The following is a 72,089-nucleotide window of genomic DNA, read 5'->3' as shown; positions in this document are numbered from 1 at the left end:
AAAGAAAATGGAAACAAAGTCCATACAATAAAAAATTAAGACCCACTCTTCAAAATAGTAGCTACCCAAAGACATAACTAAAATAACTGCATATATCAAATAAGAATACTTGATATCAAAATATCTGGACATAATTAAACTATATGCAGTAGGAAATAGTTTAAATACTCCTATTACTTTAAAAAAAAGACTGACAGTAAACTAAGTATACAACTAAAAATCATTTTTAAAAATTACAATAAATCAGAAGAAAGCCACAGAGAATTAAGAATCAAGTTGATGACTCAGTAGCACCCCCTCTCCTTGATACTTCTGTGTAACAAAACCTGCACACAGTTGTTCATAGCAACTTTATTTACAATAGACCCAAACTGGAAACAATTAAAATTCCCTACAAAAGGTGAATGAGTAATCAAAATATGTACATCTATATCATTACTACTCAGCAAAAAACAAAAAAAGAAAGAACAATAAATACAACAATTCAGATGCATCTGAAGGGCATTGTGCTGCAAAAAAGAACAAAAAACAGCTAAGTTAATCTTAAAAAATCACATACTGTACTATTACATTTATATAACACTCTTGAAATAACAAAATTATATAGGTAGAGAACAAATTGGTGCTGAAAGTGCGGAAATAGGAAGACGTGATTATAAAGGGATAGAAAAAGAGAAATATTTGTGGCGATGGAAGTGTTCTGTATCTTTAATATGGTGGAGGTCACACTAATCTACATGTGATAAAATAGCATAGAAATATTCACATACATTGGACCAATGTTAATCTCCTGGCTGTAGTTTGTAGTATAGTTATATAGGATGTAACCAGTGGGTGAAAGGGACACAGGACCTCTCTGTATTATCTTTGGAATTTCTTGCAAATCTATAATTATTCCAAAATAAAAAGGTTTTTAAAAAGAACAAAGGATAAAATTTTTAAATGGAAGGAAAAATAAGATAAAATCTTGTTTTTAAAAATACAAATAAAACAGATTAAATCCCCAATGAGTCTAAGGGGAATAAAAGAGAGAAAATGAAAGAACATAGGTAATAAGGAATAAGGTATTAACCCAACTACAGAAGAAATTAAAAGACATGATACATTCAATAGCAATAACTTTGAAATATTTAATGTAAACTGTGCTAGTATGGGCTACTTTTCAAGGCAGGACTTCCTTTGATGGCCACAGTTTGTGCTCACTGAATCCATTCCCATAAAATGCAACAGGACCCCTGTAGGTCTTTAGGGGAGCACAATTGTATACATGAATGTGACTTCATGTGGCTTATATATGCAGAAGTTGTAAACATATAAGTTGAATCAAATAGCATATTTTTTTAAAATACAGCTTAGGAGATTCAAGATGGTGTCAGAGTAGGTGAATGTTACACTCACCTCCTCCAGGACCAAAATAGATTTACAGCTAAATATAGAACAATCAACCTGAATAGCCATCGGAAGACTAGCTGAACAGGACTTACACAAAGATTTACAGAAAAGTCAAACTGAGACTTGTAGAAGGGCAGAGACATGAAAAGGGCTGGCTTTATACCCATGGGAGGTGGATGAGAAGTATAGAAATATCTCAGCTGTAAAGGTTCCCCATGAGGAGTAGGGGGTCTCAATCCACCTGGGCTCCCCAGCCCAGAGCACCAGAGATGGGAAGAGCTGTGAAAATCAGCAGAGTTCCTGTCTATCAGGGAGAGATAAGAGTCAGCTAAAAATCCAGGCTTTCTCTTAAAGGACCAGGCCTCAAAATCTCATTTGCAGCCACTCACCCTGGGCTCCTGTGAGAATAGATTCTGTAGCTCTGGGAGAGAGCTGAAAGGACAGCCACCAGGGTCCCTGTGCTGAGTTACATTCCCATATCACCCACAAGTGCCACGTTTCTTGGATGGAGCACTCCCTTCCATACATCATCATCCGGAGAGAATGCAACGGTCCCACTTTCCTGGCTGTCACCCCACCCTATGGAGCTCGCACTCTGCAGAGTAATCAGCTACCTGTACTTCCGGTATAAAGATCCAGGTAGACTCAGGGGGTGTCAGAGACTGAGTTGTGTGACTCTAGGCCATCCCCTACTTCCTCTCAAGCCTGACCTGAGCCACCCTCTCATGGGAGATCCATTAACTCTATCTTCCTGGCTCCCAGTAGTCCCACCCTGCCCAGCTCATGCTTTCCATGAGGTCCAGGAAGAATCCAGAAGAGACTCAGTTGTGTGGCTCTAGGACAGGGGCCATTTTTCCCTCACAGTCCAGACTGGTGCAGACCCCTCCCTTCACATAGCCAAATCCCGGTCTGCTTGAGAGGCCAACTCCACTGGCCTCCTTTTGACAACACCCTTTGGCCCCATCCCACCACAAATGTCTGTGGGCATCTGACAAGTGGCAACTGGCTGTTGTGTATCTTGGGACTTTTGCTGAGTGTCCTCATCCAACACTGGCACCGAGTTTAAATCTCTATCAATTTGGTGAACACTAATGCTCCTACCTGGTGACTGAGAATCTAGCTCATGCAACTCAAGTACTTCCAGTAACTCTTTCAGTGAAAGGCAGACAGAGGCTGACCTCTGGGTGCCTCAGGATTTTGCCAACCTGCCTCCAGGCTTGAGGCTGGTGGGAGCCAGCCTTGGTGCACAGCATGCACCTTCCCATGAACACCCAGCCCCAGGAGAGGCAGCCACAAGCTGTAGATAGCTTTGTAGCTCAAACAGGATGTCAGAGTCATTCACAGGCAGCATCTGATATTGACCTGCATCAGAGTCCCTCCCAAGAGGCTCCAGAAACAACACACCCAGCAGAAAGCTTCAAATATCATCAGAGCATGATCCAGTTGTCTCCACAAGTGCCATATTAAAGAGAGATCTATGCAAGCATGAGACTCTGTTGATGCAAATTCTGCTTCGTATGGTCAGGACTCACACAGCAGCTTGTACACTGTGGACAGGGTCAGTCCTCATACTCAGCCATCCTGAGGGTCAAATGCATGCACAGATGGGACAACAATATAAAGATTCAGCTAAAACAGGAAGGCTAAGATAACCAACACAAGGGATACTCTTGGAGCACCCATCTCAGGTGATCAGGAAGGCTGTGCCACTAAGTCCCAAAGAGCACCTACCACATAAGGGCACCCTACCAAGACTGGGATAAATAGGAGATCTAGCTAATACAAAGAAACAGACAGAGAGGAAGCCAATGTGAGGAAACAAAGAACATGCCCCAAATGAAAAAAACAAAAAAAAATCCCCAGAAAAATAACTAATGAAATGGAGGCAAACAATCTACCAGTTATAGGATTCAAAACAGTGCTTATAAGGATGTTCAAGGGACATAGAGAACATCAACTGCATGAAAAAAAAAAAAACAAACAGAAACCATAGAAAAGAACCAGTCAAAAATGAAGAACACAGTCTCTGAAATAAAAACTACACCAGAAGGAATGAACAGTAGGTTAGATGAAATAAATGATCAAATCAGTGATTTGGAAGACAAGGTAGCAGTAACACACAATCAGAGTAACAGCAGGAAAAAAGAATTAAAAAAGTAAATATAGTTTAAGGAGCATTTGGGACAACAAGAAGTATAACAACATCTGCATCATAGAGGTACCAGAATAAGAAGAGACAGAACAAGGGAATGAGAACCTATTTGAAAAAATAATTACTAGAATCTACCCTGGTGAAAGAAAATGACACACAAGTCCAAGAAGCATAGAGTCCCAAACAAGAAGAACTGAAAGAGGTCCACACTAAGACTCAATATAATTAAAATGTCAAAGGTTAAAAACAAAGAGAGAATCTTAAAAGTAAGACAAGAAAGAAAATTGCTCACCTACAAGGTAGCTCCCATAAGACTGTCAGTTGATTTCTCAACAGAAACATTTCAGGCCAAAAAGGATTGGCACAAAGTGATGAAAAACAAGGACCTAGAACCAAGACTGCTGCACCCAGGAAGGCTATCATTTAAAATTGAAAGAGAAATAAAAAGCTTCCCAGTCAAGAAAAAGCAAAAGTTTACAAACCAACAGTACAAGAAATGTTAGAGGGTCTTCTTCAAAAAGAAAAAGGGAAAAAAATAAAGAGGAGGTACATAGTTACACAGAAAAAAAATGACAATAAATATGTATCTGTCAATAATCATTTTAAATGTAAATGGCTTAAAAGCTTCAATCAAAGGTATAAGGTAGCTGAATGGATTAAAAAAACTACATATATATGTTGTCTACAAGAGAACTACCTTAGAGCGAAAGGCCCATAAAGACTAAAGTAAAGGGATGGGAAAAAATATTTCATGCAAATCAAAATAAAAAAATTATGAGACTAGCAACACTTATATCAAACAAAACAGACTTAACAAAGCCTATAATAAGAGACAATGAAGGACTCTATATAGTGATAAAGGGAATGAATCAAACAAAAGGATATAACCCTTTTAACATTGTGCACCTACCACTGGAGCACCTAAATATATAAGGCAAATTTTAATGGACATAAAGGGAGAGATAAACAGTAGTACAGTCATAGTAGGGGATTTTAACAGACCACGACATCAATGGATAGATCTTCCAGACAGAAAATCAACAGGAAAACAGAGGCCTTAAATGGCACACTTTATCAGAGGGATTTTAATATATCTTAAGAGCATCTTACCCCAAACAACAGAATATACATTCTTTTCTGGTGCATGTGGAAAATTTTCTAGGATATACCACATGTTGGGACACAAAAAAGTCTCAATAAATTTAAGATTTAAATTATATCAAGCATCTTCTCTGACCATAATGGTATGAAACTAGAAACCAATTACAAGACAGAAAAAATGAAAAACACACAAAGACCTGAATGATAAATAACATGTTACTAAACAATGAATGGGTTAAAAATGAGATCATAAAAGAAATTGAAAGATGCCGTGTAACGAGTGAAAATGAGAATACAACAACCCAAAATCTGTGAGGCACAGGGAAATCAGTCTGAAGAGTGAAATTCATACCATCACAGCCCTATCTGAGGAAACAATAAAAAATATCAAATAAAAAATCTAACTTTACACTTAAAGTAACTTGAAAAAGAACAACAAGGCTTAAAGTGAATAAAAGGAAGGACATAATAAAGATCATAGCAAAAATAAACAAAATAGAGTCTAAAAAAGCAATACAGAAGATCAATGAATCCAAGAGCTGGTTCTTTGAAAAGATAAACAAGATTGACAAACCTTTAACCAGACTCATCAAGAAAAAAAGAGAGAGAAAACCCAAATAAAATTGGAAATGGAAGAGAAGTAACAACTGATGCCAAAATAATACAAAAGATTATTTCAAAAAATATAGACAACTATATACCAACAAATTGGACAATCTGGAAGAAATGGATAAATTCCTAGAAACATACAATCTTCCAAAACTGAATCATGAAAAAACAGAAAATCTGAACATATCAATTTCAACGAATAAAATTGAAGCATCAATTAAAAAAACTAACAACAAAGAGAACTGGATTGGACAGCTTCACAGGTGAATTTTACAAAGCATTCAGAGAAGAATTAACATGCCTACTTCTCAAACTATTCCAAAAATATTCAAGAGGAGGGAAGATGCCCAAGCTCATTTTAAGAGGACAGCACTATGCTGATTTCAAAACCAGATAAAGACATCACAAAAAAAAATGTTATAGGCCAATATCCCTGATGAACATAAATGCTAAAATCCTCAACAAAATATTAGGAATCAAATCCAGAAATTCATTAAAAAAATCCAGCATGATCAAGATGGATTTTTTTCTGGGGATGCAAGAAATATCTGCAAATCAATAAATGTAATATACCACATAAACAAAATAAAAAATAAAAATCACATGATCACATCAATAGATACAAAAAAAGCATTTGATAAAATCCAGCACCCTTATATATGATAAAAACTCTCAGCAAAATAGGAATAGAGGGAACATACCTCAATGTAATAAAGGCCATATGTGACAAATGCACAGCCAACATCATAATCAGTGGGCAAAATCTAAAAACAATTTCACTTTAGATTGGTAACAAGACTGGGATGCCCACTTTCACCAGTGCTATTCAACATAGCACTGGAAGCCTTTGCTAGAGCAGTCACACAAGAAAAAAAGACATCCAAACTGGAAAGGAAGAAGTAAAACTATCATTATTTACAGATGACTTTATACTGTGTATAGAAAATGCTTATTATTCTACCAAAACCTACTACAACTTTAAATAAATTCAATAAAGTATCAGGATAAAGAAAATATCTAGAAATAAGTTGCATTTTTTAAACCAATACCGAATGATCATAAAGGGAAACTAAGAAAACAATCCCATTTACCATTGCATCAAAAATAAAATACCTGGGAATAAATTTCACCAAGGAGGTAAAATACTAGAAAAAGTATAAGACATTGAAAAAAGAACTGAAGAAGATACAAATAAATGGAAGAATATACTATGCTCATGGATAGTAAGAATTAACATCTTTAAAATGACTGTGTCACCCAAAGCAATCTATAAGTTCAATGCAATTACTATCAAAATACCAATGGCATATTTTACAGAAGTAAGATAAATAAACCAAAAATTATATGGAGCCAAAAAAGACCCCAAATAACAACAGCGATCTTGAGAAAGAAGAACAAAGTTGGAGGTATTATGCTACCTCATATCAAACTCTACTACAAGACCATAGTAATCAAAACAACGTGGTATTGACATAAAAACAGATGTATAGATCAGTGGAACAGAATGGAGAGCCCAGAAACCCATACCCATATGTCAATTGATATTAGACAAAGGAGGTAACAAAATACAACGGGATAAAGAGAGTCTATTCAATAAGTGGTGTTGGAAAATTGGACAGGTACATGCAAAAAGAAAATGAAACTAGACCATCTTTTTACACCATACACAAGAATAAACTCAAAATAGATAAAGACTTAAATGTCAGACTCAAAACCATAAAACTCCTAGAAGAAAACACAGGCAGTACAGTCTCAAACACTTAGTAATATACAGGGTCCATCATAAATAATGTCCCTTTTTTATTATAAAATCTTTTATTACAAAATCATAAGCATATAATTCTGTAGCATAACAATATCACATTCAAGCACACCACATGACATTTTAGGTGAAATGTTCAAATTAAAACTATGAATTATTACACCCATATTATTACCCTACCAACCACCCTCAAGCAGGTGTTATTCTGCTGGACCCTATATTTTCTGATGTAGCTCCTTGAGCAAGAAAAACAAAAGAGAAAGAAATAAACAAATGGGACTACATCCAACTAAAAAGTTTTTGCACAGCAAGAGAAACCATCAACAAAATGAAAATACAACCCACTGAATGGAAGAATATATTCACTAATGATACATCTGATAAGGGGTTAATATACAGAATTTATGAAGAACTTACACAACTCAACACCAGAAAAAAAATCCAATTTAAAAATGAGCAAAGGATCTGAATAGGCACTTCTCCAAAGAGGACATACGGCTAGATGGCTGGTAGACAGGAAAAGAAGTTCAACATCACTAATCATCAGAGAAATGTAAATTAAAACCACAATGAGATAACGCCTCACACCTGTCAGAATGGCTACCATCAATAAACAAACAAGTGCTAGAGAGGATGTGGAGAAAAGGCAGTATTTATGCACTGTTGGTTCAGATTGGTACAGCTACTAGAGAAAACATTATGGTGGTTCCTCAAAAAAATTAAAAATGGAACTGCCTTTAGACCCAGTGATTCTACATCTGGATTTATAGTCAAAGAAACCCAGAACTCTAATTGGAAAAAAAAATATGCACCCCAATGTCCATTGCAGTATTGTTTATAATAACCAAACTATGGAAGCAACCCAAGTGCCCATCAATAGATGAGTGGATAAAAATGCTGTGGTACATTTACACAATGGGATAGTATTCTGTCAGAACAAAGAATGAAATCTTATCCTTTATGACAACATGGATGAACTTAAAAGGGTATTATGGTTAAGTGAAGTAAGTCAGAGAAAGAGAAATACCATATGAGTTCACTTATATGTGGAAACTAAAAACAATATAAACGAAGAAACAAAACAGAAAACTGACTCTTAGATATAGTGAACAGACCGATCATTGCCATAGGGGCAAGGGGTAGGGTTGGATGACTGGGTAAAAAAGGCAGGATTGAGAAGTACAGATAGGTATTTACAAAACAGCCATGTGGATGTAAAGTACAGCTTAGGAAACACAGTCAAACCTCAGTTCTCAAACAGCTCCCATCTCAGAACAATTCAGTTCTTGACCAACTTATTCATGGAAAAAAAATGTCTCGGTGGATGAACCAAACTTTGGTTCTTGACCCAACAACCCTTTCATGTATCAGTCACATGTCTCTCATGTGACAAAGGAGAGAATGTGCGAGTATGAGTCAATCTACTGCTAAACCTAGTGTTGTTAACATCTCAGGAAATTGTGCTAATACTTTTTGTTTTTGCTTTTGTTGCTGCTTCTGATTATTAAATATGTACAGAAAGTCACCATGGTCCTAAAAAGGTTAGGGACAGCAGCAAAGTGAAAAGAAAAGTTGTGAGAATAACAATAGAGCTTAAATACTTGCAAAGTATGATAGAGGTGTTCATGTGTCTGATCTGACTACTGAATATGGCATGGGGAAATTGACTATGGGCACAATTTTACAACATAAACTGGCCATAAGTTGTGCTGATGTTGCTAAGAGTGTGAAAGTGCTCCCAAAACAATGATCACAGGCAATTGAAGAGGCAGAAAAATTGTTGTTCATTTGAATAAACCAAAAGCAGATAGCTGGTGGTAACATTTCAGAGGCAATGATGTGTGAAGAAGTGAAGATGCTACGCACTGACCTCCTGAAGAGCACCCCGTGAACAAGTGCTAAAAGTGATTGTTCTTAAGCGCACTTAAGGCTAGTAGGTGCTGGTTCGATAAACTTAAGAAGTGGCATTCCTAGAGTAGTGATGCGCGGAGAGGCTGCGAGTTCAAACAAAGTCGCTGCTGATAGTTTCATGACAGAATTTCAAGAATATGTAGAAGCCAAGGGATTTGTTCCCCAAACAAGTGTTCAATTGTGATGAGACAGGCATCTCTTAGAAGAAAATGCCAAAGGGAACCTACATCACACAGGAAGAGAAGTCATTGCTGGGACACAAGCCAATGAAGGACAGGCTGACATTACTGCACTGCGGGAATGCGCGTGGGGACTTTATAGTGAAGCCTCTACTCGTCTACCATTCTGAAAACCTGAGAGTTTTCAGGAAAAATAATGCCATGAAAAACAAGCTGAAGGTGATGTGGAGGGCTAATAGCAAAGCTTGGGTAACCTGGCAATTTTTTATTGAGTGGATCCATGAAGTGTTTGCCCCAAACGTGAAGAAATACTTCTGGGAAAAACCATCACCACTCAGGGCACTTCCTGTGATGGACGATGCTCCCTCCTGCCTCTGGGCCCGGAGGCCGAGTTGGTGGAGGAGCACAGCTTCTTCACTGTTCGGTTCTCGCCCCTTAACACCACTGCTCTCAGGCAGCCCTTGGACCAGCAGGTCATTTCTAATTTAAAAAACTCTATACAAAAGGCACTCTGTTTGAGAGGTGTTCTAAGGTGGCCTCCGAAAGTAATTTAACCCTCAGGGAGTCCTGGAAGGAATGTTTTACTATCCTCACTTGCTTGAGGCTCACAGACAAAGGATGTGGGGGAAGTGTCTTCCAGGACCATGCAATCAGCCTGGAAGAAATTGGGGCCTGAGTCTGTTGCTGAAAGAGACTTTGAGGGCTTTGAGGATGAGCCTGTCTGTTGCGGAGGACACTGTGTCTCTGGGCAAGTCCATGGGCCTGGAGGTGGACGGGGATGACGTGGAGGAGCCGGTGGAGGCCCACACCACTGAGCTGACCGCGGAGGGGCTCCCAGACCTTCAGAGGGAGCAGTGACAGACAGCAGCTGAGGAGTTCACGAGTTCTGGAAAGCTGACTCTGGGCAAGACTCGTGGTGCAGGAAGGTTGAGGTTAGGGAGGGCGGGCAGGTTAGGTAGTCGTGCTGGTAAAGGAATCAGACCTGTTAATATAGTCACTGGATTCACTGATGACACAGAAATGAGGGACTGGTTTACTTGTCTTGGCAATAATGGTACTGTTAGTACACCTGTACTGAGAACATTACTGACAGCTGGCGGAGTTGAGCTACTACAGAGTCCAGACAGGCTCTGTTCAATCTCTGTAGGTCCTGGTGGTGACAAAGACAGGGGATTAACTGAGGACAGCTGGACCTCTGTAAACCTGTCATTAAGAGGAGCAATAAATGTACCAGTAACAGGTGTATCTTAAGAGGAGGAGGAAAGGGAGGATATTCCTACTTTCCTATCAAGGAAATGCTTGGGAAATGGGGAGAAATACAAAGTTTTACTTTTAAGAAATATCACCCTGACAAAGTAGTAGCAAACTGTGCGATAAACTTGTTTGACAACACAGTTTAATACTTCAGGCAAGTGTTAAAACTCAGGCAAAAATAAACATTATTTTAGTGATAGGTTTTTAGAGAGACAGAGGCCGAGTGAGGCTGAAGCAAGTTCTAGTGGAGCAAAAAGACAAAAGAGAAAAAGGACCCCAGAAGAACGGCGACCTGATGATTTTATGAAAGGGGACTCCCCTTCCAGACAGGGACATCCCTCTGTCACTCCGCTCCACATTCAGTCATCCGTAGCTCTCAGCACTAGAGGGAAGTTCACGTGTGTATCTAAATTTTCATTTTCTACTCTATGTCATTTCCTTCCTGTTAAATTTTCATTCACATTTCATGTACTGTTTGTTTTTAAAGCATTTATAGATTAAACAGTACATTAGACATGTGTCGTGTATAAGAAAGGTTAAAACAGGGAATCGCTTGGGAGCTGGAAGATTAATTCAATTTACATCATTTCTTTTTTATTTTAAAGAATTTTTTTTAAAGGTCTTATTTATTTTTAGAGAGATGAGGGAGAGGGAGAGAGAAAGAGAGGAAGAGAAACATCAATGTGTGATACATTAACAAGTTGACTCTCACACACCAACCAGGAACCTGGTCGGCAACCCAGGCATGTGCCCCGACAGGGAATCTAACTGTTGACCCTTCGGTTCGCAAGCCAGCACTCAATCCACTGGGCCACACCAGCCAGGGCTAATTTACATTATTTCTAATAGGAAAAAAGGATTCAGTTTTGGAACAAACTGCTTCTCCAGCAGCCTTCCAGAATGAATGAAGTTTGAGAACCGAGGTTCCACTGTATACTCAATAATATTGTAATAACTATATATGGTGCCAAGTTGTGTACAGGAAATATCAGGCAAAATACTTTGTAAAGTATGTGATTGCCTAACTACTATGCGGTGCACCTGAAACAAATACAAAATAATGCTGAATATAAACTGTAACTGGGAAAAAAAGAAAAAATATATATACTTTAGACAAGTAAGATACCTTCCAAGAATGTAAGGATGGTTTTGCAATGAGAAATCTTCAGTATAATTCATTATGTTAAACCAAGCAACAAAACCATTTGCTTATATCAATATGAGGCAAAAAAAATTTTTTTTAATTCAGCTGACATTTCAACTATTGAAAGAATGAAGCCAAACCAATTTCCTAAAATATTAAGGACCATTTCTTAAAATTAAAAGTAAATAGCACATTCAAAAGAAAAATACTAAAACTATTGTTATAAACTCAGATCAGACAAAATTACCTTTATTCAGAGATATTATTTTGTACCTAGAAAACAAAAACCAGATTAGCATAAATAATAAATTTGGTAAGATGCTGTTTATAAAAAATGAGTAACTAATTTTTCTCTGTGATAGAGAAAAATAAATAGAAAAAAATGTAAAACCTTGATACATCATAGTAATAAAAATTATTAAAATGCCCAGGAATACATTAACAATTATAGCTAGAGGGTATATTATGAAGAGAGTCTAAAATTGCATTGAAGTACATAAAACAAGAACTTAAAAAATGGAAAAGTAAGCCATGTTTTTCTGAATGGGAAGACTTTTAAAAATGTCAGTTTATAATCTAATACTATATAAATTTAATACAGCTCCTGCCACAATTCCAAGAATCTTTATTTTGTAACTGGATAAAATCATTGCCAAAATAAGTTGTTAAAAAATTAGTACAAGAAAGAACTCGATTTACAAATACACTATGAAACCAAAATGTTATGATTTTGGCAGACTACATTGGTAGAACAGGATAGAATCTAGAAATAATTCAACTGTATTACCTATTGATTGAAGAAACCTCCATGATCGATCTAGCAATTTGGCATCCTCAGTTCCAACTATTTTTTCTTCCACTCCACTTCAGGCACTCATACATGCACACATTCCACTCCCAAAATCTGTCAAGAATCTTTCCAACATTGCCTATCTTTCCAGCTCACTTATCTTGATATGAGCCTTCCAAAATATTTGACCTTATTAGCAAAACCCATCCTTTGGCTTTACCATATTATTTTCGCTATCAAAAATTTCTTATTGGCCCTGGCCAAGTGGCTCAGTTGGTTGGAGTGTTGTCCCTTTGGTTGTAGGTTCGATTCCCAATTAGATCACATACCTAGGTTGCAGGTTCGATCCCCAGCACATACGGGAGGCAACCAATGTTTTTCCCTCACATTGTTGTTTTTCTCCTCTCTCTCCCCCTCCCTACTTCCCCTCTCTCTAAAATCCATAAATATATCCTCAGGTGAGGATTGAAAAATAAATTTCCTACTGACCTCATTAGTTAAAAGACCAATGACTGCTCCAGCTTAACAGCACACATCCAAGCACGAGTTTGTATGCTCTCCCAAGAATGTGATACAAATATGTCAAAGGAATTAAAGAACAAATAGTGAAGAACATCATCGTGTGAGATATTTCTAGATTTATGCAAAATGGGGAAAAGATGGATGCCTCTAATAGATAAAGAAGAGAAAAAGAAGTCTAGAATATATATGCAAGTGGAGACGGCGGTAGAGGTCAGAGCCAATCTTCCTGGGGGTCACAGAGAAAGCCTTAGGCAACATCAGGTATAGCAGAAGTGAGAGGAAAAAGCATTATACACAAGCAAACTTTTTGGCAATAGAAAGAAATGTTTCAGATCTTAATTGTTCTAATGGTTATATAAATGCACATATTTATTAAAACTCATTAAAATATAGTCCTAAATGGGTGCATTTTATGTAAAATATACTTCAAAGATTTTTTAAATTACCCTAAAAACTTATCCTCAACAAACAAGAAAAACAAAGTTATTCATGACGATTTATGAGCAACTGGTTGAATAAAGTGTGTAGCCCACAATGGAGGACTTGGAACCATAAAAAAAGAATGAGAAAGAGCTCCATGAACTGAAGATACATGGAGTGCTTTTTCAGGTTACATTGTTAAGTATAAAAAAATAAAAAAGGAGTGTATACAGCATACTACCTTTCATGAAAGAAATGGAAAAAAATACTGCATGATTTTTGGACAAAGAAACAGAGGAGAAGGAGGGCGTGATATCAGGATGTAAATGATAGGTATGGGAACATGACTTCTCTGATTTAGCTTTTTATATGTATTGACTTTTGAGCCATGTAAAAGTTTTAATTGTTCAAAAGATTAAATTAAAAGGGATGAAAAAAGTATACAAATTGAATACAAGTAAGATCAAACAGATAGTAAAATCACATAGAAAAAAGAATTAGTTCAAGTAATTTGGACATTGAGTATATCCATTCTGAGATAACACCTAAGGACAAAAGAATGCAAATAAATTTTTACATTTTTTTAAAAACCATGTTTATTCTATTCCAGCTGTCTCATTTTTTCCCCCTTTGCCCTCCTCCACCCATCCCACTACCGCCCCTGCCCCCGCTCCCACAGTCAATTCCCACTCTGTTATCCATGCCCATGGGTCATTCATACATGTTCTTTGTTTAGTCTCTTCTTCTTTCCACCATTGTCTTCCTTCCCCATCCCCTCTGGCACTTTCAGTCTGTTCCATGTTTCCATGCCTGTGGTTTATTTTGTTCATTAGTTTATTTTGTTGAATAAATTCCACTTATAGGTGAGATCATATGGTATTTGTTTTTCACTGACTCCTTATTTTGCTTAGCATAATATTCTCCAGTTCCATCCACTATATCGCAAAGGTAGGAGTTCCCTCTTTCTTCTTCTTTTAAAAAATGCAGATTGATTCTATTCATTTATTTTTTTAAATGTCAAAATCCATTATAAAATAGTAAAAAATTTAAAGCCATTATAAAGTCTCAGCAATTAAAATAACATGCATGACACCAGCACAGAAATAATCAAGTAGATCAATGAAATAAAATGAGCATTCTAGAAATATATATATATATATATCTAACAATGTAATATGTAATTAAATGTATATTTCAAATCAATGGGAAAAACAAGACTTATTCAACAAATAAGGTGCATGGACCACTATTACTTGAAATCCACAGAGCCCTATTTCACACAGTATACAAAAAATATTAGGTGAGTTAAAAATCAGTGTGTAAAAAAAAAGTTTTAGGAGAAAATACAAAATAATATTTTTCTTACCCTGGAGTATTCAAACCCAGAAGCTATAAAGTAAAATATTGATAATATGACATTACTACACATTTAAGACTATACAATAATATACATATAAAAGAAGTTAAAGCACAAGTAATAAATAGGAAAATATTTGCAACACATCTAAAAAAAGGGTTAATAGTTTTCTTTCTTTTTTTAGGGAAAAAATTCTAAAAACATTTAGTCAAAAAATGGATAAGGAACACCAAAAAGTCACTTAAAGCTTTTTACACATAATAGAAACAGTCAAGAAATATACAAACACAAGTTTAGTTTCAACAAATAATAAAGTGACACTTCAAGTAACACATCATTGTCACAGATTAATAAGTATTAAAAATATTGGTAATACCAAGTATTGGTGACTGTCAAGGGAACTGTATTCATAGACTCGTTTTCTTCATCTTCGTAAAGCAGTCCCTTTAGCATATCTTGCAGTGCTGGTTTGGTGGAGATGTATTCTTTTAGCCTTCTTTTGTCTCAGAAACTCCTTATTTCACCTTCCATTTTAATTGCAAGCCTTGCTGTGTAGAGGAGTCTTGGTTGCAGCCTCTGCTTTTCATGACTTGGAATATTTCTTGCCACTCCCTTCTGGCTTGCAGTATTTCTGTTGAGAAGTCAGCTGCTAGCCATACCAGGGCTCCCTTATATGTTGCTCCCTCTTTCTCCCTTGCTTCCTTTAGGATTCTGTCTTTGATATTTGCCATTTTAATGATGATGTGTCTTGGAGTGGGCCTCATTGGGTTCCTCTTGAATGGGACCCTCTGCGCTTCCTGAACTTGTGCGACTTTTTCTCTGCTTCAATTAGAGAAGTTTCCCATCATTACTTTTTCAAACAGGTTCTCTATCCCTTTCTCAACCTCTTCCCCTTCTGGTATCCACATTATATGGATATTATTACCTTTTAGGTTGTTCTGCATTTCCCTAAATGCCTCTTAATTCTTTCTGAGTCTTTTTTCATTTTCTTGCTCTTTCTGGGAGCTTTCTACATTGTCCTCCAGCTCGCTGATTCTACCTTTTGCTTCATCTAGCCTGCTTTGATCCTTTCTCCTGTGTTCTTCAGTTCAGAAATTGTATTCTTCATTTCCTCTTGTCTCTTATTGGTATTTTCTATGCCGTTTTTCATGCTGATATAGTTTGTAGTAATTTCCTTGTAGTTTCCCTGTAGTTTTTTGAAACTCTCTCTGAGCTCACTGAGCTCATTGAACTTCCTTAGAACCATTGTTTTGAACTCAGTATCTGATTGTTTACTTGTCTCTATTTCATTTAGTTCTCTTTCTGGGGATTCCTCCTTTCCCTTTGACTGGGGAGTTTCTTTGTCTTCCCATTACTTGTCAGACTCTTCTTTTTTGCTTCTGATTCTTAAGCTGATCTGTCTTGATTTCCTGACTTTGTGGTGTGAACTTCTTTGGCAGGAGGCCACTGTTTTTTCTTTCTGGATCTGCCTCTGATGATGTCAGATGTTGACCCTGTCTGACCTTAGGCAGTCTGTTGGAGACTTCCAAGAATCTACTGTCTGTGGCTGCCTCCTTCAGTTGTTAATCTAGTCACTGCACTCAGCAGTCAGGATTAGACAGCACAGGGCAGGGCACTGTCCCTCCTGGAGGCAGGATTATTAAGTCCTCTCACAGTGCTGCTGTTCAGGTGAGTGCTCTGCCTGAGCCAGATGGCTGCGGCCATATGGTGTAGGAGTCAGCACTGGGATCGTGCCTGCTATTCTCTCTGTTCTCTCCTCAAAGCCTCCGTGTCCAGTCTTTCCTTAAGTGTCTCTAGACCACTCTGCACCCCCTTTAGCCAGGGACCTACTATCTGTGGCTGCCACTGTGTACTCAGCAGTCAGGCTTTAGCACCACCAGGCCAGAGCAGACTCCCTCCTGGGGGCAGGGCTATTGTGTTCTCACACTGCTGCTGCTCAGGGGAGTGGTCTGCCTGAGCAAGATGGCTGCTGCCACATGGGGGATGGGTCAGCACCGAGATCTTGCTGGCTACTTTCTCAGTTCTCTCCGAGCCTCCTTCCCCAGTCTCTCCTCAGGCGTGTCTAGCTCATTCTGCCCCTGCCTTTTCTGGAGACCAGGGTAAGTGGCTGCAAACAAAAACTTGTGTTGGCCCTTTAAACGGCTCTTTGCATCTCCAGCCACCTGTCTCTGGCAGAGAGAAACCCTGCTGCTTTTTGCAGCTGGTTGTTATCTGTGTACTTCCTGGGCTTTGGTGCTGTAGGCTGGAGATCCCCGCTTATGGTTTAGACCCCGCTCTTCTCAAGGGGATCCAAGTGGCTGTTTCAATATCCGTCTGTTGCTGCTGCCCGTGGGCGCCCTGCCCACTTTCTCAAGTCTCTACTGCACTCCTTACCAGGTAGGTTGTGCTAATGCTGATTCATCTATCTGTCTGAGGTTATAAGGCTCCCCCCTTCTATTGTTCAGTTGTTTGTTCCAGGTGATTTCTCCACAATTTAGTTGTAATTCCAGATTGGTTCTGGGAGGTCAGTGTGAATTCCATTCACTCCTCCACCATCTTGATTTTCCTCAAATTTTTACATTTTCTTAATAAAAGCTGATAGTTCTATTGGTATTATAACTCTGAAGTCATTTATATGCCTGATTTAATCACATCTCTATTATTGAAAAGTGAATGATGCCAGGTAAATGTAAGTAGACATTTATAAGTGTACTATAAATGTCTATGGCTATGTTCTCTATCTGGCACTTCAAGACTTTATCAATGTTATTTTAGAGAAATGCTGGTTGTGTATCTAACCTAAAAATAACAAAGATGGTATGAGTATGACACATGGGAATATTTAAATAGTTTAAACTTCCTAGTGAAGAAAATACAGCCTATAGGAACATGAATTTAAAAAGGACAAATGCATGTGGTCAGGAGCTTACACACACTGTCTCTTGTCATGACAAACTAAATGGTTCGAGATCCTGTGGCACATGGAAGCCTCAGAGAGCAATGACTCAGGGCTGCTGAGCAGCTCAAGGTGAGGTCCGCTGTCCACATCCATGTCTTCACAATGGAGGGAACCCAGCAGTATCGCCACATGGACCTCATTTGCATAAATCTGCTCTACTTAGAAATCACTACATTGTTGATTTCCAGTTCACTAGATTACCTTTTTTGCCTGTTTAAACACACACACACACACACACACACACACACACACACACACACACACAAACACAGCTTACAAAAGAAAAAAAGGAGCATACACGCACATATACACACACACACACACACACACACACACACAGAACAGGAAACTATAACCTAAGAAAACAATTTTCCAGTAAGTGTATCTCACTTGGAAAAATTTTAAACCTCAAAAAAATACGTCATTTTCTCTATTTGAATTATAAAAATTAACTTAAGGAACAACAGAAAAACTAAGAAGACATGCTGAAAATGAAAGTTAACATATACTGAAGTGCACGGTGTCAAGCTTTACACTAACTCATTTAATGCCCACACAACCCTATGATATTGTTGAGACTAATGTCATCCAGTTTTCAAGATGAAGAAACTGAGACCCAGAAAGGTTAAGTAACTAGCCCAAGGTCGAACAGTAAAGTAACTGACCTGGGATCAAGCTCACTGATTCCAAAAGACCACTTAATCATTAGGAAGAAAACCTGTAACGAACAGGCAATGCCTATTTTTAAAAATTAAGTATTCCAGCACGTAGAAAAAGAATCTTCCAAACTGTATGAATGCAAAACATGAATTTAGCAACAAAAGAAACAAAAGCCCAGTGTCACTATGACTACATGGTTAAGAAGCAGGAAGTGGTGTGTCCTAGGGGCAGCTTGGGGGTCCAAGAGCCAGGCCTTGGGAAGAGCAGGGAGGACCCACGCCCCTGCTACAGGGAGCTGTGCCTGAGTTGCCTCTGTGGATGGCTGAGAGGTCGTACTTAGCAGCAACTGTGAAATGGGAGGCTTCCTCCACGTGTGTCAGGAAACAGATTCAAATAAAACAAAGTAGATGCCTGCAATTTTCTCTATTTAAATAAACATATCTTTAAAAATCAAAAATTACATTTTTGCTATTTTAACTAGAAAACTAAAGAAACCCTAGTTTAAACCCAAGTATCAAATTGACTGGGTAGCTGGATAGACAAAAAAGTCAACAGCTTTTCCTTATTTGCAACAACTAGATAGATACTAAAATGAGAAAAAAAAAAAATACCCAGAAGTAATTTTTAAAAAGGTTCAGGACCAATGTAAAGAAAACTATAAATTTTTAAAAAACAATATAAAATCTGAATAAACAGATAAGATATCCTGTTTTCTAATCACAATTCTTACCATTATGTTCTCTCATAATTAATGTAGAAATATGGTATTCCAATTAAAATCCCAGCCTTTAAGAAATGATTAAAATAATTAAATTTTTGCTTTAAAATATTTTAATTACACAATATTTCAAACAAGTTCAAAAGACAAATCACTGGTTTGGAAAGAACTTTAATTTAAAATGAAGAAACCAGAAAGAGGAAAAATGGGCAAAGGATAAAGTGATCTTTAAGACACATATATAAAAAACAAATGGAAGGAATGAGAAAGGACTTGCCCTGTCAGCTATAAATATATTACAGAGCCACTACCATCAAAATGTTGCTTCCTCAGGACTCTGCAGTAGTTTGGTGACACCTGAAGAGCCCTTCTAAAAATGTTTCTATTAAGCATAAGTGAAATACGCAGGGTTAAAGAAAACCAGTTATGCTGAAATACATTACCTTCTAAGGTCAAAAAACCATAAATAGAAGGCCGAACAGTAGATTCAAGTACTTATGGGCATTTTATCCAGGACAAAAGTAGTTATGTTTTAGCTCAGTAGGATATAGAAAGTTTATTTAATGTATAGAGCTAGCACAACTGACTATCCATATGAAGAATAAGGTTGCTCCCTATCTTGTGTCATACGCAAAAGTGAATTGAAACTTACTCAAGACTTAAAAAAACAAGTCTCAGATGAAATTAAGATTGTATGTATAATCTAAAAGTAGGGGAACCTAGAAAGTATAAAGTATTAAAAAATTACTTTCAAGGGAAAACATAGCATAACCAAAGTGAAAAAAAGAAACAAATGCTTAAAACATACATTTATGGGTTAATATCTGTACTATATATAAGAACTCATACAACAAAACCACAAAACACTGAACAGAAAATCTGGCAAAGGATATGGATAAGCATTTCAAAAAAGAGCAATTCCAAATAGCAAAAAAACATAAAAATAATAATGCTCTTAAGAAAATGCAAACTAAAGTAACAGTCGAACACCTTACAAGTTTCAAAGTAGCAAAAATTAAAATTTGTAAACACCTACTGCTGTTCATGGAGAATGCAGGGGGAAAGCAAAACACAAACATATTACTAGTGGCAATGTAAACTTCCAGATTTTTTTAAAGCAGTCTACAAAATACATCCAAACTGAAAAAATACATTTTGTTTGGCCCATAGATCCAACTCTTAGTATTTAGTTCTTAGAAACAAAAAGGTACCTGTACAAGGGTATGTATTGCAGCAACGGCAAAAATTAGAAACAATATAAATTCCCATTACTAGAGGAATGGTTAAATAAACTGTGGTAACCCACATCACAGTCATTGAAACTGACGTTCAATGCATCTAAGTTGGCGTGGAGAGACTTTGATAATCTATTGTTAGATAAGAACAGCAACATGCAGAGATGGATATACAGATGATCTCATTTTTGGTAAAACAAGAGTGAAATAATATACCCAAATATTTGCATATCATTATAGAGACATGGAGACATGCATGCCAGCCTATAACGCTAACGACCTCAGGGAGAAGAGGGGATGAGTGAGTGTTCCCGTGAGAGAAAATGAAACCAAAACACAGGAGACACTCTAAAACAAGGGGTGCTTAAAATCACATGTATGAAGGTAACTCCTTTATTTTTTTGTTTTTATTTTCAGAGAGAGGGGAAAAGAGGGAGAGAAACATTAATGTGCAAGAGAAACATCAATCAGTTGCCTCCCACACCCCTCAAGGGGGATCTGGCCTGCAACCCAGGCATGTGCCCTCACACTGGGAATCAAACCAGTGACCTTCAGTTCACAGGCCAGTGCCCAATCGATGGAGCCACACCAGCCAAGGTTGAAGTTATTTCATTTATATGTATATATCCACACAGAAATATAAGTAAACCCACTAAAATATTATTTAAAATGCCTTTTCAAGTGGTAAGTCATCACATATTGAACCTGATGAACAAAGAGCCCCTATATATGCACTCATACAGCATACGCTTGGTTTTAAGAAAAAAGAAAATCCAACTCAAACTGGCTTAAACAAAAAAGGAATTTATTGGCTCTCCTAAGTGAGAAGTCTACAGATAATTTGCCTTCAGTTCCAGCTTGATGGAGGTTCCAAATTGCTTCAGGGCTCCAAGCTAGAATCCCTCTCTTCTTGGTACTGCCCTCACACTGGCTTCTTTATCTTAGAAAAATGGGCTTTATCAAGGTCAGCGGTGAGTCCTCACACCACAGAAACTCCAGGAAGGTGTTTTCGTAGGCAGCTTCAGCAGATAGTATCTAAGTAGCTTGATCTGAGCCTCTTGCCTATCCCTGAACCATTCCCTGTGGCACCGTTGAAAAGCAACTGGGCTAACCCTAGAGTTGGAGGTGTGACACTCCTATCCAAACCACATGCATGATAGTGGGGAGGGAGTTATCCAAAGAAAAAGTGGGTGGCCCTGTGAGGGAAGGAAGGGGATGCTGGATGGGCAACCGCAGCACACATGTTCAAGAAATTAACCCAGTAAAATATTAAAAGCGCTCAATATTATCAGTACTCAAGGAAATACAAATAAAATTGCATATGTTGCTTATCAGGTTAATTAAAAAAAATATCGTTTGTGTGAGAGAGGTGGTAAGGAGGCAGGACTGAGAACAGGAGCTCACACTTCTGTTGGAAAGGTGCTTATGTACAGTTTGAACTGAAAGGCACTTAAGTTTTATACAATTAGAAACATTACTAGTTGATAAATATAAAATAAAAAGCTAGCATCAAATAGTAAAATTTAAAGCCCCATAGTGTAACAGAAGATGGCTACTCATTTTTTTCCCCTTCAACCTGATAGATGATTCCATTTGGGGGTAAAAAAAAATCAGAGACTCCTGGGTAAATCTATTTTCCTTAGCTCCAAGTCTTGGCCTATTTCTTTCTATTCTCTTCTTTCAACATTCCTGGACCAAATCCAGGATGAAGTCTATCGTTAATTAATCTTGGCATAGCTGGGATCAGAACTAGTGAAAATGTCCCCTGAAAAGTGATTGAATTCTTTTACCCCATATCCAACTAGGGAAAAATACATGAAGAACAAAAAAAGTCCTAAGTATGACTGTTGAAATATATCCCAAGACAGAGAAGCATAATGCTTGAAGACAGAGAAGACTTATAATCTACAGAGAACCTATATGATTATTCCAGTTCACTTGAAAACAAAACAAAACACTAAACTGTATTTAAAGATGTTATGGCTATGAGATAGGCCTGTGCCATCCTGCAGGCAGAACAAGTAGTGGCATAAAAAGGATGCTCTTATGAGCTCTGGGGCCAGTCCCACACTTCGTACAGAATCATGTCTATTTCTTAAGTATGCATCAAAATGAAGTCCAATTCTACTGAGCTCAATTAGAAAGTCAACACCAAACATGAATTTGTGGATGACAAGTACTTGAAAAGAAAATACCCCCAGATTTCTAATTTGAACTCAAGATTGTAACTAGGTTTAATTTTTCTCAAATCCCATTACAAATAGAAAGTTAGGGCGCCATAAGTCCCCTGACTTTGTACTATGCTAAGTCAGAGATTTTCATTCCACTCTGAGAAGATAAAAGAACTAAGAGACAACCTATTCCTCTACCTTAACTTTTTGTTAAATGACTTACATAGCCAGCTTACCTCCATGGGATTTACTCTATAACCAAACTATCTGAAAAAGAATGATAAGAAGTAGGGAAACTCTCTCAACTCTACCGTGGAAAAGAGTGAGCTAGTACCTAGTCACAGCAGAGGGAGCTGTGGTTAAAGACCACGGACTCAGCAGTGAAGATGCCATGACTGAAACCCAGCTCCATCACTGACTAGCTATGTGATCTTGGGAATTTATCCAATGTACCTGTTTCATTATCCTCATCTTTAAAATGGGCATAATAATGGTACCACCCAGTCTCTTTAGGGTGCTGTGAGGTTTCATGAGATAATCCAGCACCTCACACCAAGGAAACTTTCAATAAATGTTATTACTCTTAATATAAATTGAATAGTTATTTGTTTGTTTAGGTCTATGTCAGTGCTCATAGAGCACAAACACGATACCCTAATTGTTCTAAATTGCACCATCTGCAAAAGCACTTTAAAACTACTTCAAATGATTGGAAAAGAAAAATAACAAAATCCTTTCTGTGGCTAATAATTTTAGATATTAAAACACTTCATTTAGAAAACCTCTACTATGAAACAATAAGCTTGCAGCAAAATAGTACAGCGAAAACCACAGAATACAACAGAACTTGAATAACATCATATTCAGAGGTTTCTCAGCTAATGAGAGTAATAGGGAAATGTATAATACTTCCTGCACAAATGCATCTAAGGAAAGCAGGCTATATTTATTCAAAAACTATAAAAGATTACAATATAAATCAAACAAAATTAGTTTTTAAAAGTTAAGTGACTCATAGGTATCCAAATTCCAACCAAATCAAGACAATAATCCAATGTACAGAAAGGTTATCATATAGCCCAAGAAGCAAAAATCAATAAACAGAAGTCTTGTCAATACAGACGCTACATGAATATACAAATCTATAGTTTTAACATAACATGAACAAATCTAAAGTACATGTGTTGGCTAACTTTTTCCAACATTAAAGGAGTAAATGTTTTTATACTTGGTAAAAAGATACATACTGTATAAAACTTCTAATCACATGTAATGAGGTCTACAAGTGTGAACCAAGTAGAATGTAAGGTTTTCATATGTGAAGATGGACATTTTAAAAAGAATCCAACTTAAAAATAAATCCATTATCACATGTATTGTAAAGATGACCCACAAAAAATGCTTGTTCTTTGCAACTGCAGAGAATGAACTGCTCAGGAATTTTTATTATTTCTGGTATTACAGTGACCTGCCTAAAAAGATAAATTACTTATTTGGGGGCTTAAATAGCAGAGGTCAATGTGAATTAAATAACATATGACTAAAAATATATATACAATGTACAAGAGCTAGAGGGTAGAAACCTGAATACTGTGGCAAAGATTTATTAGTCTGTACAAGTTGGTTTTGATAAAATATTGACTATTTGTTACAATAAGTTACCAAGATTTTCATTGCAACAGTATTTTCCCATACACATCAAAATCTGGAAGCAAATTGTCATTTAGTGTTTTTTTTCCCCTCAAAACACAGGCATAGGTTCTGAGTATCAACAAGTGATTTATGGAAGTCATGAGATACAGCTATCATAAATATTACACAAGATACAATGGAGGTACCTGGACAAAACACCACCAACATTTATAGCAAAAGGTGTTGATTTAAAAAGTGTTAAGTACTAACATGAGCTACATAAACACACTATTAGAATCCTTCTGAAACCAAAGTAAAGGAAAACCTTATTGCCATTCTGCTAAATATCACATAACTAAAAATGCTGCACAAAGTGTCATGAATCCAACGTACGCGTGTTACAGAATTACAACTCCAGTTAAGCAACTGAGCTATTCATTGAAGTAAATTAAAAAGACTAAACTTCTTTAACATATCAATGCTATTTTAGAAGCATCATCAGAACAGAGATTTAATTATAAATTGGCCTGGACTGCATCCCATAAAGAGAATTTTGCTTAGTACTAAGGAGAATCTGTCAGCAGACATCCTAGGGAAGCTGTGGAATCATGCCGTTGTTTCTGAAGAAATTCACCAGATTGGATGATACCTGTAATCTCCCAGTGGTTCTAGGAATTCTACATACCAATTAATTCAGTAATTGATAGGAGCATTTAAGCAAAAAGAAGACCAGAAAGAGACCTTGTTCTCAACATATATAAGATAGGTGGATTTTTAAAAATCACATGATAAATGTAAATCATAAAATCAAGTGTACTTACTTAAAAAGGTACACCAGTTTTATGCTACATAAAAAACTGTAGACTGCAAACTGTGCATGCTTACCATAACATTTTACCTGGGAAAGCCAATGAGTGGGATTTCTTGTAAATATTTACTGCCATGATACCAAACAAATATGTGCAAACTGCAAGGTCCCTAAAATAGCAGTTAGAATTTATATACAGAAAGATGTCACTATCTGATCGAATATGCAAGAGATGGCGTTTCCCAGAGTTTATAACACAGAACAATAACCCCCGCAGGCTCCGCCATGGCCTTCTTCCCTGTGTGATAGTTTGACTCCTTTATTCTGGTTCTCACTTTCCCACAGTCCAGGCGTCTGAATGATCTTTTCAACAAGCTCCTCAAAGGCACACTGTACACCATCACAGGTTTTTGCACTTGCCTCTGAAATTCAAGGAAAAATGTCATAGTATATTCCTTTCTGGTCACATTCCTATGTTTTCCAGTGAAACTATCATGGCATAAATATCGGCCGACAATATATAGCCAAATCAACAAGTACCCCCCATATGTTTACTATGAGTGAATTTCCCTCAACTCTCACTGCCTGTCAGCTTCACCATCAAAGCACCCCCAGGTCTGCCAACTCTCCACTGCCTACCACTGCCACTGCCGTCAAAGCCACTGTAAGAGAATACGCAGCTTCTTGCTTCTGCTTCTCATGGTCCATTTTCTACACAAATGGGTCCTTTCCTTTACTTTTTTAAAAGAATATCAAAGGACAGCATTATTCCCTTGTTTTCTACCACCCTTAGAATAAAATCCATTTCTTTACCATTTCCTGTGAGGTACGACATGACCTTTTTAAACCTCATCCCCCGCTATTACCACTCTTTCCCCCAACACACACTGCTCCAGCCCACAAGCTTTCTCCCAGTTTCTTAGATACATTGAACTGGTTCCTATCTCAGGAAATATCTGCTATTCTCTCAGCCTGAGATGTTTTCCCTCTAGGTCTTCATATGAGTGATTCTTGCTCAAATGCCATCACCTTAAAGAACTTTCCCTAATCAGTCCCCATGTCGGCCGCTCGCTCTCCCCTGACAATGCTTTACTTCCTTCATAGCATTACTTACTTACTTATCTGTTTCTCATACTTGAATGTAAGTTCCATAAGGGCAGGGAGTTTGTTCGTTCTACTATTCACTATTACATCCTTGATGTTCAATCAATATTTATTGAATAAACTAATAAATATTGAAACCAAAGGACACCCAGTGAGTAAGCAGTAGAGGGAGTACTCAGTTCCTTTCTAAAATTCCCTATACCTTCCATGTATGCCACCCTGCTTCTACCTAAATATGATGTTCTCCTGTATCCATTTCTAGTCAATTCTAACACTATTCAACAGCTAAATTGGTAATTCCTTTAGCTAGCTTCATATTAGAATCAACTAGGGTGGTTTTTATATCCTGCCTTCTAGGTCCTCTTTCAGATCTGTGGTAAGTCCCAGCAACCTGCAATTTTAAAAAGCAGCCCACTTTTCTAAATGAGGGGTCAGCAAACTTTTTTGTAAAGGGCCTAAAAAGCATTTTTGTAAAATGCTTTTGTATAAGCATTTTAGGCTTTGTAGGCCATCTGGTTTGTGTTATAACTGAATTCTGCTATGAACACCAAAGCAGCCAGAGACAGTACGTAGGTGACTGGGCATCGCTGTGTTCCATAGAAATGACGGGGCCAGATATGGCCCCTGCTATAGTTTGCCAACCCCTGCTCTACCACGCTTTTGAAATATTAATGTGCATACAAATCACATGAAGATTTTATTAAAATGAAGATTCTAATTCAGAAAATCTGGTTACAGCTTGAGCTAAAGCATTTCTACCAAGTTCCCAGGTGATAAGACTTTAGCACTGAGAGCCTGAGTAGCATACATCCTGAGAGGAATGGTCTGACTGTGTTCTATATGACTTCATATAACGGGTCCTATTTTTTCTTACAGAAAGAAAAATAAAGAACCTGACTGTATAGTTACATTTTATATCACAAGATAACTATGAACTAAATATATATCATTTATAATTTGAAAAGAGAAAAATTGAGCAGAAATTTTACTTTTAAATTCCTCATTAATAATGAAAGGATAAATATTCACACACCTACCTATAAATAACATGGAATGCTTTCGTGCAAATTTCAGGCCTTCACTTCTATCGACTTCACGATTTTCCTAAAAAACAGATGTAAAGATTAAGAAAAGCAACCAAAACATAGAGCCAAAATGCCAAGTATCTAACTTCTTACCTTATCAATTTTATTTCCAACTAGCATGTTTACTATGTCATTTCTCGTGCAGTATGTTTCCAATTCATTTAACCAATTATCCAGTTTAACAAAGGTGTCTCTTCTTGTGACATCATAAACTAAAGTAAAAAAGTCATTTATTAGATAAGCATAAAAATAAGTAGCAATGACACCATATTTCTGATATATAAATAAGAGCTAACATCACTATATAGGTAAGTCTGTATTTTTAAGTGTTCGATGTTTACTATTCAGTAAATACTGATCTAGATGGAAGGAACAAGGGAATAAAAAAATACAAACATGCATATACACATTTCAATTTTATTAACAAACACTGTAAGAGGAATGAAATTATAGCCTGTGTGATTACTGAAAACTAATTTAAGCAAAATAGCTGCCCCCCATTCATAACAAAAGAGGAAGTTCGCCCAAAAACCAAGTGTTTAGGTTCAAATCTATGAAAAACTACCAAAAATTTTACATGAATTTAAACATCTATGACCCTGCTAATTTGTTTCTTACAAGGCCAGAATGTAAAGTTAGTAGATGGAATCCTGACTGTCTTCCTCTATTATCACTTTCACATTATTCTGCATTATAATAAATAGAGGTTTATTAATTTACAGTATTTTCTAAACTTAGGAGATGCTAAAACCAAAACAGTAAGACTCAATGTCAAATTAATAGAAATAAAAACAAAGCCTCACAAATCACAATATAAAAGAATTCTCCCTACAAATGATCCATATTAACTTTAAACCCTTTCTCAGGAGCATTAAGAACAAGGCCTGTTCGGCAGGCTCACAAGACCGCAGCAGCCAGGGCGGCGTCTGAGGCGGTCAGGGTAGGCCCTGATGCTCCGGGCAGCAGCTGAGAGCTCTGGAAGGTTGTTAACCATTATGAAAATCCCAGAAATGGGGAGGGGGTCTCTTGACAAGACATCTAAAAATGCTAGAGCTGGATCTGTGGGGGCTCCAGTATGTGGTGATGTAATGAAATTACAGATTCAAGTGGATTAAAAGGGGAAAATCATGAACACCAGGTTTAAACCATTTGGCTGTGGTTCTGCCACTGCCTCCATCTCCTGAGCAACCAAAAGGCTGCAAGGGAAGAGTGGAGGAAGCCTTGACCGTCAAAAACATAGATAGGACCAAGGAACTCTGCCTTCCCCCTGTGAAACTGCACTGTTCCATGCTGGCTGAAGGTGCGCTGAAGGTGCAATCACGGCGGCTCTAGCTAATTTACAAACTGAGAATTTACAAGAAAGTGGAGGTGGAGAAGAAACAAGCCTTGGGGAAGCCTCCAGCAGGACAGCCTGGGGCTAGCCCACCAGCCTGCAGTCACCCCGTGCAGTCACCATGCATTTCAAAAGCCCTTCCTGCACTGCAATCAAAGAGCTATGAAATACTCACAACATTTGCTGTTCACATTGTGGCTCTGATGCAAGCAAAATACACAGTTTAATTGTTCTGAATCCTATGGTTTCTTTCAGGCCACTTTTATCGCCTTACCCCAATTTGTGTATAGTTTGACTTGTGTGCACGGCCTCAAAACTAAAATCAGTAATGAAGTCTCAAGTTTTGACAGTGCGTGACGTGCACAAAGATCTATTTTCGGGAAGATTACCAATCGAATGCCTTGGTATGATTGTCTGATAGAACCAAGTACTGTACATAAAACAGATCTGTATATGTATAATAAATAAAAGAATGCAAGACCAAAAGAAGGACAAGCACTTTTCAATTGAGAACCCACATTTTGTTTTTAAATCTGTGTTAAGTGCTTTGCACTATTTTTTTAGGACTGATAAAATGCTGATAACTAAAGATCAGTTTCTGGTAATATTCTAAGACCAACTATATGTGGATTAATCCTCAGTTATTTTCTTATTAACATGTGCTTTTAAATGAAGTAATTTAGTCTGATTTTTATTTTGTAATTGCTAGATAAAAGGTTGAAAATAAACTTTAATTCAATATTCACTAATATTAAATAGTTAATACAACTTCAAGTTACATAAAAGTGGCTCTAAAGAAAAATAAAACAAAAATGTATTGACCTTTACAGATAAGAAAAATCAGAAATTCCAGTAATAAACCAATAATATTTTTAAAATGTTATATTAAAGTGAAAACTTACCTAATATAACACCCTGTGCACCTCTATAGTAACTGGGAGTTAATGTTCTGAACCTCTCTTGACCAGCAGTATCCTAAAAGTGACAATCAATTACTATTAAATAAAACAAAGTATAAATAACAGACATTCAACATAATAATCTACAAGTAGAAAGTAAACAACATTATTTAAAATACCAATGCACAAGAGTTCATTTAAAACTTGAAACTGAATGTGTTCTCTTGATGACAAATGCGACATTAAATAAATATTGACTCTTTCGAAAAATGCAACTAAGTAAAGGTTTTCTACTACTTTGGATTTGAGATTTTCATTACACATGAAACTCATTTCATTGAAAACATGGTTCTCAACTCTGGCTATACAATGAAATTTACTAGGAAATAAAAACCATGAACGCCTGGGTCCATCCCACAAACATTCTAGTTTAATTGGTCTAGGGAATGAGAGAAGTTTTTAAGAGCTTCCCAGGTGATTCTAACATAAAATCAAGGTTGAGAAACGCTGATTTAGAGAGAATCATAGAGGTGTCTTACTTTAGGTAAGCAACTTTTAAGTTGGACTTTTAAAAGTGTTTTCTATATTTCTTCTTTTAGGAAAATGCATAAAACAAAATTGCTCCTTATTTCTGACTCATGCCAGGATAATAAACATAAGGTGTGCACGAACAGGAAATTAAGATTTCATAAGGAAAAATCCTCATTTGCTTAGTCTCCAGTTTAACCCCAGTGCCTAGAAAAAGTCCCACCATAGGATAGTTGCTCAACATCCGTTAGGGGGAAAAAAAGGGTGAAAAAACTAATTAAGAAGTGTCTCTACTTCCTGGATGGTTCCTCTGGCTTCTTTCTACCATTCTTGGATTGATTGTGGCTTCCAGGTACCTAAGATTATGCAAAGCAGAGGTTGGCAATCTGCCGCTGCCTCATCCCTCTACCCATTTTATTATATAACATTTTAGCAGCCAGGCCCATCTACTTATGCAATGCCATATGACCTGCCTTAAGGTTGGACTAAATATTTACTATTCCAGCCTTTTAAAAAAGAAAAAGTTTGCACCAGAGGGGACAGGGGTTGGGAGACTGGGTGAAAAAGGTTAAGTAAGGGATTAAGAAGTACAAACTGGTAGTCACAAAACAGTCAAAGGGATGTCAAACACAGCATTGGGAATATGATCAATAATATTATGAAAACTATGCATGGTGCCAGGTGGATACTAGAAATATTGGGGGGAACACTGTGTAAAGTTTACGATCGTCTAACTCCTAGGCTGTACACCTAAAATTAATACAAAATAATAATAACCATAACTGAACCATAACTGAAAAATAAAATTAAAAAGTCTGCAGTCTACTACTGTAAAGTACCCTGAAAAAAAAACAGTAAAGATGTATATCAAATGTCAACTGAGCTACCAATTCTATGGTTGTAAATGTGAGTTTAGCTAAGGAGCAAATAGAAGATCCTTCACATATAAAAAGTGTTAATAACCTCTAAGAGGTTTATAAGATTGGAGAGGAATTTTAAACCAACAGCGATGGGGCTCTAGCAATACCTAGAGGCCAAAGTACAGAATGCTTTAAGAAAATAACAATAAGGTAGAGAGTGTTTGGGGTAATCTTTAGCCCTAGAAGAGAAACTTAGGAAAATGACTTCCACATAGACAAGCTCACATACATGCAGACTGTCCCTGGCTTTCAGATCCTCACCACTACTGAAACGCTTCCCCAACCATGTGGAAGTGAAAAGGTAGTAAAATTAAAATTAAATATTCTAAAGAGATATTTTTATGAGAGGAAAGAAATGATTTCTCTCTTTACAAAAATTCTCTTATAAACCTGTCTCTGATATTTAAAATTATTCAATTTGCATGTTTACTCAAAACACTTATACACATTAAAAGCTGCATAAAGTGAAGTGAGTTTGCTATCTAAAGCAGATTACAATTTTGACAATATAATATAGGACAGGGAAAGGACCAAGCATGAAATATTTTTGTCCCAAGACTTCTTGTTATAACAGGGAAAAAGTCATTCTATTTGCATAGTGAACATATCCACGGTTAAACTAGCAGAAAATATTTGAATATAAATTTTGTCCCCTTTGGTCTTCATTGAAATCAACTTCAGTAACTACCCTTATGAAACACAACATAAAAATTAGAACTGCAATTCCTGTTAGAATTTTCATATAGCCCAATGTTTTAAAAATAAAGACTACAGCAAAAAATTTTTTTAGTGTTAAAATAGTGCATGTGATTTTTATACTGTATATGTGAAGTTTTAATTAGTTCAGATGTATAAGTCTTGACAGTTTTTATTCACCTATAAAAGTGTTTAATTAAGCGGGTATGATAATTTGGGCAAAAAACTCTGTGCCCTATAGTACTGGATCAGGATTTATAACTACAAAATTTATATGCTTAAATAGTCACAAGTCATATTTTTGCTTGTATTCGTTTTCAAAACAGGAATATGCAATAAGTGTAGTGACATCTTTGTAAGATAAAAGCAGGAGAGCTTATTCTCTTACCCTGGGTTTGGTTTTTTCTTCTGATGGGAGAAGAAGAGATTATTGAAGATAGAGATGTATAAAGGACTAGAAAGCATCTAGAAAGGCAAACTAACAGAATATGAGGAATGGAACTGAAGGAAGAATAGAGAGAAAAACAACTTTAGAGTAGGTCATAATACATACACAGCACTTTCAGGGGGCAGCGCTATGCTTGATTTGACTGATCCCAGAAGGGGCTTACAAGTGGGAAAGGAAATGATTTTATTTATAGAAGTAAATTCATAGAAGAATTAGAAGAAACTATGGGTTCATGTATTTCTGAGAAGATCTTCCTAAATATGACATGACACCCAGATGCAATGAGAAAATAACTGACCACATGAATACTAAAACCTTGGTATGGCAAGAACATCTCTCCCCTGATCCCCATCCCTCCCCAGACACACACTGTCATTCTAAACAAGATTTGAAGGTAAAAGACTGGAAAAAAAATATTATAGGATATGACAGAGTTCGTATTATACACATACACCAGAACATTAACATATATTCATCTTAAATAAGATGTGAAGACAGAGTGGGAAAAATAGCATTTGACAAAAGGTAGTATTTTTAACATATAAAGATTTACCATGAAAAAGATAAATGCTGATATAAAAGGGCAAAGTGAATAAAAAGAAAACTCATTTAAAATATATACAATAAATATGAGAGGAAAAAACCTCACTAATCAAAAGAAATGCAAATGTAAGTAAAAAACTACTCAAAAATGAAAAAGAAAAGTAAGGAAGACTTGTTTCATATATATCAATGTTGTATCTTTACCTTCTTTGAGTCAACAATTCTACTTCTAGGTGTACATCCTAAAGTAACCAGACACACAGATGTGTAAATTAGGGTGCTCATTACAGCACTGCTGATATTTATGAAAAACTAATAACAATGTAAATATCTTTCACTACGGTTGACTAAATTAGGGAATAGCCATGAGGTGGAATGCAGGTAGCCACTTAAACCAATGGACCTCTATTTTCATTAACACAGAAATACATACACAGCATGTAAAGTGTGTGTGGAGGAGTGGGGAAAAAAAGGTTAAAAAAAAATAAGATATAATCCTTTCTTTTGGGAAACTGCATATACATATGTGTAACAGAATGCACATGCCTAGGTATTTTAAAGGATGTTACCTAAAATGTAGACAGTGGTTAAAAATGAACTTTCTTCTCTATTCATTTATTATTTCAATTATCCCTCTTAGAATAAGCCTGTGTTATCGTTATGCCAGGTGAAAACCTCTCTTCTTTCAAAAATACTTAAAGACCTATGATAAAGATATCACTTCAATAGTACCTGCCAACTTTTTTATTAGGAAAAAACTAAAAAATAAGTTAAGAGCAAGCAAACAAAAAGTCTCTCATATGGAAGATCTTACGGCAACCATCAAGCCCAGATCCTACTCTGATCTGTCCCTTTCACAAAGCAGTAGCAGGGGGCAGAAATAGGTGACAAATCAACCACTAAAAGCATATGGAAAACGAGTCTTCTGTCTTAGCACAGGAAGCATCCAGCATTCTTAAGCTGTGCAATATATTTTACTATCTCCTAATCTAACATTTTTCAAATTGCTTTCTGTAAGGCATTACTCTCCTGATTGATATTAAATGTTTTTTGGGGGGATGGGCAAATAGGCCACCTATCAGGTAAGGTATTATTATGTTAGAAAAAAAATTAACAAGAAACCACTGGAACACCTACGTAGTTACTTGTTATTTGGGATAGAATGTTTCTTAGGAATAGAGTGTCATCAAAGAATGCCAAGAAGATGAATGAGATCACACAATGCATGAATATTGTGGTCTCACTCTGTAATGGTGTCTAGACAGTCCTGAATATTTAACCACCATCTTGAAGTATGTCTTAGTTTGATGGTAGCTGACCAGTTCTAATATTATATATCACGTTATAAAAATATATTTACATATTTGATCATAGTATATGGAGAAATTAGATATATAAAATAGTACATTTTTATGACTTGTATGTGTAACATATATTTAATATACTAGCAATCACATTTAGATAGAGAGACATAAGTAGGTAGGTAAGTAAATTGGAGCAAGGGAGAGACAGGCAGACATACACACTAAGTATCTTGGATGTTTCTGATAATTAAAGCTACCTATTCAAAATGAGGATAGTTTAAAGGACCTTTGGGACAACATTAAGTGTAATAGTGGTACCACCAGAAGAATAGAGAGAGCAAGCAAGCAACAACCTATTTGAAGAAACAAATAATGGCTGAAAGCTTCCCTAATCTGGAAGCTTTATAATTAAAATGCCAAAGGTTAGACAAAGAGAGAATCTTAAAAAACAGCAAGAGATAAAGCTCACTGGTATGGCCTTCTGTGTCCCCACCCACAATGTGTCAGTTGTGGATCTGACCTGCAGCCTGGAAAAACCTGCCAGATATGACAACACCAAGATGGAGTGAGGCAGGCATCAGAGGGCCTCCGCTCAAGGGCATCCTGGGATATACTGAGGACTTTAAAGTTGTCTCCTGCAACTTAACCAGTGACATACATTCCTCTGCCTTTAACACTGGGGCTGGCATTGACCTCAATGACCACTTTGTCAAGCTCATTTCCTGGTGTGACAATGAATTTGGCTACAGCAACAGGGTGGTGGACCTTATGGTCCACATGGCCTCCAAGGAGTAACAGCCCCCTGGAATACCAGCCATAGGGGAAGGAAGAAAGGCCTTGAGCTGCTGGGGAGTGGTTGCCACATTTCAATCCACGAACACAATGAGAATCTCCTGACCTCCACAGTTTCCATTCCAGACACCCTGGAGAAGGGGAGGGGTTTGAGAGCCCTATTTTATCATGTACCATCAATAAAGTTCACTGTGCCCAGCCAAAAAAAAAAAAGCAAGAGAAAGACAGTTACCTACAAGAGAGCTCCTGTAACACTGTCAGCAAATTTCTCAACAGAAATATTTCAGGCCAAAAGGAACTGGCACCATAAATTTAAAGTGCCACTTTATCCAGCAAAGCTATCATTAAAAAACTGAAGGAAAAGTAAAGAGCTTCTGAGACAAGAAAAAGCTAAAGTAGTTCATTACCACCAAAGCAGTATTACAAAAAATGGTAAAGGGTCCTCTTTAAGAAGGAAAAGAAACCATAGAAGGTCATAGTTACAAAGAATAAAATGGCAATAAATACATAGCTATCAATAATCACTTTATTCAATAATCACTTTAAATGTAAATGGCTTAAATGCTCCAATCAAAAGACAAAGGGTAGACCCAGCCAGTGTGACTCAGCTGGTTGGAGCACGGTTCTGTAACCAAAGGGCTGCAGGTTCGATTCTTGGCCAGGGCACATAACTAGGTTGCCAGTTTAATCCCCAGTCTGGGCATCTATGATGCCCCGCCTGTGTATGGATGCCAGGCAACTAATCGATGCTTCTCTCTCACATCAATGTTTCTCTCTCTCCCTTCCTCTTTCTCCGGTGAGGATTTTAAAAAAAAGGCATAGGTAGCTGAATGAAAAAGAAAACAATACTCATATATATGCTGTCTACAAGAGACCCTCCTCAGGATGAAAGATACACACAGACTGTAAGTAAAGAGATATAAAAAAATATCTCATGCAGTTGGAAATGAACAAAAGCTGGGGTAGCAATGCTTTTATCGGAGAAAACAGACTTTAAAACAAAGGCTAAGTAAAAACCAGAGAATGATACTACATAATGATAAAGGGATCAATCCAAAAAAGGATATAACCCTTGTAAACATTCCTGCACCTAACATAGGAGCACCTAAATATATAAAGCGAATACTGATGGATATAAATGAAGAGACTGTATTACAGTCACAGTAGGGGTTTTTAACACCCCATTGACATCAATGGATAGATCTTCCAGACAGAAAATCAATAAGAAAACAGCAACCTAAATGACATACTAGATGAGATGTTTTAAGTGATTTCTTCAGAGCCTTTCACCAAAAGCAGCAGAATACAGATTCTTTTCAAATGCACATGGAACATTTTCTAGGATAGATCACATGTTAGGACAAAAAACAAACCTCAATAAATTTAAGCAGATTGAAATCACATCAAGCATCTTCTCTGACCACAATGATTAAGAAACTAGAAATCATAAGAAAAAAGCTGAAAAACAACAAACACTTTGAGTCTAAATAACATTGTACTAAACAATGAATGGGTTAAGGAAGAAATCAAAATATACCTTGAGAAAAAGTGAAAATGAGAATACAAAAAACCAAAAATCTATTGGACCCAGCAAAAGCAGTCCTAAAAGGAAACTTCATAGCATCATAGGACTAAATCAAGAAACAAGAAAAATCTCAAATAAAAAATATAAATTTACACTTAAAGGTACTAGAAAAAGAACAACAAACAAAGCCCAAAGTGAGTAGAGAAAGGAAATGATAATCAGAGAACAAACCAAAAAAGTCTTAAAAAAAAAAACAATAAAAAAGATCAATGAAACCAACAGCAGGTACTTTGAAAAGATTAGCAAGATTGATAAACCTTTATTCAGACTCATCAAGAAAAAAAGACTCAAATAAATAAAATCAGAAATGAAAAAGGAGAAGTAACAACTGACACCAAAGAAATACAAAGGATTGTAAGAAAGTATTACTAATACCTAAATGCCAACAAATTGGACAATCTGGAAGAAATGCATAAATTTCTAGAAACACACAATCTTCCAAAACTGAATCAAGACAAAAATAGAAAATCTGAACAGGCCAATTTCAACTAATGAAATTGAAGCAGTAATCAAACACTGCCAACGAACAAATGTCCTGGGTCCGATGGCTTCCCTGGTCAATTTCACCAAATATCCAAAAAAGAATGAACACTTATATTTCTCCGACTATTACAAAAAATTCAAGAAGAGGGAAGAGGTCCAAGTTCTTCTGTCAAGGCCTGATAAAAAACTACAAAGAAAGAAAATTGTAAGCCAATATCCCTGATGAACATAGATGCTAAAATCCTCAACAAATATTATCAAACCAGATCCAACAATACATTAAAAAGATCATATACCATGATGAAGTGGGATTTATTCCAGGAATGCAAAGTTGGCACATTTGCAAACCAATAAATGTGATTCACCACATAAACAAAATGAAGAATAAAAATCACATGATCATATCAATAGATGCAGAAAAAACATCTGATAAAATCCAGCACATATTTATGATAAAAAAACTCAGTGTAGTAGGAATAGAAGGATTGTATCTTAACATAATAAAGGTCACAGGTGACAAATGCACAGCCAATATCGTACTCAATGGGCAAAACCTAAAATCATTTCCTTAAGATCAGTAACAAGACAGGTGCAGAAAGTCTACTTTCAGCACTTTTATTCAACATAATACTGGAAGTCCTAGTCACAGCAATCAGACAAGAGATAAAAAGCATCCAAATACAAAGGAAGAAGTAAAACTACCGTTATTTGCAGATGACATGATATTATATATAGAAAATCCTAAAACTCCATCATAAAACTACTTGAACTGATAAAAGAATTCAGTAACATCACGGGACACAAATAAATATTCAGCTATCAGTTGCATTTTTATGCATCAACAATAAACTATCCAAATGGGAAACTAATCAATCAATCCCATTTACAACTGCATCAAAAACTAAAATAAAATACTACGGAATAAATTTAACCAAGGATGGTTAAATTTAGACCTCTACTCAGAAATTATAAGCCACCAAAGAAAAAAACTGAAGATGATACAAATAAATAGAAGCACAGACTATGTTCATGGGTAGGAAGAATTAAAACATCATTAAAATGTCCATTCTACCCAAAGCAATCTATAGATTCAATGCAACTCCTATCAAAATACCAATGACATATTTCACAGAACTAGAAAATACTCCAAACATTTCTGTGGAGCCACAAAAAAAACCCTGAATAGCCACAGCAATCTTGAGAAAGAAAAACAAAGTTGGAGGAATCATGCTACCTGATATCAGACTATATATTAGAAGGACACAGTAATCAAAATAGCATGGTACTGGCATAAAAAGACATTTAGATAATTGAACAGAACAGAAAGCCAAGCCCTGGCTGGGAAGGCTCGGTTGGGTGTCATCCTGCAAACTGAAAGGTCGTGATTTGATTCTTGGTCAGGGAACATGCCTGGATTGTGGGTTTGGTTCCTAGACAGGGCACATTCAAGAGGCAACAGATTCTATCTCACACTGATGTTTCTCTCCCTCTCTTTGTCCCTTCCCCTCTCTCTAGCATCAATAAAAGGAAAAATAAAAAAAGAATAGGAAAGACCAAAAATAAACCCACACCTTTTGGTCTATTAATATTTGATGAAGGAGGCAAGAACATACAGTGGGATAAAGACAGTCTCTTCAGTAAACGGTGTTAGGAAAATTGGCCAGATACGTACAAAAAAAGAAACTTCTTACCATACACAGGAATAAACTCAACATGGATTAAAGCCTTACACGTAAGACTCGAAAACATAAAAATCCTAGAAGAGAATATAGGCAGTAAAATCTTGGACATTTTTCTTAGTAATATTTTTTTCTGATGTATCTCCTAAAGCAAGGGAAACAAAAACAAACAAACAAAAAACACCAAATGGGACTACAGTAAACTAAAAAGCCTTTGCACTGCAAAGGAAACCTTCAACAAAATGAAAAGATAACTCCCTGAATGTGAGAACATATTCATCAGTAATACATCTGATAAAAGGTTAATATCCAAAAACTATATAGAACTTATACAACTCAACACCAAAAAACAAGCAATCCTATTTAAATATGGGCAAAAGACCCTTAATAGACATTTTTCCAAAGAGGACATACAGATGACCAATGGACATATGAAAAGATGCTCAACATTTACTAATCATCAGAGAAATGCAAATTAAAACCACAATGAGATTATCACCTCACACCTGTCAGAATGCCTATAACCAATAAATCAACAAACAAATGTTGGCAATGATGTAGAGAAAAGGGAACCTTTTTGTGTAATGTTGGTGGAAATGCAGATTGGTGCAGCCAATGTAGAAAGCAATATGGAGTTTCCTCAAAAAAACAAAAATGTAATTGCCTTATGACCCAGCAATTCCACTTCTGGGAAAATAATCAAAGAAACACAAAACACTAATTTGAAAGGATATATGCACCCCTAAGTTCACTGCAGCATTATTTATAATATCCAAGATTTGGAAGCAGCCCAAGTGCCCATCTGTAGGTGAGTGGTTAAAAAAAAGCCGTGTACATTTACATGATAGACTATTATCTTGCCATAAAAAAGAAGGAAATCTTATTCATTGTGACAGCATGGGCAGACCTGGAGAATATTTTGCTAACTGAAATAAACCAATTAGAGAAAAACAAACACCATATGATTTCAGTTAAATGTGGAATGTAATGAACAAAATAAACTAACAAACAAAATAGAACCAGACTCACAGGTAGAGAACACACTGACAGCTGTCAGAGTGGAGGAGAGTTGAGGGCACCGGGTTAAAAAGGGGAAGGGATTAAGCAGAAAAAAAACTCACAAACACAGATAACAGTATGGTGATTACAAAAGGGAACGTAGGGTGTGGGGAGATAAAAGAGGGTAAAGGAGGGATAAATGGTGATGGAAGGAGACTTCATGTTGAGTGGTAAACACAATACAATATACAGATGATGTACTGTAGAATTGTACACATGAAACCTATAAATTTTATTAACTGTCACCCCAATAAATTCAATAAATTTTTTTTTAAAATTAAGCTACCTATTCAGCATTACCATGAAGAGGTCTTATCAGCAGAGCAATGTGGATCAGAACAGTATGGCTGACAGGCAAATGAAATAAAAGCCAATGTGTAAAGACTGGGCATCAGCATTAAAAAAATAAACCCAACATTGTAAAACTCAAATTTTATAAATATGTATACTTCAACAGTAATTTTTCCTAAGTATGACTCTTCATTCCCCTTTTCCCCAACCACTGTCTTTAGTGTTATGTTAGTTTAGTTTAAGTTGTCTTTTTAAAACTTTAAAGAAATACATTCAGTAACAATAATTCTCTCTAGCAGGCAAGATGATTTTTTAAAAATATTTTGCTCAGTTTTTCAATATTCTGAATAGACTGTTTTATTTGGAAAATTTAAATAAAACAAGTCTCTGCCTAATTACCCAACCATAAGATAAAACTGTTTATCGCTTATCATTTAATCAACATCAAATTTCCCAAAAATTATTTAATACAAATTGTTCATTCACCTCTAGAACACAACACCAAGAGCTACTTCTCTAAAAAGTACAATTTAATATTTATACAAATACATTTTAAAAGTCTTACCCATATTGCAAGTTTAGCCTTATTTCCATCCACTGAAATTGTTTTCACCTTAAAGTCAACACCTTGAAAAAAATGAAAATTTTGGTAAGAATCCCAGTAAAATATATTTTTTAAAAATCAATTACCAAGAAAACCAGAAAACAGAAAAGCCACTTTATCAAATGCCCTCATTCACACCCCAAGTTCTTAGAGTTATGGATGTGAAGACAAAAGAAAAAGTGTCACTAAAGTTTAGCACCTTAGGACTTAGTCAGGATAAATGAAAACCGGATGTTGGTAGAATTCAAACATTCACCTACCTGTACTTCTTGAAAAAAATTAAAATTTTATTGAAAAAATAAAATTAAGCATAAGGTGGAGTTTGAATATGCACATTAAAAGCCAAGAGTTAGAATTCACAGTGTTCTAGTACAAAAGACTATCTTTGGCTGTGAATCCAGGCAATTTTCAGGGGCTCCCTAAGCATCTACACCCTGTTATTAAGAGTGTTGTCCATAGCTAACCAACTCCCTAACTTGGATTCTGACTGTAGGAAACCTGGAGAATCAGTAAAAATATAAAAGAGCCACTCACTCCTTATCTTGTAAATTCTTTCTTTTGTTTATTTTTATCCTATAAAACAGCATTAGTTTTATATAACCTTATCAATGATCACTTGCTACTGTACAATTTCAAAAAGAGAATTTACACACAAAAGAATTTGTGCCCAATCCTCTGAGAATCTTCATACATGAAAGAGGGGTGGTCAAAGTTCTACAAAAACCTTCTATTGGTATTAATTTACTTAAGAGAAAAAGAGCTTCATAAAAAGTCACATAAGGTTTTACTACAGCAACCCCCCAAAACATCTCCCTTTTCAGGAAAAGGAGTTGACACGTGCCATCTGGCTTGAATGAAAGTAACTGCCCACAGGTCTTTAAAGAGTATCAAAAATAATATGTAGTCTATGCCATTGGCCAGAGGGAAAACATTAGCTCAAGAAGTCTGGAAAGTAACTTTTAAAAGATCTTATTAGCTTGTCACAATTAATTCAGAAAAGCCACACTAAGATGAACAGCACCCTCATATACTAACTGTTTAATAGAACACCTGTCACCAATAGGAAAATATATTAGTAATTCTTGGATGATTTCTGGTAATCCACTACATATACAAATTAAGTATAAAAATGCATTTCAAAATGTGCATTATGCCAGGTCTTTTTGTGTGCCAAAGATTAAGAAAAAAAAAGTTTGGTGTTTTGGGCTGAAGTGATAAATGAGATGTTAAGGCCATGCCTAGAATGATATACAACCATTAGTTAAAGGATAGTGCCAATTGCATAGTCCAAGGAAAATCTAAGTATAAAGTTTCTTTGCAGGCTCCTCCCCACAAAATCCCACATTAAATAATCTTGTATTCACTACATCTAGACTTAAAAAAAAAAACAACTATGGCACACTATCTACATAAAATATATGAAATTACTTACATTTTATTCATATTATTTTAAAAAACAAAAGAAAACCTAAGAAACTCCAGATGAGGGTAACAGTTCTGATGTGGTGCAGGTACTAAGTCAAGGCCATTGGTAGGTCTACAAAGAGATAGCCTGTCATAAAGATTCTACAGTTAAATTCTCAAGGTTTTTCAGAGAGTGGAGAACTCTTCTTTTCCTTAATAACCCCAGACAGCATGATCAGGGGCAGGCTGGCCTTTTTCCTAGTTACTGGCTAAGTAATTTACCCAAGAAAAGAAACTCATTGTTCCCAGAATGTTGTTTTCCTTCCTTACTTCCCCCGATCTCTTTTCTCTGGCATAGTTTACTGTTTCTGTGTGTTTCTGGACAGCCTAATGAATGTCTCTCTCATGTGGAGTTTGCATGTCAGTAACTGTTCTGTAACACAGAAGTTATCCTTCTAACATATTAGATCTGAAAGTTACAGGGAATACCCTACCATCAAAGTATCAAAGTCAACAGACATGGTTAGCCTGACAGGGCACCTCATCTGGACTGAGACTCCGCAAGTCCCCAATTCATCTTCCCTTGTCTCTTCTGGTGATTCTCATGGGCAGCCATTGAGCTCTTCAGCCCTCAAACTGTTTCTTCACCAAGCCTGGTTCTGTTCTCAAGTGCCTGTTAATTTGACTCCATTGGCAGCAGAATGTGGGAATCTCTGATCAATTTGAGTTTGTCAAATTCTTACTACTAGATTTGATTAAACTATCTTTTCAACCTCCTCATGTGGGTGACAAGGAGCCCATAATAGAAGCAGAAGGTCTAGAAACACACCTGTGTTTCTCCTCTGCTACAAAACTGAACATTTTCTGTGACCAGATATGTAGGGGCTTTCCCCCACAAGAAGCAATTCACCATCTCTCCAGGGACACCAGGTGGGCGTCCTACAATTCACTCCAGCTCTGATACTACACACCTGGAATTAAAGTCAGATCCCAGAGTAAAGGTTCAGTTCCACAAGACTGCTACACCTGCCATTGCAGATGCCAATCGCAAATCCAGGTTGTGAACTGTGCTTCTGACCGACTGACTATAAATTAGAGGGGTATAATAAAAGGATACAACCCAGGAGCAGTTAGATGGAAGAGACACAGGGTAAGGAATGTGGGAAGGGGCACAGGGCCTCCGTGCCCTTCTCCAAGCTCGCCATCCTCCCAGCGCCTCCAAGTGTTCACCGCCGTGGAAGCATTTTCTGTCAGATCAAAAACAGGCCAAGGATGCCTACTCTCACTACAGAGTACTAGAGGTTCTAGCCAGAACAATCAGGAAAGAAAAGGCATCCAAATTGGAAAGGAAGAAGTAAAATCATATCTGTTTAGACAACATACTCTTAATATGTAGAAAATCCTAATGACTCTATTTCACACATACACAAAAAAACTGCAAGAACTAATAAATTCAGCAAAGTTGTAGAATATAAAATCAACACAAAAATCATGCATTTCTATATACTAGCAATGAACAATCCAAAATGAATATTTTTAAAAACTTTAACATCAAAAAGAATAAAATATTTAAGAATAAATTTAACCGAGGTGGTTTAAGACATACACTGACACCTGTGAACACTGCTGAAAGAAATTAAGACACAAATAAGTGGAAAAAATGCTGTGTTCATGACCTGAAAGACTTAATATTGTTAAGAAGACAACACTACCCAGAGCAATCTACAGATTCAACACAATCTGTATAAATATTCCAACAGCTTTTTTACAGAAATGTTTATGAAGTGGCTTTTGGACTCCACATAAGGATGAAGACTGGTTGCCAAGGACCCAACCTTGCGAGTAGTGGATTGGAACTTTCAGTCCCATCTCTGACCTCTGGAGAGGAGAGAGGGCCTGGAGGCTGAATCAATAACCAATGGCCAATGATTTAATCAATCCTGCCTATATAATGAAGCCCCCATAAAAACCCAAAAGGAGGGGGTTCAAAGAGCTCCCAGGTTGAATAACTCATAGAGACTTGGGAAGAGGGATGCATAGAAGCTCTACAACCCTTCCCACATATCTAGCCCTATGCATTTCTTCCGTCTGCCTGTTCCTTTTATAATACATCAGTGATCTAGTAAATGAAATGTTTCTCTGAGTTCTGTGAGCTGCTCTAGAGAATTAATTGAAACTGAGGAGAGACTTGAGGGGAAACTGATTTACAGCCCATCAGTTATAAGTACAGTTAACAACTTGAACTTGTGACTGACATCCAAAGTCCAAGGAGGGGGTTGTGGGAACCTATATGTACAGCTGGTCAGACAGAAGCACAGATGACAACCTAGGATTTCGACTGGCATTGGAAGTAATGATGGTGGGGGAGAGGGCATTTGAAGTAGAGACAGAAGGAAGTGGACAGTCCCAAAGGACTGAACCCTTAGCCTATAAGACCTGACACTATCTGTGGTTAGATAATGTCAAAACTGACCAAGCTGGCATCTCAAGAACTGATGGCATGGAAAACACTCCTTCCATACAAATTGGAATTGGGTCCAGGAACCCAAAAGAAATAAACAAAATGTAATACATGATAGGCTGGAACATTATCCAACCATAAAATGGAATGAAATTCTGACACATGCAACAGCATGGATGAATCTTGAGGACACTATGCTAAATGAAAGAAGCCAGTCACAAAAGGACAAATATTGTATGATTCTGTTTATATGAATGAAGTACCTAAATTAGGCAAATTCGTGAAGATGGAAAATAGCATAAAGGTTACCAAAAGTTGAGGGCAGAGTGAAATAAGAGTTACTGTTTAACTGGTAGAGTTTCTGTTTGAGATAATGAAAAAGTTTGGGAAATTTATAGTGGTGATGGCTGCAAAACAATGTGAATGTACCTAATGCCACAGTTAACATTATACCTAATGGTAAAAATTAAATATTTTCCTCTTAATATCAGGAACAACAACAACGAAAAGGTTTTCAGCTCTTATCACTTCTATTCAATATTGTGCTGAGGATTTTTAGTGAGGGCAATAAGACAAGAAATAAAAGCCAACAAGACTGGAAAGGAAGAATGCAGAAATCCAATGGAATCTACAGAGTAAAAAAACAGAATACTCCTAGCACCAATAAGCAAGTTTAGCAAGGCTGGAGGATAAAAAATAAACTTTTTTAAAAATCAAGTTATATGTTCCTATATGTTAGCCATGCACAAAGGGAAGTTGAAAAATTATTTAAATATTCAATACCATTTTACATAAAACTCTATGAAATACTTAGTACTGAATTTAACAAAAGATGCAAAAGACCTGAAACAAAACACTTTAAGAAAAATTTTAAAGGACATAAACAAATGGAGATATAACTTGTTCAGTAATCGTGACACTCAATATTGTTAAGAGGTCAATTCTTCCAAGCAGACCTTAAATTGATTCAAAATCATCCATAGACCTACTGTAACACATTAAAGTGTAAAACTTCTAGAAGGAAACATAAAGGAAAATCACTGCAACCTCTGTTGGGCAAAAGATATAACACTGATATCACCCATAAAAGAAAAAAACTGGTAAATCAGATTTCATCAAAATAAAAAACTTTTACTGTTAAGAAAATGACAAGAGGAGCCACAGACTTGGAGGAAAATATTTGCAAGGATCTAATAAAGACCTAATATGCAGAATATGTAAAGAACTCTCAAAATTCAACGAGAAAAGAAAAAAATCCAATTAAGAAATGAAAAGATTTGAATGAACACTTTACAGACACAACACACGTGAGTGTGTGGTACATAAGTAATTTAAAAGATGTTCAATCTTATTAGTCATTACAGAATGCAAATTAAACCACAAGATCCAAATTTTGACATCTACTAGATGGTCAAAATTTTAAAGACTCATTACACTAAGTACAGAGTTGGGTAAAAACAGGTTTACAGTTGTAAGCAAAACACCTACTTTACTCTTGCATTATTATCTACTAGTGTATTACTTCCCATATGAACAACTGTACACCTGCTTTTGCCCACCCCTGAATAGTGAGTAAAGATGTGAAAGAAGAGGAACTTTCATATAATGTTAGTGGGAATAATGTAAAAATACTTTATTTAAAAATGGCCAAACTGTTTTCCAAAGTGAAGCATGCATTTACCACATAATCCAGCAATCCCATTACTGAGTATTTACTCTAGAGAAATAAAAATTAGTATTTATATAAAATCCTGTACCTGAAAGTTTATAGCCAGTCTATCCACAATCACCCAAAACTGGAAACAACCCAAATGTCTTACAATGGGAGAACAGATAAACCAGCTCTGAAACATTCGTACAATGAACTACAACTCAGTAATTAAAAAAGAGCTGCCCTGACCCATGTGGTTCAGTTGGTTGGATGTCAACCAGCAAAGCAAAAGGTCCCCAGTTTGACTCCAAGTCAGGGTACATGCCTAGGTTGCCAGTTCAGTCCCAGGTCAGGGTGCATGCAAGAGGTATCCAATTGATGTTTCTGTCCCTCTCTTTCTCCCTCCCTTCCTCTCTCTAATAAATAAATAAATAAATAAATAAATAAATAAATAAGAGACAGCACTAAGTATTTGGGGGAGGGGAGAGGAAATGATACAACTTCATGGCATCCCAACTGAGGAGGTAAAAATATGACCATAAACAATTACTATAATTCATATGTTAAAATTCAAATAACTATATGGCCCCCAAAACTAAATTTTACTTCTTCTCTTATGTATGGACTGATTTTGCACTGTATCTATCTATCTATCTATATCTATCTATCTACCTACCTACCTATCTTTTCTGTTTGGTCCTACTTGTTTATGACTGTTAAAGCTGCTTTGTTAATAACTGGACCTTTGATGATTACATAATATGCTATTTTATTCTGTCCAGTGCCTTAACTTTAAATTCTACCCTAATTTATATTACTGCCTCTGCTTTTGGATGGTTTGCATTTGCCTAGCTCTCTCCTTCGTTTTCACACCCTTTCCTAAGTTAAGTGCTCTTCCATCAGTCTTGTAAAGCTGAATTGCAAGGTTCCAACTGGACTCCTGCTGAAGGACATGAAGCTGGCAGAGGGGTGGGTGGTCTTACTCCAAATGGGGATCACTTATAAATAAGAAATAAAACAAACAAAAAGGGGCCTGGAAATTTAGAAGCACATTCCTAAATCAAAGATTTCAAATGTTCAAACTCAAAATTCAAACTACTTAAGGAACAATAAGAAAGAAACACAATACCACAACCTATAAGACACAGTATAACTTGCTCCTAGAGTACACCTTTATTAAAAAATAAGATTAAAAATAAGGAAAGTTAATACTCTTAAGAAACTAACAACAAAACCCAAAAGAAAAGTCAAAAGGAAAAAATAAAGCAATTCCTCAAACAATAAAATAGATGTCCTTAGAAAAAGACAATTAAAATATATCAAAACATACAAGTTTAGAAATGAGAGAGGAACTTAAAACACAGATAATGAAGAGTTTGAAAGAATACTATGTGCAACTAACTTGAGGGATAAAGGCTTTCCAGATAAACTCCCAAAACTATCTTAAGAAATAGAAAACTTGAAGAAGTTGGAATGGTATGGAAATGACCAGGATCAGATCGAAATATTTAAAGAATAGATAGTTCCAATAGCATTTAAGCTAGTAAAAACAATTTAAGAAGATAAAAAGCTCCTTCATTTTATAAACTGGTACAACTTTAATACCAAATCCTGATTTTTAAAAATACAAAGAAAAAAAAAAGGTACAGAATGTAGTATGTATAAAAATAGATGGAAAAATTCTTTTTAAAGATTGTATTTATTTCTACTTTTAGACAGAAGAAGGGAGGGAAAAAGAGAGGGACAGAAACATCAATAGGCAAGAGAAACATTGATCAGTTGCCTTTAGCATGCCTCCATCTGGGGACCTGGCCCTCAACCCAGGCACGTGGTCTGACCAGGATTCGAACCCAGCAAACCTTCAGTTCTCAGGCAGTGCTCAGTCCACTGAGCCACACCAGCCAGGGCTAGATGTAAAATTCTAAATTAAGTATTAGTCAACAGAATACAGAAATATGTCAAACAATGTGAGTTATCTAGGAAAGCAAGGATATTTCAGTATAAGAGTCTATTAACAATCAATATTGAAAAGGCAAATTTCCTAATAAAACCCAAGTAAAATAGAAAAAAATAAACTCCTTAAATACAATGAAAAATTTGCCATTTGTCATTATTCTAAATAAAGAAATGCTAGTGTCATTTTTATTGTTTTATTCCAATTAAAGTGTTTAACTGAATGAAATATATGAAATGGGTTAGATTTTCCTTTGAATTATTTCAAATTTCCAAATATTTTAACAAGCTCATGTCAAACCATCAAACAAGTATAAACTTTCTTGAGAACTCCAACGCCTGCAAAAGTAGCAGCCATCTGTAGATCACTATGTAGCTCAGGCCAGGTGGCCTAGCGCAAGAGCACTGGTGGTGGCTAATCTTGGCCTCCAATTCCCGGGAGGCCCCAGAGCCAGTGTACCTTGTAGACAGCTTCAGACAACTCAGAGCACCACCCAACCACCTCCCCCAGTGATACACTCAAGGGGCTGACTATCAGGCACAAGAGCTTTGCTGAAGCAAGTTCTGTCTGTGGAGTTGGCCCCTGCACACCAGCCAATCTGATGTGGTTATGGCTGGTCCTCATACCCAATTGGCTGGGGGTGGTCAATTCCTCCTAATGAGGTGCCCAACAGCAGTCAAGGCTCAACTATGACACCAGTGTGTATACAGCCTACACACAAAGGGTTAGCGGGGTGAGACAGGCTGCACCTAGAGCACCCAACTTGGGTGACAGGGGAGGCCACACCACTGGGCCTCACAGGATACCTACTATGTATAAGCCACTCTACCAAGACTGGGAGACGTAGCAGCTCTCCATAATACACAGAAACAAATACGGGGAGGCTGCCAAAAAGAGGAGACAAAGAAACATGCCCCAAATGAAGGAACAGAACAAAACTAAAAAAAAAAAACCAAAAAACTACACAATCTCTCAGATGGAGAGTTCAAAACACTGGTTATAAGGATGCTCAACAAACTCAGGGGAAGAGTAAATGAACTTGTTAGAACTTCAACAAAGTTACAGGAAACACAGAGATAGAAAACACAGAAAAGAACCAGTCAGAAATGAAGAACACATTAACTGAAATGCAGAACACATTACAGGGAATTGAGAGTAGAGTAGATGAAGCAGAGACACAAATCAGTAATTTATAATATAGGAAAGCAGAAAACACCCAATCGGAACAGCTAAGAGAAAAAAATAAAGCAAAAACAATGAGAATAATTTAAGGAGCCTCCTGGGACAACTTCAAACGTACCAACATTCGCGTCATGCAGGTGCCAGGGGAAGAGAAAAAGCGAGGAATTGAAAACCTATGCGAAAGAATAACCATGGAAGACTTCCCTACCCTGGTGAAGGAAAGAGACATACAAGCCCAGGAAGCACAGAAAGTCCCAATCAAAATAAACCCAACGAGGCCCACCCCAAGGCACATCATAATTAAAATGCCCAAGGTTAAGGACAAAGAGAGAATCTTAAAAGCAGCAAGAGAAAAGAAGCTGGTTACCTACAAGGGAGTTCCCATAAGACTTCCAGCTGATATCTCAACAGAAACACTACAGGCCAGAAGGGAATGGCAACAAGTATTCAAAGTGATAAAAAATAAGAACATGCAACCAAGACTACTCTATCCAGTAAGGCTATCTATCACTTAGAATCAAAGGACAGATAAAGAGCTTCCCAAACAAGAAAAAGCTAAATGAGTTCATCATTACCAAACCAGTATAACAAGAAATGTTAAAGGATCTTCTTTAAGAACAAAAAAACAAGATATCTTATGAATAATAAAATGGCAGTACATACTTATCAACAATTACTATAAATGCAAATAGATTAAATGTTCCGATCAAATGATATACAGTGGCTGAAGAGATAACAAAACAAGACCCAAACATATGCTATCTACAAGAGACACACTTCAGATAAAAATACACAAATATCGAAAGGGGATGGAAAAGATATTTCATTACAAAACAAAACAAGGTAACTTGGATAGCAATACCTGTAACAGACAAAAATAGACTTTAAAACAAAGGCTATAACAAGAGACAAAGAAGGACCCACCAATTCCACTTCTGGGTATTTATCCAAAGAAACTCAAAGCGCTAAATTGAAAAGATATACAGACATATACAGACATGTGTTCATTGCAGCATTATTTATAATAGCAAACATATGGAAGCAACCTAAGTGTCCATCAATAGATAAAGAAGAATTGATGCATATGCATACACACACACACACACACACACAATGCAATATGACTTAGCCATTAAAAAATAAAAGAAAGAAATCTTGCCATCTGCAACAACATGGATGAACCTATAGAGTATTGTTCTGAGTGAAATAAGTCGAGAGAAAGACAAATGTCATATGATATCACTTACATGTGAAATCTAAAAAACAAAATAAATGAACAAGCAAACGGAAACAAGCTCATAGATACAGAGAACATTTTGAAGGTTGCCAGAGGGGAGAAGGGTAGGAGGGATGGGTAGAAAAAGTGAAGGGATTAAGAAGTGCAAATTTGTAGTTACAGAATAGTAACAGGGATGTAAAGTACAGCATAGGGAATATAGCCAAAAATATTGTCATAACTACATACGATGTCCGATGAGTACTAGATTTAATGGAGTAATCACTTCATAATCCATATAAATGTCTTATCACTAGGCTACACACCTGAAACTAATGTAATAGTGTATGCCAACTGTAATTGAAAAATAAAACATTATTTTAAAAAATGTTAAGGCCATGAAATATAAAGAAAGATTGAAAAACTGGATTAAAAAAAATTAAAGAGAAATGACAACTAAATTCAATGTGTGATCCTGCACTGAATCCTGGGCCAGAAACAATTCTCTTACTATATAAGACATTAGGAAGAAAATTGATAAAATCTAACTATATACAGTGGAATTTTATCCATATTCATTTAGGAAATATACAATAAAGTATTTAGATTTTAAAGGCATTAGATCTGCAATTTCCTCTCAAACAACTGGGAAATCACAAGACCACTTTGTGCAGAAAGAGAATGATAAACCACATATGATTAATATTAACATTTGGGAAATTTGAGTAAGATGTAGAGGAATTCTTTGTAATATTTTCACAACTTTTCTCTTGGTATAAAATTATTCAAAAATAAAAATAAACAGACCCACAGTAAATGAAAACAAATGAAGCCAGTTAAGAGAAGCCATTCTCCCTAACAACAATGCTAGGATCATCTTTACTATATTCTACTCATCAGATCATTATATTTCAGAGCTGGAAGAAATGTACTCTCTATCAGCAAAACTTCTCAATTTACAGATGAGGGCAATGGAGTTAAATGCCTTGCTTAAGATTACAACTAGCTCAAGCCAGACTACTATCTCGCTCTGACTCAGCTCTTTTAACTATGACAAGCTATCTCTTGATACCTTCATATTGTCATCTACTCCCTAAACATATGATACCAAAATATTTAGCTCTATCTTCTCATACATTCTAAGAAGCTGGTGTGGCAAACCTCTCTCAGGCGATCTAAATTTCATTTTAAAAAGGAATTTAGGTATCACTCCTCCTCACAATCTTTAATAACATATTAACTTAAGTATATTGAGTTCAGAATTCATACCAGATACTGTAGCAAATGCTAAAAATACGAAATTAACATATGCTACTGTAAGGCAGCACTGTTAGGTCCATGATGATAGAGACCAAGTCTGTATTATTCATCATTATAACCACAGCTCATCACTATGTTTATTGGCATACAATAAATACTCAGATAATTGGATGCTGCTGAATAAAAGAAACTGTGTTTGCAGGTAATCATAATATACAGTGTAACAATAGATTATGATACAATAGATTACGAAGTTATTTTTGCTTTGTGAGATCTACCAAGCCTTCAGAAATTTAATGACACCAAAGTTAAGCTTTGAAAGACAAATGGGAGGGTCAGTAGATAAAACAGCCTGAAGGCACAAAAACATTTAGCATGTCTACTGAATTTTTAAACACAGGCTTACCTATTGTCGCTGCAAGTTCTGGATCAAAAGTGTCATCTGTGAACCTCAAGAGCAGGCTAAAAGAGATGTTAAAAAGGCAGATTAGAAATTTGACTTTTCCCCTAATCATTTGATAAATGTGCTTATGATCTGTAATATTTTCTCACCAATTAGATGCATCTAAGAATAGCATCTAAGAATAATAATTCCAAAATATTGCCTCAGTGCAGATATATAAGAACAAATTAAATTACTGGAAGGCAATTATAGAAGAACAAAGTAGTTTTTACTAGAAAACATATTCCCCATGCTCCCCTACACAATTCCCCAATTGTGAAAAGGTCTGTTTATTTGTTTTAACTGTGCTGGTATGTCTTCCTGAGAAAATGATACAGCATCGAGTAATGCTTTGACTTAATGGACCAAGGGGGTGGGGGGGTGGGGAATAAGTCTCTTGGAATGCAGCAAGTTAATTTTCTTTAAAAAATCTGATGTGTAATTCACTCTGATTTCAACTAAAAACAGAAAAGCATAAATGTCTAGTACTTTGTAATACATGGTATGACTACTACCTATGTGGGATAAAAGGATATACTAATAAAAAGTGAGCGCAGACAGATCACATGATGTGCAGAGTACATATACTCGGGCAAATGATATGCAGGGTGTACGAAATCATGTAAGCCACAGGGACCTACTGAAGGGTTTTAAAGAAAGGAATGGCAAGAACTGCTCTACATTTTGGAAAGTTATGCCAGCAAAAAAAAAAAAAAAGGTAGGAAAATCAATAGAAGACAACTGCCATGGTTGTGGTTGTGGTGAGAGATTAACAAAGGATTAAACCTAAAAGATGGTAAAGAAACTAAAAAGAAGGGGTGACATGAAAACAAAAAGATACAAGAGTAGAAGAATACTCTAAGATTTTGTATCTCCTAGGACTATTTTATTTAATGAGGCAGAAGTGTGACTTACTAGAAGCTCGACTTACTAGAAGCTCTTCAAAAATAAAATCTAAGCCTTGGTCAAAGCCCTAGGTTTACAAAGTTAATCTTCCCTCACATTATCTCCTAAAGTAGGACAAGACTGTTCTATTGACCTGTTTGCATTAATAAAATCAAGACAATCGATATCAGATGTCTGAGTTGTGGATAAATATTTCTATAAGTTATAACTATTGCTGTTAGAGATCCCCCCCCCCCCCGCCAAAGTCTACTGCAAAATATAGTGGCTTCCTGAGAATTTCCAAACCCAGTATCATTGATTGTATTTGAAGGATTAACTGTCCTGCTTTTGCTTTCTTGTGCCTACCATAAAACCAGTACCACAAAAGTGAAGTAAAATAGAGAGTCAAATTGTAGATTTTTCTACTTAACACTGAACCTGCTTGACTATTAACTATTTTCACTTCCTTTGAACATGACCTAGGCGAGAGAAGTAATTAAGAATCTTAAAAGACTCTTACAAAAATTGTTTCTCTTTGCAACATTAAACTTTAAATTAATAAAAGTGAAAATTTCACTAAAAATTTCAGTCATCCGTAATTTAATAGAAAAAGTATGCATCCATGCTTGGTCAACAGAAAATATCATTACAAAAATATGGGTTAACATAACCTTATAGAGCACCAGTAGTAGTAGCAACAATACTTAAGTAATATAAATAATAACAACAGTGTTTGCCGTTATTTATTGAACACAGACAATGTGCCAGTCAGGGGTTTTTCTTAGATAATTGCTAATGCTTACAACTCTTGTCATCAGTGATACTTTGTCAGGAAAGGCAGGGGAACTGGTGTGGTGCAAAGCAACAAATTTTAATACAGACTCTGGGTGTAAGTTAGCCAATCTTAGCCAGGAATATACTGGTAGCTCAAAATGCAGCCAAAATTCTATGCATGCAGGCATTCTTCTAGGCAGAGTCCATTTCTCTATTATATTTTGTAAGGAACCCACTACCTGAAATAACTAAGAACCACTGCTCTAGTGAACATATGTTTAAACTTTCATATTTTCAAAGTTAAAGGAGCAAAATACTCTCCATGCAGAGTTCAAGATGAAACTCCTCTAACAGTAGAGCCATTCCACTAAGAGTAGACCAAATTTATAATAAACAGTGTGATTTATAACTAACTTGCACGTCTTAATTTACAAATGAAATTAGCCAAAAAGGATGGGGATACAAGGGACAGCGGAGGGACAGCAACTTAGATAACAGAAGACCCCTAGAGTCCCTTCCAGTTTCGAAAACACTTTGCAACTTCTTTATTTCACCCTGGCTAGCCACAGAATAAAAGAATCTTATAAATTTAACATGAAATAGGGTTTGAGAGATTTCTAGTCCAACCTCATTTTTGAAATAAAAGGAATGAAAGTCATTCAAATATCACACACAAGATCACACCAGCTTCAAAATCCTGATCTCCTGACTGCTAACATACATGCTCATTACATTCCAAGAGTCCAAAATAAACTGGAAAAATAACCCACTAATTTCAGTGAGTTAAGAAATCCTTTGTTGTGCAATGATTTCTCAATAAAAATGATATCTCACTTCCACTATTTCTAGATCTGTAAAGAAACAGAAATGAATTATTGGTTAGAACAACCCCTTATATCCATGATATATGTTTTTGAACTAACTTGACTTAAAAAGCATAGGCTTCTATTTATCAGTAGTCATTTATTTTCATCTTACCCAGAAAGATAAGTGTTATTTACCATAACATATTACATATACAATAAAGTATATTTAGCTAGAAAAATAAGCCAACTTTCTCCATAAATGCTGTTTTTCCATTTAAGAGATAGTTAACAAGTGTTAAATTTTTGCAGTGAACAGTTGACAACTCATCATGAAGTACTGAGAACAAATTTGGAGCAGATCAGATCCAATTAAGTTTTTATATGAAAGAAGGGAACTAAGGAAACCAGTAATTGCTCTTAACACATTTTACTCTAGAGGAAGAACCCCAATTATGTATACACTGTACCTCGGGTTAACTTTCCAGAAAATGTTAACATAGCTTAACTAGTTATCCATTCAATACATTTAGAAGTGTCAACCAACCATGTATTGGGTTGAACCACATGAAACAACATTCAACCTTTATTGACTTCAAAAGCAGCAATTTTGGAGGCCTTAAATTAGGGTCACATCCAAAGAAACAAGAAAGGTCACAAGGCTATGGAATTCCTATTAAGACAATGTTCAATATATTAACTAACTTTTTAACCCTCAAAGGGATGCTGACTATAAAAATTATTTTATTCAGCCAAGCAACACACACACAAATCACACTAAGTGGCTAGCCCATGGTGTTTCATTAAATTTATTCCTTGTCAGGTAGAAATCCCTTACTCCGACGTACATTAAAGGAGAAAAACTATGAAATATGTTGTCATATTTTAAAAATACACAAAATTTCAGAATGTATTACAAAATAAGATTTCAAGGCTTTATGTATCTAAAAAGATAAGACTTTAAATGTGATTTGAAAAATACGTTTATCATGAGGTGTAGCTAATGTAAAACTGCTTACAGCTCCTTGGAACTTGAATATTGTTTAAAGTACAAGGCGCCTAGACTACAACCTAGTCATAATCAGATGGCAAGGGCAACTTCGCCCAGAGAACTTGTTGTTGTAAGACCTGGATGAAATCACTACCCTCTTGCAACACCTACCCAGCTCCACGTCAGCTTTAACAATATCGATGTTAATTACCCCAAGAAAATGTCAAGAAGGAAAAGCACAACAATAATTCGTTCGTCTACCTCTATATGATGTGGCAAAATGAGAACAATTGCCCTTTATTTTCAAAGGTGATCTACAGCTTAAGCTCTATCACCTCAGACGAAAGGTAATTATTCAGTTAGAAGACCAATGAGCTCTTTCACAGCTGACTCGGTAAAGAAACAAAAAGAAGGGGCAATCGGGGTGCCCCAAAATAGGCCAGGAATGTGACCTACGGCGTCACGAAACTTCCTGCGAAGAACATTACGTATTCAGATAAAGCCCCACAGAAATGCCTAAGTGATAAAGTTACAACTCATAACTCGCTGGGTGACAGGTAGTCTGAACCCCGAGGGGCCTAGAAGAGGCCCAGTTCCGCCGGCCTCCGGCCTAAACCAGCCCGCCACGCCCTGTGCTTCTCGGCAGCAAACCAGCAAACCGGCCAGGCGAGAAGCAGCTCTCTGAATTTCTTTCTTGGTACTACAGGAGGGAAAACGATCCAGAGAGCTAGGGCCTGGCAGAAGTCCTGAACCGGGCCTGCGCGGGGCGCAGGGGGCCGCAAAGGCCCCGGCGGCGAGGAGGCTGGGCAGGGCGCGAGCGGAGCCCGCCCCGCCCCGGCCCGCGCCCGGCCTCAGCCGGTGACCGTTCCCGTCGCGGCCCAGGAGACAGTGGCCACAGAGGCAGAGAGGGCCCGGCCGCCCCAGTCACGGCCCGCAGACCCCCTCACCTAGACTTGCCCACACCACTCTCGCCGATGATGAGGATCTTTAGGGTGGTCAGCACGTCCTCGTCCATCCTGACCCTTGTCCGCTCCGAGCACAGCCGCCACGGTCTGGCTCTCAAACCCTCACCAAGAACTGCCTGTGCATGCGCACTGCTCCTCCGCCACTACCTTCTTTTTACAGCGGGTAGTTGGATTGCAGAAGCCCTATTTCCGCCTTGAGGTAGTTCTGCGTCTGCGCAAACCTTAGTCCCGGGCGTTTTTCCTCTCCTGAGCAAGCGCAGATTGTGGGGGGAGGGGCGAGGGCGGGGGCGGGGCCCTGGAACCCTGTGCGGGACTTCACTGACAGGTTCTTACTTCTTCCCACCTCTAGCCTAACGCTGCTTCCGTGGTGCACTTGGGAAGGCGCTGATTTGGGGGCGTATAACACTCCTTAAAATTTCAGCACCTGCTCCTAACAGTTGCATTGCAGTAGGAAAAGCTTTGTGGTTAAAGGCAAATTATAGGTCCCAAACCCACCGTATAAGATCTCTATATTACCCAGTCTTCTGAGCTTGTTTCCTGACTCACCATCAACGCAATAATACCTCTTAGAATAATATCAGCTTCTTAGAATTGTTATGAAGATTAAGTAAGTTAATTTGTGAAAGCACTTTGTAAACTCAAGCGCTCTGTAAAGGGTGTGATTGGGTATTATTCACTTCGTGGCTTACACTCTGTTAGATTGAAGAGTATCCTTCATACTTCAGTTCATCTTGAAAGAGAGATATAAACTTCAGGTAGATCAGGTGCATGAAAACCTCTAGTACTGCAACTTCCAAACAACCACTACTCATAAGAACTGCTACACCACAACTGCAGGAATTGTGTGTATATGCTTTGTCTCCTTCACGAGGTTGTAAATCTTAGTGAAAGTATCAAACCTCATATACAATACCTAGCAAAATGGCAACATGACGGTCACTAACTAAAAATATAGTTCTTGGATTTTCTCTTATACTTGCAGCTACAATAGATATTTTATTAAAGAATACATAGCAATAAGAATTAGAATGAATTAAGGAATTAATTTTTTAAATACCTGAAAAAGTTCTTCCACCAGAAGTCCAAATGGCTTCTTCACCTCCTTCAGGTCTTTGCTCAAACACTGCCTTCTTAATGAGGACTTTCCTATTCATACTACTGAAATCTGCAAATTCTTTTTGCATTATTTTTCTGCATAGCACTGACCACCCTCCAATACCCTACATATTTTACAACTTTATTTGTTCACTGTTTAATTTTCCCCAAAGAGAAGGGAAGCTTCATGAAAGCAAGGAATTTGGTCTGTTTGTTTGTTATAGCCTCTAGAGTAGTTTGTCTAGAGTAGTTCTGGCATATAATATGTGCTGAATAAATATTTGTGACAGAATTAACTAAAATGTTCTGGAGTCCATTCCTAAATTTGGAACGTCATGTCAATCAGACAACCTCAGCCTCTCATAAAATAGCTCTTGAAACATCAATGAAGTCTATTCAGGCTATAAAATCAAGAGCATATTCATGAGGTTCATAGTATGGCCATGCTGTTCCACTCTAGGACAGTAATTCTAAAAGTATACTCACCAAGTTCGTAAAACTCCCTTTTATAGGGTCTCCATGATCAAACTATTCTCATAATTATTCAAGTTGCTTTTTACTTTTTTCACTTTTGTTCTCTGATGTTACAGTGGAATTTTCCACTAATCATGACAGCAAAACAGATTGAAGACAGACCAGATATGAGAATTTTATTAAGCCAGCCCTTAATGAGATTTACAAAAATGTAAAATAATAGCGCTCTTCTCACTAATTTTTTGTTCTTAAATATTTTCCTAGACACATAAATTAAGTACTAATAGGTTTATTTTTTAAATGAATTAATACATATATTTAAATTTAATTCAATTTAAATTTCTGAGTAAATATTAACAGCTATAGCCATGTATTCAGCTCTTTTGAGTCCTCAACAATTTGTAAGAGTATACAATAACTTGTATAACCAAAAAGTTTGAGAAAGTTGCCTGGTACTATTCACAACAAGATTAAAAAATTAAAAATTAAATTTTTAAAACCAGGCCTAGATTTATCGATGATGCATGGAACGTTGTCGAACTACTTTAGCAACACTATATTCTCTTAGATTTTTTTCCCTACTTCTTGGGCACTTCTCAGTTTTTTTTTTGTGAGACCTCTCACTCATCTTTTAATTTTTGTTCTCTGGGTTTTAGCTTGGCTTTATTTTCTTACTCTGCACACGCAGAGTAAGAAAATAAAATAAATAAATAAACTAATAGGTTTATTTTCAGCTTTTGGCTAACTCATCCCACATACTTTGAGGAGTCCCCAAGTTACATTTCTGGTGGAGGTTTCTCTCCTGAGGTTCATTTGGGCTAATACACAACTGCCAAGTCATCTCCAGGTGGGCATGCCTAGGAGGAGAATGCCAAGTGAAACATGATTGACACTGAACTCATTATCTCCCCCTCTACACTAGATGCAGTGTTGTGTGTGTGCGTGCGTGCGTGCGTGCGCGCGCAAGCGCCAATTTTCTTTTTAAGGAATGACTAACACCCATTAACTTCCTCTCCTTCATTTACCACACCCAAACACTTAGTCTTTACAGTTCTACTCCTTAAGCATCCCTGAGATTTATCACTTTTTCCCATCTCTGTCACCACTGCTATGATCAGTTCATCATCGTCATCTTTTATCGTAGGATTACCTATCGTGTCAGCTGCCCGACTGGCCTTCCTGACTCCCATTTTTCTCTCCCTTCAGAGTCTTCAGCATCCCAAGTGGTATTCTTAAAATGCAAACCTGGTTGCACCTTCCCTATGCTGCACACTGCCTTCGTAAGTCTTTATCATTAAGCCCTGATTATTCCTCCAACCTCATCTGTTGATATCCCATGCCTTGCATTATGTGTTCTGGCCAAATTAAACTCCTTTTATATTTTCAATGAACCATGTTTTGCTTGTCTCTAGGACCCTGCATATATTGTTCCTTTTGCCTGAAGCACTCTTCTGTCTTCCATACCCCACCCAATCAATGCACAAACTCACACACTTTTGCTTGGGCAATTCCTACTCATCCTCCAGAGCCTAGCTTTTGGATCCTTTTCTCAGGGACAACTTCCCTGGCCTCCCAGGTCAATATTACCTGTTCCTGTGGTATGTTCTGATAGTGGCCAATGCATCTATTGTGGTATGTACTCCACGGTGTTATAACTGTATGTTTGTTTGTTCCCCTACCAGAATGTGTGCTTTTTTGAAAGGAGAATGAATTAATGTCCCGTTTGTTGTTCTGCCTCCAGCATTTGTATAATGCCTAATGTAAAGTAGTTGCTCAACACTATTAAAATACAAACCCCAAGTCAATCTCAGGAGTTTGGAACAGTAATCTGCTTATTAATTTGTGTTTTATATAGGTTAGGATATCTCTTGAATCTCTGTATTAAACATTAGGGGGAGAAAGCCATCAATAACTTTTAATTAGGGAAAGGGCAGGGGTCAAGGCATGGAGTCCTCATAGTAAACTGTTGGAAGGCCTGAATGTGGTGGTGACAGTGGGAGCTGGAAGATGGAGGGGTTATAAAAGTCACAAGGTACAACTGTCCCAGCAAAGGACAAGAAGAAGAAAAGGGAGAGAAAAATACCAAGCATTTCTCCAATATTTTAAGCCTCAGTGCCACGGATAAGTAAGGAAACTCATGACAGAAACAGGGAAGAAAATGAGTTCAGTTTTAACCATGCTGAATTTTATGGGAAGGTAGGTCTTGGAGGTGAAATTTTTCAGAACACTTTTAGAGCAGCAGTTCTAAAATTCAGGGCAGATAACAAGACACAAAAAGAGAAAAATCAGGAAGATGGCATTCCTAACCAATGATTTGACCTAGGTGCCCTGCTCCACATATACATTATTATTCTCAAATCCCTGGGAAGAAAAGAGTCATCTGTTCTTAGGCTTCAGACATAACTTATTTTCCTTTTTTTTTTTTTTAAAGAATCTATCTTCTTGTATTAATTCTTTCTGACACATTCAAAAGATATGATCAGATAATGAGAGTATCTAAGCCAAGGTTCTTAAGACCTGAAGGTTGGGATGACCCATCAGCAAGGCCAGTATAGAAGAAGAGGTTGTAATTAACAAACAGTTGGAGTTGTGATGGGGAAAGCCTCCTGAATCTTGATTATTCATAATATGCCCACAGCAACAGTCCCAGAAAAGGGACTATAGGGAAGAATAAAGATCAAATTTGATTCACGGACTTTCCTGCATCTTCCTGCTCAGCATCAATGGTGAAGAATAGAAATGCGGCTTGCAGAACTCACATGCTCTGAGCAGGTACCAACATGAGCATTGTGACTCATGGTTTATATGTAACAGGCCTTTGTGGCTGGAGTTCGGATGCTACTGGTGGGAGGAATCCTATGGCATTCCTCTCCACCTCCTACCCACCCGCAGTAGAGGTTCCAAAACAACACCCTGACTTCCAGGTATCTCCTTGCCTCTTTGGATAAGCACAGAAGCTTTGGTTGTCAAGGAGGAGTTCATTTCACTGTTTAGTTGTTTTGATAAAACCCTAAGGCCTTGGGAGACAGGGTGAGAGATGACTGAAGTCCCTGGAGGGGGTAACTGGTATGCCCTTTGGGGCCCTGGGGTGGGATTTCAGACATAGAATGAGAGGGGTCAGGGTCTAGAGACTGATGAGGTTTTGTAGCTTGACACAAGCAGTGCTGTCTTCAGGGCCAATGGGACCATTTTGCCCAGGCTGGGAAGAGGGCAATTTTACTGTTATTCTTCACTTGACCAAACCCACTATAACCCATACAATTTCATTTTCTAACAAAGAATTTATTTTGCAACAAAAGAAATGTGGCAGTGAACTCATGCATGCACTTGGACTTCATAGGTGTTATCACTACCGCACCACCCACAAGGAGCTGGTCTGATAGACTGAAATGGCCTAGGCAGGCTCAGTTAACTATGTTATCTTCATTAGTAGAAATGCTTTCCTTCTATTCATGGGATTGTTCCCCTTTTATTTCTCATTAGCACCCCTTGCCTTTGCCTCCTAATTAGAATATTGGGCTTCTGCCTGAATCAGTGCTTCCTGAATATCTCTTCTTTTTGATCTCAAATAAATGTGGTTGCCTCTCACTTTGAAAGGTCTTTTATTTTTAGGTTAACAGATGCATTCTCATATAAAACTATTTTGTCTTCTATATGAGTTAGCCTTTTATTGTTATACAGTGTTTCTGTTTATTCCAGGTAATTTTGTTCCCTTTGACAACTACTTTGATAAACTATAGCCGATAGAGTTTAAGATTTTTAGCTTCCTTCATGTAGTTGATAGGCTCAAATGATTAATGCATATGGAAAGCTGTTATTCCAGGAACAGGAATTCAAAACATAAGTGACCCCAGGAGGTCAACAAGCAATTCACCTTTGTGCTCCAAGGGGCCTCCAAACAATGGAGGATGGTATCTGAGCCATTTTGTTCCAGGGAGGGAATGGCCCAAGAATTGTTGATCAACAGATAAAGAAGTACTAGGAAAATCACCAACGGACTGTAACTCTTACCAATTAGCCTTTTTTCCAAACTCCTTACTTACCCTTTCTCCTCCTTAAGAAAATATCATCTTGAGGTAGGATGTTAAGATGGTTTTTGAGGGTACATAACCCACCATCTTCTCAGATCACCAGCATCTGCATAAAGCGTCTGACGCAGGAGAGAGTCAGGAAGGAGGAAACTCCAGAGGTGCCCTAGGGCTAAGATAAAGAACGTTGATAAAAGACTTACCCTGTTCTAAGACTGGTATTTCCTGCTTTCTGGAAAAGCACTGAATCCTAGTGAATCAGGAATGCACCTGGACAGAAAATGCTACCTGACTCCTGCTTCATTATAATATCATTATAATAAATTAGTATTGTGGGATCCTCTTCCCAGTGGCCAATCAAGGAAATCATGGGAGACCACAAGAGCAGGTGGTCTTTAAAGTAATATAACTACTTGTACATGCACAATAAAAGCCCACCAAAACTTGCCAGGAGAGACCCCACCCAAAAGAACAAAAGCCCTCCAGCCCCTGAGGTCAGGCCCTTTGGCTCTGCTCTGCTCTGCTCTGCTCAGAGTTGGCCTGCTCCCATGTTCTATGTGGCTTAATAAATCTGCTTTCTCTTACTTTCTGCTATAAACTCTGAGTGTTCGGTTCAATTTTTTGTCCACGATCACCAAGAACCTGGTTACCTGTGCCCACTTGTGACATGTCCATAAAGATTCAATCCTTTTCTCTACTTACTGGTTCTGGAAGTGATATGCAACACAAACACTCCCTTTTCAAGTCTCATTTTCTGGTGACTCTCATGGGATACCTTTGAGACTCTCCAGTAAGTCTGGGTATTTGGCAGGGAGTCCCACTGGCTGCCTGAACAGGGAGGGGAGGCCTGGGTGTGGATTTGGAGACTCCCTGACAGATGCCAAGTGATTCCACTTGGGGACTCTCTTTCTCTGATTCTCAGCATTCCCTGTCACCTTTACTTTCAATTCAATCACTGACCTTTTCTGGTTCGGTACTGTAGTCCTGGGTTAATTAAGGTGACTTCTGATCTGTGTGACATTATAAAGCTCTGCCTGGTAGGACTGCAGTCCCAGGTTACCACTTAGAATGATCACCAGGAATTAAAGTGCCTTCTGGTTTGTGTCACATTACAGAGCTCTATCTGGTAAAATTGCCGTCCCGGGTTATGACTTCGAATGGTCATCAGGAATTAAGGTGCCTTCTGGTTTGTGTGATATTACGGAACTCTGTCTGGTAGAATAGGGGGAAGGCTCTGTCCTGGGAAATAGCCCTTTGTGGAGAATTCTGGCTGAATGCTTGGCCTATGTTTATGAACCTAAAAAAATGTTTTTTTTATTGTAATACTTCTTGACTTATGTATACTCTGGACTCAGAAGCATGCTGGTCACTGAATGGGTCTTTAAACTACTGTATTATGCTGCAATTAGAGTTATTTTGTCAAAGATCAGGGAAATGGGAAAAAGGTCAAGAAAAAAGGGAATTTGCCTGTGGCAGATAGGAGAAGTTCAGAAGGACCAGGAAGACCAGGATGGCTGCTGAGGGCATGGTCAGGGTTCCATGATCCATCCAGCCCTGGGGATTCTCCTCCTTACGTGGCTGAGGGAACTGAAGGAGGTGAGCCTGGACTGGTCTCTTCATCCCAAACCTGTCAGAGAACCACATTCAGTGTAGGACACACTCTTACTGGGGCAGGGCAATCATACTGCAAGGGAAAGGGGCACTGGAAAAAGGAGTGCCCCAAGCAAGGGAAAAGGAGGTCAAAGCCTAAGACCCAGGTAAAACTAACCGTGGGGGGACAAATTTCAGACCTTTTTTGTTAATATCAGAGTAACATATTCTGTGGTCAATAGACCTCTAACTGAACTGGAACTAGAATTTCAGGAAGCCCTGAAAGCCAGCTTTTCTGGAAGCCATGAGAATGTGCTGTGGGAGATAGAGTTTTCATCTTCTGGGAAAGGATTTGTTGTTGATAGTCCATGCTCAAATCACTTTCTCCAGAAGAACATCTCTACCTGCATGTCCCTCTAGAGCATGCCCGGCAATTCCTCATGAAACCACAGGAAGAAAGAATAAAGCATTTCTGGCCAGAAGAAACTGAGAATCAGGTAAACCCCATTGTGTGAGCTGTTGGAAGGTAAGGGAGAGCTAAGTGAGTCTCCCCTGTTAAAGCTGACCTCAAACCAGGGGTGGAACTCCCAATAAGAGGCAGTACCCTTGCAAAAGGAGACCCTAAAAGGAATACACCCAATAATTCAGAAGTTTCAGGAATATGGACTAATTCAACCCTGCTATTTCCTATACAAGATTTAAGGGCCATAAATGACTTTGTAAAGGACAGTATACAGGACAGAATACCTCTGGTATTCAGTACTGGACTTAAAAGATGCTTTCTTTTGCATTCTGGTTGACCAATACTATCAACCATTGTTTGCTTTTGAATGGCAGGACCTGGAATCTTGGGTGAAGACCCAGTACTGCTGGACAGACTTATCACGAGGGTCCAAGAATTCCTCCATGATTTTTGTGGAGAACCTGAGCCAGGCATTAAAAGATCTAAAACTAAAAGGAGGAGCTCTATTACAATATGTAGATGCATCATTTAACTAACGCTATAGCTACCTTGAATTTAATTGAATTAAATGTGGCTATCTCACAAGTCACTAGACACTCCTAAAGTCATGTACACTTTTGCCTGGGGCGGCAGCACAGCTATTAACTTGCCATTGTTATGCAAAGTATCTTAAACACCATATCAACCACTCCTCCCTTTCCCCCAATTAAGGTTTATGGGGAATATGCTTTGCTATGTTTGGGAACCCCAGTTCTGTACCCCCATTACACTAATGCATGACAGTGCTGAAATAATTGATAAAGTTTATTCTAGCAGAACTGATTAAAAAGAGAGTGAATGTGTATCTGGAAGGAAAGAGGACTATTCACCTGTAATAAAAAGAAAATTAAGCATGCAACAGGAATTCTAAATTATTAGAGGCTCTCCAGGTACCTTTACAGGTAACAGTTATATATGACCCTGGGCATCGGAAAGAGGACACTGAAGTGTCTAAAGGAAACAATCTGGCCAATCAAGCAGTGAAAGGGGCTGCTAAAGGAATATTTATAATGCCTTTGGTACCTGTTTTGGACTTATTACAATTTGACCCTGAATATTCAACTGCTGACTTAGAGAAAGCTAAGAGCTAGATTTCTTTTTTAAGATTTTTAAATTTACTTTTAGAGAGAGAGTAAGAGAGGGAAAAGGAGAGGGAGAGAAACATCAATATGTGGTTGCCTCTCACACACCACTCCCCCAGGGATCCAGCCCACAACCCAGGCATGTGCCCCAACTGGGAATCGAACTGGCAACCGTTTGGTTCTCAGACCAACACACAATCCACTGAGCCACACCAGCTAGGGCAGAGCTGGGATTTCGAACCACCTATATTAAACCATGGCTCACAGGTCCTGGAACATCTAAAGCCATGTGTGTCAGAAGAACAACCCCAAGACAGATCTTCATCAGGAAAAAAAGGGAAACAATACTAAGGGCAGTGCTTGTTTAAGGACTGACAAATAGACTTTACCCAGGCACCAAGCGTCGGAAGATTAGGAATATGTGATAGCCTTTGTTGTTACCTTTTCAGGGTAGGAAGAGGCCTATCCTACTAGAACTGAGAGATCCTCAGAAGTAATAAAAACCCTATTGAAGGAAATAATCCCTCACTTTAGCCTACCTGGCGGCATCCAGAATGACAACAGACCTGCTTTTGTTTCAAAGATTACATAAAAGGTTAGTAAATTTTTAGGAATCAAGTGGAGACTCCACTTAACACGGAGGCCTCAGGCTTCTGGTAAGGTAGAGAAGATGAATCACACCTTGAAGAAAAATGTAGCCAAACTGTGGCGAGAAACTCATCTCCACTGGGATCAAGTTTTAGCTTATCACTCTGCTCAGGATAAGAGTGGCTCCTCAAAATGGGATTCAATTAAGTCCTTATGAAATTATGTATGGGTGACCATTATTGGGGCAGGAGACATGTATGTAGGTCAAGAAGTAAAGGTAAAGGGCTATGTACAAAGTTTTAAGTCAGACCTTAGCTGTGATTAATGACCTTAGCTGTACTAGAGATTTCTCCCCGGCCAGGTTCACTACAGCCCTTGGAGCCTGGAGATAAGGTGCTGCTCAAGCCTAGGAAGACAGAATCCCCAGAAAGCCTGCTGGAAAAAAAAATGAACTGGAACCTGTGTTGAACAAACTTTCATTTCAGGTCTTGTAGGTATTTGTACTCCCCTGGAAAGATTATTGATGACCTATGGTAACTCTGAAGGACAGGGAAATGTTTTTCTTTAAAAACGTTAACGTAGGTCTAGCTAGGAAATGTGCAACTTTTGTCAACTGTACTAAAAACTACTGTAGATGAATTGCAGTTCCACTACTAATGTATCTTATGCCTTTATTGTGTCAAATTGCCTACAGGTTGGTTTCTAATATGTGGAAGGACTGTTTATTCACCAGCAAATGATTTTTGATTTTTAAATAATCTTATCTACTTTTATGTTGTTTTAGTTTGTATTTCTTCAATTAAACTAATCTAATTAAAAACAAACAGGGGGAATGATAGGGGAACTCAAGAGTTAAAGATCCCCCAAGGGGACCTGCAAGCAGAAGGTGTCTGAGCTGTGTTCCAGCAGGGAATATCAGTGACACAGATAGAGAATTGTTGATCAACAGATAAAGAAGTACTAGGAAAATTGCCCGCTGGATGGCAACTTTTATCAACTAACCTATTTTCTAAAACCCTTACCTACCCTTTCTTCTCCGTATAAAAAGGTAGGCTTGAGATGAGATGTTAAGACAGTTTTTGAAGGTCTCTAACACACTGTCTTCTCAGATCGATGGCATTGGAATAAAGCGCCCTTATAGAGTCAATCCTTGTTGCTGCTTATTGGTTCTGGCAGTGACAGGCAGCACGAACACAGACTTTTCCAGTTTCATAGCTATTCCAGCTCCCTTTTAAATGAAGCTTTTATTATATAGCATTATATTTAAAGTGAGAGTCTTGTAGACATCATAGTGTTAGTTCAAGATATTTTTAAATCCATTCTGACAATCTGTTTTTAATGGGTGTATTTAGGTGATTAAAATTGATATATTTGAATTTAGGTCTATAATTTTATCAGTTAGTTTTTTTATTTTCTGTTTTTATTTCTCTGTTCCCCCTTTCCTAACTTGTTTGGGTTATTGAACATTTCTTAGTATGCCATTTTCATTTACCTATTTTTCTAAACTGCGTATTTTTGTACAATTTTGTAATGGCTGTTCTAAGGATATAATACATATACTAAACTTTTCACAGAGTATGTAGAATAAGTATTTTTCCCCATCAATGGAAAATGTAGAAACCTTACAAACATAAAGATCCCTGTTACTTCTCCATCTTATGTTCTATTTATCTTATATATCACATCTGCATACGTTGAAGCCCCCATCAGACATTGTTCAAAATTTTGCTTTCAAACATCGATCATAACTCTAGAGGAAAATAATAATGCATTGTATTTACCCAGATATTTATCTTTCCTCTTGCTCTTCCTTAATTAATAGTATTCCAAATATTCTTATAACATTATTTCTCTTCTCTCTGAAAAACTTCCTTTAGCAATTCCTTCATATCAAGTCTCCTGGCAATGAATACTCTTAGTATTCCTAATCTAAGATTACATTTCTTTCACCTTTATTCCTGAGGTTTTTTGGGTTTTTTTAACTAGATACACCATTTTTGGTTGACAGTTCTTTTCTTTCAGCACTTGAAAACTGACTTACTTCTCTCTGGGCTCCCTGGTTTCTGATTAAAAAATTCATAACCATTCGAATCATTGTTCCTTTATAGGTAATGAAGAGCAATGGATGTATTCAAGTTATAATAAGTTTAGAAATGGGGTTATCCTGTTGTTAAGGGTTTGCTGATTTTCTTAAATCTCTAGGTTTATGTCTTTTGCCATATTTCAAAAATTTTAGCCACATTTTCCAAATAGTTTTTTCACACCCTTTTTTCTTCTTTCCTTTTGAAACTTGGATGACATGAATGTTAGGCTATTGTTTCAGAGGCTTGAATGAATGTTAGAATTTCACTATTGTCCCCAGTCTATGCTCAATATTTTTCCTATCTTTTTTTTTCTCTGTTGTTCAGATTGGATCATTCCTATTGATCCTTTGACATCTCTATTCTGCTATTAATCCCATCTACTGAGTTTTTAATTTCTGTTATTGTATTTTTTGGTTCTAGAATTTCTGCTTCTTTATATTATTTTTTTTCCTGATACTGTCTGTTTTCCATTTAAGTGTGTTTGCTATTGCATTTTAAAATGTCTGCTTTAACATCTTTGTCAAATAATTTCAGGATCCATGTCATCTCAGCACTGGAATCTCTTCATTGACTTTCTGAGTTGAAATTTTCTTGATTCTTTGTAAACTGAATAATTTTGGATTATATTCTAGACATGCTGACTATTATGTTACTAGAATTTGAGTCTTGTTTAAAACCTATGAAGAATGTTGATACTGTGTTTTAGCAAGGAGACTACCTGATTAGGCTGAGGAACAATTTCCAACTGACTTTCAACTGCAGTTCTTATATATAAGTTCAGTTGTCAGAGCATTTGCAGAGCATTTTGGACCTGTCTAGTGTACGTACAATTCATGGCCAACATAGTACATGGGCAGTGATGTGTCCCTTTGTTCATTTCTTAGACTTGCTTTGCTGAATGGGATCAGGCCCAATCATGTGAGCTTGGGAGTTAGCCCAGAAATTTATAAACAAGTGCATGGTGTATCATTTCCCTGAGCTCCTTCTTCTTGGTAATCTGCCTAACACTTTTTGATTCCCCATAGATCCTCTCCTCAGTCTTCCAGCCAGAAAGTTAGGGCTCCAGTTACCCTGGTATACTGTGCACTTTCATAACTGATCTATGTCTGTGACCAAAAATGGTGGGAGAGCCGAGGGAGAAAAAAACAGCAATGTTTGTTGGCCCTGATATCTTGCTATCTCCACTAAACAGAAAGGAAGTTTTTTCTCCCTGTGTTTTGCCTCCTATTGCCAGTGCTGCTTTGGCTGACACAGGATTGCTTGGAGGCTAGGGCACAAAAGAACAAAGAAAAGAAAAAGAGGGGCCTAAATTTTTACACTTTCTCCGAGCTTAGAAATTATACTTTTCAATCCTCAAGTCACCAACAGAGGACTTCAGGAGCTATGGCTTTTCGTGTTCTGTTGCCCACTGCGAGTGTATTGAGTAGAGGCTAGGAGGTATGAGGGGGAAAAGTGGCAAGCTCACTGCAGGTTTTGTGGTATTTCAAATGCTGGCCTTCCCCAAGTCATGCTACTATGTACTTTTCAGAGTCTTCAAATAGCTGCTCCATACATTCTTTCCAGGCTTTACGGCTTCAACTGGTGGGAAAGTAAGGGTGGAATATACTTGTTCTCTCTTACCTGAAACTAGACCCTTTGAACAGTGGCTTTTGAGTTTTAGAATTTCTGGCCCCCTAGTTTACTCACAGAGCTAGATCTATTGAGTAACAAAGGATCATCTACCATATGAAAAGCTCAAATTTCAACAGAATGTCTTTCATTAATGTATTTAAAACGTAATGATTTATTTTATGATATGCCATTCACAATCCTTGGTAAGCATGGAGGGAATTGTCAAGGTTTGTCTCATACCATTCTCAACCCAGGTGTACTGCCAGAGAAGTATCCATTTAGGAGTAAGCTGCCTACCCTCTCCCATTGCTGGACAAATGATCAGCCAGCCCAGCATTACATCAAAATCCCTGCCCTGCAGCTCTCGCCTAAGTGTGCTCACTTTAAGCATGTCTGCAGCTCCAGCACCAACGGGTGCTGACAAATACACAGCACAGCAAGTCTGGGCACCTGCCTTTTTTCCTTCTGCCCAGAGCACCTGAGGACTCCGTGTCCTCTGGGTACGCCAAACCAGCTGGCTGGAACCTGCTTCCAGTTCCACTCCTGCCAGTACCTCTTCCTATGGGCTGGGCCTTGTTCTTTTTCTGTGGTTCTGCGATGATTCTTAGAACAACCTGGCTTTGTAACTAACACACCCAACTGTCCCTGTTTCAAAGCAAGTTTGTGTCCTTGTCCTTTAGAACAGGTTCTCCTTGTCAATAAGCTACAATGAATCTCTCCGCTGTTGCTAGGTTTGGTCTTCTATTGGTAGACCAATTCTACCACTTTCTATTTATGACACTTTTAATATTTGCTTTCTCCCCTAATTACCTAGCATTTTAAGAAAAAAATATTAACTAATAATGATAATTATCAGCATCATTTTTTCTAGCTCTTAATTTTAATGGGACTGGCTATGGCTTTACCTATTATTTGTTATTTCTCATAACTTATTAATGTAAAATATTATATTAATAGGTTTGTTCTATTATTCTAAGTTACAAAACATCTTGATTTATTTTGGTAAAATATTCCTTTATACACTATTCAATTATATTTTCTGGCATTTCACTTATGAATGTGTATATTTCAATATATTCTTAAATGGGACTGATTATATTTTCCTTTAAGTCACTTTAACTCAGAGCACAGCAGGCATTGTTCTAAGTTAATCACAGATAAAGCATACAGGCAATTTTTTATTTTTTTGTGGAAGGGCTCAATTGCAGTAGACCTCTGGTGTTTCTAATTACCCCAAATTTATTTCCTTTTCTTCTTAGCACTCCCCTAATTTCCTTGAAAAATACCTTCCTTAATGTCATTTGGAAGATACCTTGTCACACCGATTCTGGAAGTGGCACAAAACCATGGCCTGTCTAATCAGCTCACCCCTTTAGTTAAAACGATTTAATTTGTGGATGGACACATGATTCAATGGGGTGAAGTTACAGGACTCTTACTAAAACTGTCAGAAGTACAAGTTATAAGAGAGGCTGAAAGGTTAGGACATGGGCCTAGAGCTATTGGGAGCCCTCTAGCTCTCATAAACACAAACCTGAACAAGAACAGAACCTAGAGAGAAGAAAGGAAAGCCAAGATATGAAAAAAAAGAACCCCTGACAAACTGACCCTCTGGATAGAGCCATACTCTCAGATTTTTATGTTCCATGAGCCAGTAAATTCCCTTTTGAAAAAAAACCTTTGAAATATTTTAAACATACAGATCAGAGTAGAAAATAATATAATAAACACCCAGTTTTGTTAAATGTTACACATCACACTTTACATGTTTTTAATATAAAGCATTAAACACTAAAAGATTTGAAACACTCTGTGCGCTCCTACCTGACACTCCTCTCACCCCAGAAATAATCACTGTCAAATTCAGTGTTTACCACGCCCACGCATGACAGTGTATATTTTCACTATTTTTGTATCCTTAAACTTCTTTTACAAAGTTTTGAACTTTATAATCTTATCAAATGACACAGATACGTCTGCAACTTGACATTTTTACTCAGAGTTCTGTTTTGGAGATTTAACTATGCTGTAGTTCATTTAAAGGGCTGTTTTAACTTCCACAAAACTTTGTATCATTCTCTCTCTGACGTTTCCCATATTTTGCTAGTATATCTTCTTTTCCCTGAAGCCAGATTGAGTTTGAGTTTCCCTTGCTTGCTAGGGAAAGATTCCTGGTTGACCCATTCAGGAAACCTCTAAAAGCACCCCATGTATCTTTCTCTCTTCAAGGTGCCTATAATCCCAACCATCAGCGTTAATCTTGGGTAAGGCATTGTTTCTGGACGTCTCTCATAGAGTAAAAGTATTATCCAGGAAGAGCCAAAGAGGAACCCATCACATACGTCAGGGAGCTATCCCCTAAAAAAAGACAAGGCCCTGGGAGGAAAGCAATAGGTACCTCTCTTGTACCATGTGAGGCCTTGAAGGAGAACTGGCCTGAGCTGGGTTGTAACAGGGGAGACTCTAGGAATCCAGTATTGGCCTAAGAGCACTAGGCACCTGAGAAGCATTAGATCAACTTTGTTTATGAAAGGCAGACAGATCTGGTTCAAAGCTTCGCTCAGTCTTTTACTGTCTTCGTAACCCTTAGCAAGCCCTTTGAGTTTCTGAGCCTCGATTGCTTCATTTGTAAAATGAGACGAGTTATACCTGCCTTTAAAGGTTGATTATAAGATATAATGTGATGAATATACAGTGTTGAACAGCAGATCCTCAGTGATGAAGGCTATTATTATTACTAATTCATCAGTTAGGCCTGCCATCAACGTTGGTGATCCCCAGGGGATTTACTATGGAAACATGCCTTGAGAACGATTTACCTTTGGCCCCGTTTCAAAGCTGAGGCTTAAAGAAAAGTTTATCAGGGGGTTACTTTTTCTTCCAGCAAAGACATCTCTTGGAAGTAAATCACCTAGTGTGACATCCATTCTCCTAGCCTT

The 72,089-nt window shown here is 37.3% G+C and overlaps 1 protein-coding gene across 1 annotated transcript; it reads right to left on the bottom strand.

Moving 5' to 3' along the window:
• Positions 1 to 23,242: 23,242 nt before the first annotated feature.
• On the bottom strand, positions 23,243 to 56,293 carry RAB18 (RAB18, member RAS oncogene family). The gene is made up of 7 exons (XM_054592256.1): positions 56,079 to 56,293; positions 51,643 to 51,698; positions 40,070 to 40,131; positions 29,180 to 29,252; positions 27,038 to 27,156; positions 26,897 to 26,963; positions 23,243 to 25,177 (listed from the first exon to the last, which is right to left on the bottom strand). The coding sequence occupies exons 1-7, from the start codon at positions 56,144 to 56,146 to the stop codon at positions 25,005 to 25,007; spliced, it is 618 nt and encodes a 205-aa protein (XP_054448231.1). The 5' UTR covers positions 56,147 to 56,293; the 3' UTR covers positions 23,243 to 25,004.
• Between the last annotated feature and the right edge of the window lie 15,796 nt (positions 56,294 to 72,089).

The sequence above is a fragment of the Pteronotus mesoamericanus genome, unplaced genomic scaffold (genome assembly GCF_021234165.1).
Source record: "Pteronotus mesoamericanus isolate MK-2021 breed Mesoamerican mustached bat unplaced genomic scaffold, CSHL_Meso_final contig_130, whole genome shotgun sequence".
NCBI classification, from domain to species: Eukaryota; Metazoa; Chordata; class Mammalia; order Chiroptera; family Mormoopidae; genus Pteronotus; species Pteronotus mesoamericanus.
Note: the sequence above shows the minus strand (reverse complement) of the source record. Positions and strands in the feature narration are given on the sequence as shown.

Bases quoted from the DNA above. Each gene is read 5' to 3' on its own strand.
- RAB18 (XM_054592256.1), bottom strand. From the start codon at position 56,146: ATGGACGAGGACGTGCTGACCACCCTAAAGATCCTCATCATCGGCGAG. The intron at 29,253-40,069 runs GTAAGACTTTTA...TGTCACTTTTAG, and splicing joins AGGCTAAACTTGCAATATGG to GATACTGCTGGTCAAGAGAG. The intron at 26,964-27,037 runs GTAAGAAGTTAG...TCTGTTTTTTAG, and splicing joins TTGGAAATAAAATTGATAAG to GAAAATCGTGAAGTCGATAG.